The following is a 55848-nucleotide window of genomic DNA, read 5'->3' as shown; positions in this document are numbered from 1 at the left end:
TGCGTTTTCGTTAGAAATTTAAAATCTTAACTTATGACACTGCAATGAATCATAACATCAAAAGTGGGCACTTTTGGACCACAGTTCTTTTGTGAAAGTGATTCAGCATAAAATTATCTTTCGAATGAGGTATAAAACTTCCATTTTAAACGATTTCGAATTTTTAGCCTATGGGAGCTGCTGCCATTATGGAAAAATGGCCAAAACTCATTATTCCCAAGGGAGAATCATTGGGCTTTTTATTGGTGACTCCACATCATCAATAGAACCACCTGACAAAGTTTCAGCTTGATATTATTTTTTTCCGGGTTTGACCATTTTTTTAAGTTCAGCGACTGGACTATTATGCTTTTAAAGTTGACCACATTGAGTGAACTCAACCATGTGCAGAAATTCTTCACCGGTCAAACCTCAAGAGCACCAGCTTACCCGAAATATAAACCTGCAACGCATACGCGTGTGTACCTTGCATACGTTCATCTCTACCAACTAGGAGTATGTTTGTTGTAGTCTATCGGCATTTGCAACTTATTACCGGTAGGTCGTAAAATTAGATTTCACTCTTTGTCATGGTTCACATTTCCTAATACGTTTAATTTTACATATTGCCAGCCAGGGGCGGATTTATCTATGGCGCCATGGCGCCCCCTAAAATTCCAATTTATTTTTATATGTCTGCATGCAAATTTCCTTTTTATGCTATACTTTACTTGTAAATTTCCATTTTACTAACGTACTGTAAAACAATGCGTGATATTTAGTCTCGGCAAATAGACCTACTAACCGCTTATAACCGCTGATAACGGTACAAGAAACAATGGACATTACATAAAATACTAATAACTAATAAAGAAACTTTTTTTAATTCAAGTTTAAATAATATAATGCATGGTAGCAATCCAGTTTTTATGGCAGTTTAGGCAGAGAGATAGGATGGAATGCCATACATCAACCTTTTGGACAGTAAAGCTGGATCTGGTCTTGATCACACCTCTGCTAAATTTATTACGTATTTTATTCAGAACATGTTTGTGATCGAATTACTTGTTTGAGGAAATCTAATATCATTTTTATACGTTGTTACAAATTAAGATTACGTATTGAGACGTTTTTGCAACATTATCAGCATGATTAGTTTAATTGTATTGTTCTTTTGCTCAATTGCATCATTGTCAGTTCACAATATTTTGTTTTGCTGATAGGGCATAGGCCCGATTTCGCTTATTCTACAAAATAAAAATGGTAGACTCTTATTGCTGCAAGCGCTTTGTTCATATTTGAATTATTTTTTTATTCGCAATATCTTAACTGAGTACCACTCACTTGTACTGAGTACACCTAGGCCTCACCGTTTGAATGCTTTTTTATAATGCATTTTTTTGGGCTATGCACCAGTGAGCGTCAGGCACTCTAGGTTGGTGATTTATTGAAATGGATTTTGGTAGTTACCCCTTTTCATTCACTTGGAGCAATCACTGTTGTATAGCCTATAGTCCGGTTGCCAAATCCATTTGTTTGGCTGAACCTGGAAATTTTAGCAAATTTTTTTTTTTAGATGGCGTCCAAATTGGCCGCCGTTTCAGATAACTCCCTATAACTCAATTAGTATTTGACCTAGGGTGATAGTTTTAGTGTCTAACCATATGTTTTGAGGGGCACGGAATCCATTGAAACTATATTTATTTGACTGGTTGGGGATTGCATCGTGTAGAAATGCAATAATGCCGCCAATAGGGTTGCCATATTAAAAATTTCAAACAAACACAAACAAATGCACTTGTATTTGGTCTAGAATGATAATTTTGGTGTCTATCCATATGTTTCGTGGACAAGGAATCCATTTCAAGGATTAAAACAGTTGCATATGAATTACATCACAGTAAAATCCAAAATGGCTGCTGATATATTTGCCGAATACTTACTGTAAATTTCTTAATCTCGAAGTCCCACTATGCTACGTAATCACTTTGCTTTCTGACTGCACGAGGTTAGAATTGGCGGAGAGAAAATGCGTCTTCAATTGGAAATTCAGCTGTGACGACAAATCAGAAAGACTTATTGAGGCAGGCTCTGCCAGAATTCAGAACATTACACCATGTAACAAAATTTCGCAAAATTTTTAGTTGCAGAAAATTTTTTATGTATTGTGTTCTATTACTTCAAACTAATCACCAAAACACCAAAAAAAAATCTGAAGTGTCCTTACTTTTGATAAGATGTCACTTTTTCTGATTGTCAGTTTTACTCCTAGATTTTCTGTATGAACCAGCATAGTTTTCTATTAAACGTGTAAGCATGCAAACACAAAGAAATAATATACAAATATAAGCCATATATGCATCATGCAATGATGAAAACACTTCAAAAGTGATCACATTTGTGTGACTTGCGTCTATACACTGAGAAATCTTCTCATATTGCGGACCATACACCCCCCCCCCTCTTTCATGTTGCAAATCCACCGCCCTAGACATTTTTTTTCTTTCCAAATAAGATGAAACCTTTCACCATCTTTTCCGCTTCCACCAATTACCCATACAAGGATCAACACAATCAAGATGGGAGCGCAGGAAATGCATTTTTATGGACATGAAACACACCATTTTTCATACTCTTTCATCACATTGTTTCCAAAAGTTGATAATTATTGCTTTGTTGAGCCTATTACCAAGATTCTCAATTTATGTCTGTATTAGGTTTGTTGAATTCGTCATGAGAGACTTTTTCTATATCTTGAGACACTATACATGTCTTAAGCAGCTTTTTTGCTCGAGGGTTAGAGAATCGGCAACTCAGCTGCTAACTGCTATGCGAAACATGTGCAATAGAACATAACATGGAAGAATATGCAATGTCATGTCGGTTTTTTGTTTTTCTAAACCGTGAACTGTCAACCATGTAGCAACAACGGTCTTCTGTATGGTTTCGGGATTCTCTCCAAAACTCTTGAAATAGCAAATACTGTAGTACTGTATCAAATGTCGTTTTCCCTTAGTCAGCCATCTAAATTGGAGAGATGTGTTCTGCAGATCACATTACGTGCACAGCTTTTAACTTGGTCAATTTAGTCACTAATTTCCATATCAAAATACATTTTATAAGTATAAAAGCTTTGCTTCTAGCTTTGTTTCATTGCACATTTCGCTTGTTAGTCTGATATGGTTAGGCCTACTGATATAGGTAGACCACAGATATAGCAAAAAGTTTCAAAACAACCAGTAGGCTAGAAAGTTTGCGTTTACGTGATGATCCGATTCCCAACTTATCTGCAATTTAGGCTAGAGCTTTTTACAGAACACAGTAAAAAACAATGAATGATTGAAACATTTTAAGTTCTATATTTTCTGATTACATTGATAGTAAATAATAACAATTTGAAATTTCTGTACTTGCTCTATTTCGCGACTATGACCAAACAAAGATCATTGTTATGATACAAGCTGCAATTATGAAGCGAAAATGATAGCCACTATGACGTCATAGTTTACCGACCTTATAAGGAATTTAGAATAAGAGCTTGAGAAACAAGGTACTAGAAGTTCAAAAACCTTAAATTAATATTTTTTAAACGACACTTGTGGAAAAAAATTGCTAGAAGCATGTTTTAATGAGCAATATCTTTCAAAAAATACTAAAAACTTGACACAACTAATTTTTTGTTACATGGTGTTATTAGATGTAGCAGGATCTACGATGACGATGTCCACATTTCGCTGCAGGAAAAACTTGAGAATAATGCTAACTTAACCATTGATTGCCATAAAAGCTGTGTTTCTAGTTACACATCCACTCATCATGTTAAAGTGTTTAATAAGCGAAAACATTCCCAAGAACCATCATCTTATACTCCCCCAAAGACAAGGCGACAATCGTCCGCTTGTGGAAAGTTTGATCTCCTTCAGGACTGTTTGTTTTGTAGAGAAAAATGTGAACTCCAGAAAGACAGTAAGAATCCATCACGTTGGAGAACTGCTTATAAATTCAGACAAATACTCAGTCCAGAATGAAAGACGACCCTGAAGGAATCGATCTTAGAGACATGTGTTGTTCGAAATGATTACTTGGCTGAACAAGTTAGACTCTGCATTCATGGGATTGTGGGTGATCTCCATGCTGCTGAAGCAAGATACCACACAGACTGTCGGGCATGCTTTCTGTCTCTCAATCACGTAACATTTGCAGCAACTAAGTGAGATAAACTTGAACAAGATGATCCTGCCATGGAATACGTCATTGGTGTGATGAAGAAAGAAAAGTCACAACTTTCGAATTCGATTGACCTGTAAAAACTATACACGGAAAATGGGGGAAAAATTCATTCACGGAAAACCCTGCTACGGAAATTGTTAGATATGAGGCATGCAAACAAATGCTTTCCTATTTCTTTGCCGCTGGCCATGTGCATTATGCAAGATATGGTATGTGCTACCTAAGGGCAATGGAAGCCCTCCCAGAAGAGGTACTAGTCCCGTTCATGAAAGGGGAGCATGTGATGAGGCACCAGCGCGGAGTATGGAATGGCCTGTGGAGTGATATGTTTATAGAAACTACTTTCATGAGATATGGCCAATTGGCCATGCCCCAAATGGCATCATAGGAAAAACCTTGAAGCCGGATACGCTCAAGATCTGGGCATTGAGTCTTTATACATGTATTACTGTGGAGGCTGCTCTGGGCGAAATGCTTGGAGATTCTGGAGACCAGGAAAGTGGACATAAGGAAGAAAAGAAGGCACGGATAGAGAATGACAACAAGGACCGAGAAGCCATAAAGACGAAGCTTCAAAAATGTATGGATCCACTTGATCCCGAGAAACATCCAGAGGATCTAGTGAACATTGCAACTGGTCAACATGGAACCCCGGCAACCGGCAGTGAATGTGCAGGAGGCTGTGCAGAAAGGATTCAAACAGATGTGCGAATTTGGAGAGAATTTACCTGATGGCTAACATCAGGGGTCACCAACCTTTTTTGCATGCAGGCCACTTTGGCACTAAGGAGAGCTGTGGCGGGCCGCACTAATAAAATTTTAGGTAGGTTGACTCTTATCCTAGAAAAGAACGCATTTCGTACCCCATATCCAGCGTTACATGTTGTTACTATTTATCTTAGAATACCGCAGCAACAAAATTAATCGAACAACGCTACTGCCAGGCCAAGCTCCTTTAACAATAGTTTTGACTTCTTTAACACGCCTAATAAACGAGGCCAATTGTTTTGCGCACTTGTAGCGAGGGGAAAGGTTTCATTGAACATTCATCGCCAACCAAGAGTGGTGTTGTCACTTCGCTTCACAAAAGATATCTTGCAATTAACAGTTTCAGTAACCAAAAAAATGTTTAACACATCGCAATACAGGCAACAACAGTGACCTGCTAACATATCAGCGAAAAATAGGCTCCAATACCAGGGAGAAAGAAACCAGGCACCATGAAACAAACGCTTGTGAAAATCACCGAAAAAACGTTTCTATCGTAACTCATGAACAATGTTCCCTCTAAAAAAGCAATGAGTTGGTTTTTCATCCTTTTTGTGGGAGTCTATAAAATCGTTTTTCTTTGATTATTAGACAACTGTCACTTGCGGTGCTTATCAGCATGGCAAGAATTGTTGATTAACAACATTTTGCAGTACTAAGCTTAATATTTTCATAATACAACCAGAAGTTGTCTTATGAAAATACCACCATAATACTACCAGAAGTAATACAACCAACACCTGTTAGGAGATATTTTATTTTCTTGATACAATCAGAAAAAGTCTTTAAATTTACATATAATATTTGGCCAATTTATTATAAATTGAGTTGGCACACCGACCTACTTTGCTAACAAAAACTTGCTTAAAGGGAACACTGCTCGTGAAACACAATAACGGTAAAACGCTCACTAGTGTTTACATGACATTTACAAACTTAAAATAAGCAACCCTATGTTCACAGGACAATTTCGAAATTCGAAGACAGACGTTTTAATCAACCACTGGGACGGTGTGGCTGGACATCGCATTGAAATAACTTTAGGCGACCCTCACCTACAACTACAATCTGATTGGTCAGTCGGTGGAATCGTATGCAAAGCGCAAATATGCTTCCCGGAAAGTATTTTTACCTTCGTGCTCTTTAACTTCTAAAGAAAAGTATTTTTGGTTATACTTGTACGTTGATACCTTCTGCAGGCCGCACATAACAGCTTGGCGGGCCGCATGCAGCCCGCGGGCCGCCATTTGGTGACCCCTGGCTTACATGAAGCAATTCACAAGACCGTGACTACCATGATGGCTACAAAGAAACATGTATATGTGGGAGGTAGTAAAGTGTACGACATGAATGTCATCTACTTCAGGGTCATAGGCCAACAGGCTAGTGGGCGTGATGTTGACAACTTCAGGTTGAGGTATCTGCTCGGACAACAGCAAGTGACACTTCAATAGTTGTGATTGATGGTTCCGCCCTACTCTGGGTGATTCCTTGGCCTGCAGAGAGCACCACTACAGACTACGCAAACAACTTAAAACATGCCATTGCCAAGAGACTAAAAGTTGGGGACGTTCACCTAGTGTTCGATCGGTACTACGATTACAGTACTACAGTAAGAGTGTTACCAGAAGTGCTAGGGCCACTGGAGTTAGCCGAGTCCACGAGCTGCAGTTGAACACTAAGTTACCACCTCAAAAGACTGTATTGACGGTGACCGAAAACAAGAAGCAGTTGATAAACCTGATTGTCAAACTTCTGATTGAAGACGAGTCATTCCATGAATACACCCAAAGTCACAAGTTGATAGTGATTGGTGAGGACGTTGCCCCATTTGAGATCAGCCATGGTGGTGTAGTGATCAGGAGGGCGGACCTTTCAACTAGTCATGAGGAAGCGGACAATATCATTGTCCAACAGGTGATGCTGTCTGCTCGAAATAATGAAGAGAGTGGTATAACTGTGATATCCGATGACACTGACGTTTTCATTCTCTTGCTTCATTATTATCACGCTGGAAGCATGAAAAATCGTATCACCATGGAATCACCAATTAAGGAACGAACAGTCATTGACATTGGAAAAACCGTAGAGAAGCATGTGTCTTTTGTGAATGAACTCCTGCCAGCCATGCTCTTACTGGGTGAGTGGGTGTGATACGGTAGCATGCTGCTATTGAGTTGGCAAAGGTACTGCATTGAAGGTTCTGAAAGGTGGTCTCTCACTGTCACTTTTGGGGGTCATTGATTCTCCCATAGAATCAGTGATTGCGCATTCAACCACATTCATGTCAGCCTGTTACGGCCAATATACTACGAGTAAATCAATGTCCGAATTACGCTGGAGGGTATGGGTATCCAAAACGGGTCGGGCCTCCGCGGTACCACCAAAACTTTGTTCCTTTCCTCCTACAAGTGAGGCCCTTAAAGAGAATGTAAGAAGGGCCCATCACCAAGCCATTGTGTGGCGTTCACTGGAAGACAGCAATCCGCCTGAACTTGATGTAGAAATGTACGGATGGGTGAAAGACCTGAAACTTAAAACGCTACAACCGGTCCTCCTTCCCGCAAATGTTGAACTCGCCCCAGAAACTGTCATGCGCATGATCAGATGTGAATGCAAGAGTGACAACCCCTGAAAAACGCTTTCTTGCAAGGATGGTTTGAAATGTACAATATTCTGTGCGTGTTACGCTGCAGGTTGCAGCCAGACTCTTACTTAGCATTTTAATTAATAATAATAATAAATAATAATAACAACATTTATATAGCGCCACATCCACAGTCAAACTATGCTCCTGGGCGCTGTACATGACAATGGTGATAATACGGTAATTTCAGTCATAATGTTCATTAAAGTAGAACGTTTTCAAGCGAGTTTTGAATTCATTTAAATTTTCTGCTTCTTTCACACAAATAGGCAAACAGTTCCAGCAACTGGCAGCAACAACTGGGAAGGTACGATTTCCATATTGTGTCTTATATGAAGGGTTGCACAAGAGCAATGATGTTGAGAACGCAAAGTTCTGGCAGGTTTATAATGAACAAGCAAAGTGTCCAGATAGTTTGGAGCAAAACCATGGAAAACTTTATAAATTAATAGACATATTTTGAAGCGAATACGATACAATACTGGAAGCCAATGCAGGGATTTTAGTATAGGAGTGATATGCTCACGTTGACGTGTTAAAGTAATTAGCCGAGCAGCAGCATTCTGAACTCTTTGAAGACGCAAAATAGTACAATGTGGAATGTTATTTAACAACGAATTTGAATAATCAAGCCTGGACGTCACAAGTGCATGAGTTAAAGTTTTACAAGCATCAACATTAATAAACTGTCTGATGGAACCAATATTTCTAAGATGAAAAAAGCAAGATTTGACAGTGGAACTGACAAAGTTTTCTAAACACAAATGTTGATTTAATGTTACACCAAGCAATTTAATTGAGTTAGAAGAAGAAAGATTGATATTACTCAGGGTAAGGGTCATGTCATTAAACTTTGAAATACACCGTTTCGGAGAAAATACAATAAACTCACATTTTTCTTGATTCAGTTTCAACATATTATAAGACATCCAATTTGAGATATCAACCATACATTTTTGGAATTTTGACTTAATACAACACAATGAATCTTCATCAGTAACACGCAAATACAATTGTATATCATCAGCATATGAGTGGTATGAAAGCCCATGTCGCTTTATGATGTCAAACAGAGGTTTGATGTAGAGGCAAAACAGGACAGGGCCGAGAACAGAACCCTGAGCAACTCCAGAAGAAAGGAATGTTGCAGAAGACATTGAGTTTTCAATTGCTACAGATTGAGTTCGATCATAAAGATAAGAAGAGAACCACTCAAGTGCCATTCCTGTAATGCCAAAATCTGATTTGAGACGATTTAGAAGAATTTTGTGATCAATGGTATCAAAAGCAGCTGAAAGATCAAGAGAAAGTAGAACAACGCTGTGATTACAGTCAAGTACGGTAGCAATATCATTATGGATTTTTAGTAAAGTGTTTCTGTGGAGTGATGTTGACGATAAGCAGATTGATTGATATCAAATAAATTTTGCACGTTTAAGAAATCATTTAACTGTCTGCCAACTACTTTTTCCAATATTTTTGACACAAAAGATAGATTGGACACAGGGCGATAGTTCTTGAACTCTTCTTTGTCTAGACTAGGCTTTTTTAAGTGTGGACGAACAATGGCATGTTTAAGTTTTGGGGGAACAAGACCACTTGTCAAGGATTTGTTTACGATGGAGGTCAGAAAAGACAGAAAAGATGATGAATGCTTTTTGAGGAGCCATGAGGGTACTGGATCTAGTTCACAAGATGCAGATGATAATGCAGTTAAAATGATAAGAATTTCAGTCCTGTCTGTTTCAAGAAAACTAGAAAATGAAAAATCAATGTGAATATGGTTACAAGGATCTGCTGACTGAGTTCCTCCAGATATATGGTGAAGACATGGAAGAGTATTCCTAATTAAACTAATTTTGTTTGAAAAGTATTGGTTAAATGATTCAGCAATTTCTTGAGCAGACTTTCCAGTTGGATGAACACTTCTGTTATCTTTGCCCATCAATGTTTTAGAAAATTTGAAGAATTGTTTTGGAGTTTTGCTTTCACTGATTTGCTTAAGATAGTAATTTTTCTTGGCCTTAAGTACTAACATGCTCACATATTTGCATTGTTTTTTGTAAATATCTCGATGAATAGATAATTTAGTTTTTCTCCATTTGTGTTCAAGCTTTTTTCGAATTTGTTTTTCTTTCTTGAGTTCCATAGTAAACCAGAGAGAATTTGTTCTGAGTGTGAGCAATTGGGAGCAGATGGGAGCATGATCATTAGAAATAGATTTAAGAGTTGAATTATACAATTTTACAAGTTCTTCACAAGAACAGTTCAATTTTAAAGATTGAAAAGCAAGACAGACATCAGAAGCAAAATCTTTATCAATAATGTTCTTCCATTTGCGAAATTTTACTTCCTTCTTGGGACGAGATGGTTTGTATAGATTTGTTTTTAATATTAATGCAAAATGGTCAGAAGAGAAAATACCCTGAACATTGGTCAGACATGGATCAATGACTAGTGGTTTATCAACAACAATGTTTGTATGACATCGCACTAACATGAAGTCTAGTGTGTGACCTAGGGTGCATCATCTGCCCTTTTTCGTTCAAATTTTCTTCTGCAGTTGTCAAAAGTGTTCCTTTTGTCAAAGTAAACACACCTGTGAAGTTTTATGCGAAATTATTTGGATCTAGGGGTACCACATCGCGAATGAATTTTTGACGTATAGACGTTGAGCGAAAAATGCGAAAACCCTAGTTTCGGACGGCATGTCTGTGGTACACATATGTACCGTTACTCTGAAAAGGGTTAAATCATTCATTTTAGAGCTTTTCTCTGTAAAATGCACACCTTGAAATCCTTTCATTGCAAAAAAATCTTCGCTGAACTTTACCTAAACTTTAACATTTACTGTTTTGTTCACAAAACACCAATAAATGCACATTGTTTTGCCGAAATAGCAAAATTCTGTATTTTCCAAGTTGAAATAACACAGTTAGAAAAAACACAGTTTCTTCTTCAACTAAATATGCAGTATCCATTGAACATTGTTGTTCATTTCCTTCTTCCTTAAATTCGGACACTGCCGATAGCTGCCTTCAACAGTCTGCAGAACAGTTTGGAATCTCTGTTCAGACTTTGCCGATGAAAGATAGTCGCATCCAAGCTTGACTCCCCGTTCAGCTGCATCATTCACTACTCTCAGCTGCCTAACAACTCTGCAGCAAGCTGCATATGAAGGACAGCTGTCCCACTGAAGAACATCTTCCTCCATGAAACTTGTACAATGGCCAAGCTTTAGTGCCGCAAAAAAGAACCAGGAATCTTCATTGATTAGATCAGCCAACTTGGTGGCTGGCAATACAGGAATCAATCTTGGTTTTCCAAAACCTTCCCCAAATCTTTTTGATGGCTGTCTGTAACCGGTATTCTTTGATAGCATTGCTTTTGCCATTGATGCTTTCTCAGCTGGCGGTGTCTTGGTGCTGAAAAGGGCAAAGGGAACAAGTTCCCCAGACAAGTACCATGTGTGCAGCATGAAATACTTGAGAGCTACCTCTGCTACCAGCTTGTCTTCTTCTTTGTATTGGTGTAAGACTTCAATAAAGCGCAAGTCGTTTGTTGGTGCATTGACTTGGCATGGTGCTACAAACCAGTACCAGCCATAACACGACAAGATAAATTTGGCAAGACGTTTAAACTTTGCAATGGTGGCCTTGCTGCAGATTTTCTGTTTCATAACCTCTTTTTCAAGGAGCAGAATTTTTAAGCAATATAACAACTTATTCATCCAACGGGCTTTGTTGGTTGCACCAGGTGTTTGCAGGGGTACAATCAAATTCTCTTTTAAAACAGAGAGAAGCAGTTGCAGCAACTCTTTATAATCTCCGCGAGGGAGATATTTATCCTTCCGTTCATCTGACAGCAGATTCTCAAACAATGTAATCAGTTCATTCTTTTTTTCATCAGGCAGGAAATTCACCAGGCTAAAATCTAAAGCTCTTTCATCGGCATGTGCAAGCAGGTGGAACTTCTTCCGGAACAAGTTGAAGGTCTTTGATTCAGGAGTAGTGTCATCAAGTTTAAGTGCCTTCACAACATGACTCAAAATAACTTCAGCGACATGATGACGACATGCTAACCATAGCAATGGTTTCTCAAGAGCAGTCTGCAAAGAGATGCAACCAGCTGAGATGTGACCTGCAAAGACATCATAGTAAACACACTGTATTATCACATGAAACAGTTGCTACAAAATGTATATCATTGCAATTACCCTATGGTTTCCTGTACCTGTATTACAGCTTGTGGTGTCGAATACCATTGCCGCTATTTCATCACAGCACTTCCACTGTGTCAGGAGCGTCAATATCTTCTGTGCTATATTTTTGCCGGTTTCACCTTTTCCTACTTCTTCAAGTTTCGCGACACCCAGAAGCTTTGTTCCGTGCTCTCCTGTTGTGTAACATAACTAAATAAACATCAGTAACTTGTAAAGGCAATATAGCTTCGATTAAGGCAGCAGAAAATCATCACCTGAGACCAACACAACACACCGTTCTTCATTCTGATATTTGCTATCTAACGTTGTCATCAGCTTTCCATCCCAATGGATTGCCATAGCACTAGAAGGTTTCCAACTGTCCTTTATGTTTTCAGCAATTTCAAGACATGTTTTTCTATCATATCTGTCCAGAGTGGCATACGAAATAGAAAACTTTTCAACGCCACCACCGCCTGAAATAGGAGAATAATAATAATAATACTGCATATTTATCAAAAATACCATTCGATCACCTTACCAATTACACAAAATCACCTTACCAATTTCTATGACTTTTGTCGCAAGTTGCGATGCAACTGATGAGGAAACTTTTCCACGTTTCAACAACGAAACAAACTCTGGATGACTAGCAAAGTTGTGTGGCAATGTAAGGGTATCTCCAGTTTTCTTTGAACGACGATGTGAACGTATTTGTGATTCATTACTTTTTGCAAAAGAGTGATAGAATTCCGAGGCTGAATCATTAGCTGAAGAACAACTGTCTGTGTCATCTACAACTCTTACAGAAGTCACTGTTTGATGAGTGCCAGCTTTTCGTAGCTCTTCTTTTTCAAGACGTTTTCTTTTGGCTTCTTCTCTCTGTAGCTTTCTTATGGCTTTCCGCTTCGACGAAATATCCACACCATCCCACGAAGCGGTTCTGTCTGTTTTCATTGAATGAAAAAACAACCGGTCTTCCTCTTTGCTGTTTTGTACTTCTGCATTATAATGCCACAAGCTGCAAGTTTTCATTAACATATCATTGTGTTTTTGAAATTTTTCGCTTGTGGTTCTTCGCTTCTGGGGAATTTTTCCAACATCTTTCGCATCATTGTACATGGATTTCAGGTACTTTTTACCACTTTCTGAAACTTTCATTGGTATGCCTCCCTTTCTAAAAAATGGGACTACCTGATTGTATGCATATTCAGCAGCCTCATTCAAAGATGATGTTTGATTACCAACACATTCAAACTTTATATAAGCATAAATACATTTCAATACATCCAGATTTGTTGGCAAACGGCTGCCGTGGAGAACCAAGCTGTCCTTGGTTACATGCTCAGAAAGAAGCCAAGGAACTTTACTGCTAGTTCTTATCTCCATAGTAGCCTAAAACAGCTGAAACAGACAGAAATACACAATATGCACTAACTATCGGAAAGTACTACTGCAAAAAACTGTTTGTTTTATAAACCTATAATTTTTCTCTAATTTTACCTTATTCTAAAATACCACTCAAATGCTCAAACTGAACAAAACCATGCGTTAGGGTTTCCATTTCTTTTTTAATTTCATAAAATAGCAAAAAAAACGTTCCCTAACAATATTGCAGTTCTAGTTTTCTTTTGATGCGAAATTATGATCAAAATCACAAGAAGTGACATAATTTAACCCAATTGTGGTACCCCTAAATGCTAATGGATTCTTCTGAAAAGTTGCACATCTTCAACAATCATAAAAAGGAACATTTTAATCCACTGCAGAAAATCAAACAAAAAAATGAGGGGCAGATGATGTAGCACGGTGCTACCCATCCTTCCTTCACTTTAAAAAATACATGATACACTTACTACAGCAAACTACCTCATTTCTACTCAAATATCCCACTTCATATTTGGAAGCTAGAAAGCCAAGAAAATTGCCTTTCATTTAAGACAATTTGTAGAAAAATCGAAGTAGAGTGTTTTTTGCTATAAGCAATCAAAGTTTCGTCATGCATGACTGATCACAAAGAGTCATTTGTGAAACTAGCCACTTGGTGGCCTGTAGTGATATAAAAACAAACAAACAATACATCTTTTTAAAATCTCCTTACTTTGGATAACTCATATGCAGTGGAATTTTCAAGTTACCATTTGACACACCTTCATAATAGGTCAAACAAAATTTGCCGTTAATGTTTACGCATGAGCGACCACGAAAAGGGCAAATTTTCAATCACCGATATCTCAAAAAGTACATGGCTGATTTTGGTAAAATTGGTATCACTTTTCTCAGAATTGCACGGAGATTCTACATATAAAATTTTATAAAAAATCTACGACATGTGGTTCTACAACTGTACCAGTAGCCATGGAATGACCCCAAAATAACACAAAATGACATAATTTAATCCAATTGTGGTACCCCTAGATGTTAATAAATTTTTCTGAAAAGTTGCACATCTTCAACAATCATAAAAAGGAACATTTTAATCAACTGCAGAAAATCAAACAAAAAAATGAGGGGCAGATGATGCACCCTAGGTGACCTTTTGCATGAGTTGGATCATTGATCAATTGTTTCAAACCAAATGTAGATGAAATATTGTTAAATTGCACAACATCCACTGAACCAATATTATCAAGATGCAAATTTATATCTCCAGTAACAATAATTTCATTATTACATAAAGACAATTGTTCCAAATAGTTAAACCACTCATTAAAAAATATGCTTGTTTTAAATCCATTCTTTATGGAGGGAGGAGGTCGATAAATTACACAAATTAATACTGGAATATTACCATGCTTTGAAATACATTCCATATGTTCAAACTGAGAAAACTGATGGCTAGCAAAAATTTTACTCTTGTCAAGTTTGGCAGAGACATTGTATAAGAAACCTACACCACCACCACGCTTTCCTTGAGATCTGGGAACATGCAAAATGTCATAACCTTTAGCAGTGATGTTACTTAACACATGACCATCAATTGAACTTCCTAACCAAGTTTCAGTCAGGGCACACACATCAATTTTGGAGTCAAAAATAAAGTCAGTTAAGGAAAGTGATTTATTATTGATTGATCTTATATTTAAACATCCAATAATTAAGGGGGAGTGAAATTTACTAAAAGTGGGAAAACGTTGGACTGGAATTAGATTAGTTAAGTTCAAGTTACTTTGTTTTCGATGAAAAGTTATAGGCCTACCAGATGACTTTGTACATACAACTGAAATTGGTCTTCTGAAACACTTTCCTGCTTTCTTTCCTCTCCTGGTTGGCTTAATCCTGTTGATTTTCAGTTTTAATAACTCATTCCAAGCTCTTTTCTCTAAACTGTACTTTCCACTTGACAGATTTTTTACTTGTAACAAACTGCATCCTGAATAAGTGTACTGCTGCCATCTTGATTTTAATTTTCCAAGCTCAAGGTCTGCTGCAGCCATAAGATAGCGCAAAAACAGAAACCAAAAGTTAAGTCCAAGAAATCCATAGGATTTTTCAGAGCAGCTTCATAAACTTTAAAATTTTAAACCACACTACATTATACTGTTTAATTCCTTAAACCTTATTCAAATAGAATTCAATTGGACAACGTCACAGATTTATGGACTAGCTTAATGACGAGATGATAACCACAACTGACTGTCCTGTGACTGTGAGAGAGGCTTGTACATTACTAATGGTAACATTTGTGATAACTAATGGTGACATTTGTGAGTGATGTTATTATGTTAGAAGGTATTTCACAAGCAAAGTCGCAGAAATAATGATTTTCTGTAAGTATTCAGAAAATATATCAGCAGCCATTTTGGATTTTACTGTGATGTAATTCATATGCAACTGTTTTAATCCCTTAAATGGAATCCTTCTCAACGAAACATTTGGATAGACACCAAAATTATCATTCTAGACCAAATACAAGTGAATTTGTTTGTTTTAGTTTGAATTTTGTAATATGGCAGCCCTATTGGCGGCATTATTGCATTTCTACACGATGCAATCCCCAACCAGTCAAATTAATAGTTTCAATGTATTCCTTGCCCCTCAAAATATATGGTTAGACACCAAAATTATTATCCTAGGTCAAATACTAACTGAGTTATAGGGAGTTATCTGAAACGGCGGCCAATTTGGACGCCATCTTGAATTTCTCAAAACGCTCAAGTATGCACGGAGTGCACCCGACAGATTCTGAAAGAGTAGACCCTAGGCTACCAAAATCAATAAAAAAATAAACTTTGCATAAAATTTCCAGGCTCAGTCATACTTCTGCCGGAGTTTTAGTGGAAAATACCTAAATTATCATTTCACGTTCGTTATTGCTTTTAATTACCACGAGCGGCATTATGGCATTGCCTCAACTTTACAACTGTTTGTCGCTTGTGGTGTTGATTTGTGATGTGGGAATGACTGGTAGCCTACCTGACTTAGATAGGCGATTTTATTGATAAAAAAGCAAACAATTTTCCCACCTATTTGCGGCGAGGTTGTTCAGTACTTCATTGACGCCCCCTAAAATTTTGCCTTAAATCCGCCACTGTTGCCAGCCACAACATAACTAAGTTTTGGCATAATCCCTCAAATACGTTGCAAGGAAAACACCCCAGTTGCAGCTCCTTCCTGAAACGTTCATATCAGCAACATGGTTGCCTACCACGCTTGCTTTGTGGATCGAAACGTTCAACTGATGACAGCGTTTCACCGGAATCATCCTCCTGGTGGAAAGGATTTTCAAGTTGATATCCGGGAATCATACAAATATTCTGGTGACCTTAGTTGGCTCTTATATTCAATGCAGACTTGTTCTATTGCAAGGTTTATATAAAGCACTCATCTTAAAGTTAATCACCAGACAAAAAGCAAATAAGCCAAATTAAAAGTGTGATAGTGACTTGATTGTTATTTTCAAAACTTTGATTATTCTGATGAATTGATGATGAAATTACATCATTGAACGAAAAAGAAGTAGAAATATCAGATACAAATTTCGATTATTAGGTACATTTCTATAAGGGGATCAATGAAAGAGCAATTCAATTTGATTGCAATGAGCACTGCGGCAGGCGAACATTATCCTGCAGCATATTGCTGATATAGTGCTGTGATAGCTGTGCGCCAAGGTGACAACTAGGCTGGCGCAAAATCTAAAAAAAAAAAAAATTTTCTTTTAAATTTTTTGTCAGTTTGTAATATTGTTCCTTTTGGTAAATGTATCTCCTATAACCAAATTTTACAAAAAAATATTAACGTTTGACCCTGGTTCACCTGGTTTGAATTTTTTCAAAATATTGAATTTTCGCTTATCCCTGAAACTGCTCACTCGCTATCTTCTAATGCACTCTAGCATCTTAATGGACACAATAAGAGGCAGTAATACAAACTTGTAGCAAGCAAAGTGGTTTAATTAGCAGCTCCATGAACACTGACACGTGTATTACTCTCAAAATGTCGAATTCTACCACATTTCAGACATGATTTTCTTTGTGCACCGTTCACTGTAGTAAATATCTACTGCTTTCAGTTTCTTGAATCATTTGACGATGTTTATCGATTTTCACAGGCCAACAAAAATTTTTTATATATAAAGGCAGGACATGTGAGAGTCATTTTAAGGTATTTCGAGGCCCCTGATTCTGAAAATGCACTAAGTTTTATCGAATTGGCTCTAGTTTTGAGTTAGCCAAGATTCCAGCTACCACTTTTGATAACTAAATCTTTAACTACTACAGTAGGTGGTAGAAATGGTTTTGAGAAAAAAGCTTGACCTTGCTCCAAAACATTACTGAAGGTATTGAGGTTACTCTCAGTCATGCCCGTTTTCCTATTGTTTCAAGCAAATCACCACTTGAAACAAGAGAGGGCAAACAAAAAACAGAAATAGCAACGTCCACGCAATGACGGCCTTGCACACTCCATGTAAACATGATGTTCCAACTTCCTTCGAACATGCTCACCGTACAAAAGTATCAATTTTCATGGTGATTCCACGGCTCTCTTTATGCCATGGTACTCTGAACTTCTTAGCCTGGTAGGCACTTTAACATGCAGATATCCAATCCAGCACGAACCAATCAGAAGCTACGCTTTTCATGACGTCATCAAGATTGCGTTTGGGAAGAATAAAGGAAAAACGCAAATTCTAGCTACATTAAATCATCGCTTTGCCATCGATTGGCTTGGCGCATTGGGTTAGGGCAGTAGTAGTCATTTCAATGACGTGGGTTTGATTCCCACCTCTGCTATAGCTCTTTTTTCTTCTGTAATTACCAAACAAAGTTCAAAGTAATTATTAATTCTCTGGCTGAATGCTGGAATGGTCACAATAGCAGATAACGTAGATAACGTACAGATAACGTAGCATCTCATTGGTTCGTGGTTGGATTGGATACGCGCGTGGATTATTAGAAATCTGCTTGTTAAAGTGCCTACCTCTTAGCCTTGAGCCCAGAAACGGGTTTGAGTGCAATGTTTGCATACTTTAGGAGGAGCCCAGGACTTATCTTGATCACCCAGCTTCATGTCAAAGTAATAATAATAATGCTTGTTTTTATATAGCGCTGTGTCTACCGCGGAATGCGTTACTCCTCTGCGTTGCCTCATGCAGTAAAATATATCTGGGTTGTTTGTACAGCATCCTACTTGTCAAAGGCGTATTTTATCAGCCTATATGCCATTTATTTAGCCTATAGACCAGAAAAAAACGTCTTGCAGCAAAGATTTGGCCTTAGCAAAGGCTTAGAATAAAATTTCATTTGTACGTACAGTATCCATTTCAGTAGGCCTACCTTTTCAATATAAAGCTGCATTCATAAACACATGACTTTCGGGATATTTTTCTTGTGATGTAGGCCTACTGATTCACAACTGTTTACATTGAATACTTATGGCTCCCTTACGTTAAACACAGTTCATTTCAACCTTTGCTTGCGTTTTGAACTTTCGTGCAATATGAACCAATTGAACTAGACAAGTGTATTTATGACATCATAATGGTAAACAGGGCTGAAAATAAGTAATTTGCTAATTGAAAGCTTTTGAGTAACAATTTCAAAAATATTTTCATTGTCGAATATCTCGAAAACTAGAGCCAATTCGAAAAAACTAAGTGCATTTTCGGAATCAGGGGCCCTAAACTACTCTAAAATGACTCTCATCTTTTGTGCCAAAAATTTTTGTTGGTCTACGACGTTATAGATTCACTGACTGCGAAAAGGCTGTAAAATCAACTAAAATGACACTAAAAGCATGCACTATTAGTGACTCTCAGACTTGGAGTAGGGTGAAGATGTTCCACGTGGAAGTTAACAGAAGAAGTGAAGTCAAAATCACGTGGTCAAATTTTGAGAAATCCCCTTTTCAGACACTGCTAAACCACTTCAAAATTTACTAATTTTTCAGAAAAATTCAGAATTTCTCCTTGGGTGAACCAGGGTCAAAGGTCAAAACCCAACAAAAATTTTTGGTTTGCAAATATCAGTGAACAAAATGGAATATTATTCCAAACTGACAAAAATTTTAAAGAACATCAAGGAAAATGAGCCACCCTAGTGACCACTCTAGTGCCCCAATTTGAGCCAACCATTCATCTTAGCAAAGCTTCATGAGATATATCTTTTCATGCAGTGTTTCCTTATCTTAACGGTAGATAAGCAACCAGGGCCGGATTTAGCTGATGGGGGGCCCGGGGCACTATTAGATCGGGGGGCCCCCGTGCAAAAAATTTTTCGCGCCTACGGCGCGAAAACCACCTTTGCATCTACAGTAGCAGTAATCCAGCACTGCACATAGTACACAGCCGTCGTCGTCTGAGCTTCTGGGGCCGAGGGTCTATCCTTTTACCACCCCAGATTCACGATGTTCCCGGACTACATTGGAAGGCTGCTAGAGAGCAGCCAGTCTTTAGTTTCATCATCCATGACGCGCAGACCTTCCACTCCGTTAGGTGGCTTGAAGATGGTACAGTCATTGATGATGTGGTCTGCGGTCTGTTCCTCGGCACCACATTCACAGGAGGAGGAAGAAGCCATTCCCCATTGGTGCACGGTTGAGCAGAAAAGCCCGACGCCCGTACGGAGACGGTTGAGGCGCACCCATGCCTGTCTCTGTAGTGTCAGGCCGATGGGGCGTGTGTCGGCGTCGGGGATGAATGAATGGAGTCTGGTGGTGCTTGACCTCCATTCAGAATATACAGCATTTTGCTGTATGACCTCCATTCAGAATATACAGCAGGGGTCGGCAACCTTTTGAGCCGCGGGCCAATTTAATAAAATAAAATATACTGGCGGGCCGTAACTGCCAGGACAGCTTTTCTGAAACGCGAATATCTTACCCTTAAATTGCACGGCGTTTTACACTCCTATTCATGCTTATATAATATGTTCATTGATATGATAAAAGGAATTTATTACTTTGAAACCGATTATTAAAAGAACAAATGTGTGTAACAATTTAATGTGAATGTTGATGTTGTTTGCATTTTTTTGCCAAATTGCCAAAGTCAGTTTTGATATTGGAACAAGAAATTTGTAAAACATCATCAACATGTTCATCAGATAAACGTGATCGAAGTTTATTTTTTGCAAAGTTCATCTTAGAAAATAATTGTTCACAAAGATAAGTGTTCCCAAACATGGATGCAATTTTTTTCGCATTATCTCGTAATTTCGGAAATAGGGTTGCAGATACATGTTCTTTGTAAAACACTTCCGGAGAAGTAACGTGAAACTTCGACTTTAACGTTGTATTATTCTGAAGTTCAATCAGTTCCATCTGCACGCTACTGTCCGCATCGGCTGGATCCACATCAAAAGGTGTTGCCAGTAACGCGAATTCGTGTTTGTGCCTTCGCATGTCCTGGAACCGGGAAGCAAACTGCTGTTTGATGTCAACAATAACCTCCACATATTTCAACGTACTTGACGGACTGTTGTTACCAAGATTGGAAAAATGTGCAAAATTAGAATTACGAAGTTGGTGTTCCCAAAGTCGCAGCTTACATTCAGGATTTGTTGCACTATGATTTTAGCATGCAAAAAACAACTTATTTATCGTCGCGGGCCGAATTGCGCGCTTTTTCTTGGAACTGCTCGCGGGCCGGAACGAAGCGCCTGGCGGGCCGGAGGTTGCCGACCCCTGATATACAGCATTCAGAATATACAGAAGTACACAGCATTTTGCAGAAACGTCAAAAGCTGAAAGAAAGAAAAATTAACACAAAATCACATTTTTTCCACGTAGGGGGGCCCTTCAGAAGTCGGGGGGCCCGGGGCACCTGCCCCCTCTGCCCCCCCTAAATCCGGGCCTGTAAGCAACCTATCCGCAACTATCATTAGATATTTAGATTTTGGGTAGAAGCTTAGGGCTATTTATTATAGAACTATGAACGACAAATATTAGATTTCAAATCGAACATTTCTGCGGTAATCTCTGCCTGGATTCAAATATTTTGAGAAATATAACACAACAAAATGCAGCACAGCAAAGGAATTACGTAATTTATGAATTAATTTTCAGGGGCGCTCTAGCTAAAACAGTAAAATAATTCGCTTAGTAAAACGATGGAAATGGGATTAAAATACAAAACAATGACAATTCAATCAAAGTTTTAGTTACATCGCTTGCACAAGCCAATCGAATAATACGTCACTTATTGTCTCAGAAGACTTTGAACTTTCACGAGTTGGTTGATCGTGTTAGAACAGAAAATCGTTTGCATGATATCTCTCCGCCAGGGCTGGCCAGAGGCTAACAGCAAAACAATGCGTGATGAGATCAACGAAAATGTCGATTTCTGGCTAACTCTGCATTGATATAAAACAACGTTGAAGTCACAAAAAACATCGCTCTTTGTTCACAGGGCTGACAAACGAAAAAAAATCTGCAACAATTAGTTTCATTCTCACAGATTACGCTCTTTTATCGTTTTGAAACGATGATACAACAACAAAATTAAATACAAAATAACTTATTTGCTATTTTTAACAAGAAAATGCGACAAACATAAAGCGAGACAAACAAATCTGCTTTGATACAAAGGAAAGTAATAGATTTTGAATTTCGAAAATGCAACTAAACAAGACATATCAAGATGATTCATGGATCAACAACGCAAGCATCGTCATCGATGTAATGACGCGACCAATTAATGCCAACTATATCGCTACAATGAATAGTTTTTTGTTGAAAGTTTCAACATTTCCAACTACTTCCCACGTATTCTTCGCTGCATCATAAATTTCTATTGCGTCGGTCGGTCTGTAAATTGTGATCGAGTGAAAAATTAGAAAACAAAGCAATAATATTAAAAAACAAAACATTGTTGAAAACTGATAATAATTGAATTATTTCAGTCAAATCAACTTCGTCGTTTGCAAATGTTGGATATTGTAAATTTAAAATACTAAAAACAAAATGATTAAAATTTGAAATTTTACATCAGCGATGGACAGATTCAACCAAACTATGTTTCAATAAATTGTAATGATCTCATATTAAGTTATTAGAATCCCTCATGTTTCTATTCACACGTTGGTAGACTCCATTAATTCAACATATTCATGCTTTCTATGCATTGATGACGTCCACAAACAACCACTCACCCTCCAGCGACATACACCATCCCGTCTATGCCGCATGAACCGTGGAAACATCTTGCAACGTTCATATCAGCAACATCGGACCATGCTTGCTTCCGTGGATCGAATCGTTCAACTGAAGATAGTTTCGTCCCGCCATATCCTCCTTTTCGAACAAGATTTCCAAGTTAATATTCACAAATTGTATAAATATTCTGGTATCCTTATAGCTGCCTCGTTTATTCAGTGTAGACTTGTTATACTGCAGGGATTAAACAATCAACTCAAGGTAAACCAAATACACGCAAAGTATATCGGCCATGATGAACAAACTGTCATAACACCTGCATTGGTTTATTAAGTGAACGATTTTGAAAGAGTTGCAAAAACAGCAAAATTTTGCTTCATCTCACAAGGACGAACATTCATAGCAATTTGTAGCAAAATAAGCAAATAAATGTCATTTGAAAAACACATTGTGACATTTTACGCAAAGACCCAATGAGTGACGTCATGCAATGGAAACATTTAGGAATCATAAGTGGTGAGATATCGCAATCATCTTGAATTTGCGTTATAGTAACACGTAGAGTTGACATTTGTTCAGCCGGGGATGCCGTGAGCAGGTATCGCCTGAACGTTGTGTTTATGTAGATTGCACTAAATAAGAATCCACTATCTTGCTTCAGCACCTTCGCCATAATGTCCTGAGATTGCATTTATTGCCCTATTTTGGTTATTTATTATTTTGTTATAACGATTATTTGGCACTGCATTTTCAAATTTTTCTGTTTCATTTTGTCTGGTTCATGAGAAACAACAACAAGTGCGGGTGGCTGGAGTCGAACATGCAGTCTTTCGACTGCGAGCCCAACGCGCTAATCACTCGGCCACTGCTGCCGATTGGTTCTACGAGCAAAATGCTCATGTTATAAATGAACAACTTAGAGCTGAAATAATGAATAAAAAAAGTGACTCTTAATCATTTTGTAACGCAAGATTACAGTGACAACAAGTGGTTTTCTACAAATCAACATATTGTATATTGACAATGTCGATGATATTTCCAATTCAAAATTTCCAATTCGCGTAGCAGAAGATAGAAATAAAAGATGCTGATCTAAACTTCGTTTTTGAAATACTGAACTACCTGTGTCTTTCTGATTCCGTTCACCACTTCTTTCTATAATCTTGGTTCATAAAGACATCGTTTGACAGAAATATAGACGTTTTTGTTGCATGCTGGTGAATTCTAACGGCAAACGAAATAGGGGCAGACCACCAAGAATTTGGACTAATGATATTGAAGACTGGTCAGGACTTAATTACAAAACTGCAGTAAAAAAATCTCACAACAGAGAAACTTGGCGTCTCATTGCCTCCAACCCTCGACGAGAGGAAGGAACTTAATGATGATGATTGTGAATTCTGGTTAGTTTGTTTTATTGATTTATTACAATTTGCAGAATTCTGTTGATTTTTCCGACTGTTGATAAATAAACAACTTCTGTCAAATAGTCTCCAAGATGAAAACTTGAAGCAACTTCAATTTGCCAACATTCCGTTTCTCGAAGTGAAGCTTACAAACCACATGAATATTCAAAACGTGGCAAGATCGATTATGCTGGGAACGTTTTCGGTAATGGCGACCTTCAAGCAAATCATGTATTGGTGGTGAAAGTCAATCTTTGTTGGTGGATCGAAACATTTATTAAGTATTTATCCAGTTGGAAGCAAAAGTCAGATACACTCATAGATGTAGAAAGTGATCTTAGAAGCTTCAAGCTGTTCATAATGGTGGACGCACAACAATTTCCTGTGTACTTGGCAACGACAAAGCGAATATTTCCGTTTGTTTTAAGTTGTAAATTTAAGTTGGCTACTGAAATTTAATATCAAAGCTTTGTTTTTAAAAGCAACTAATGTATGTTCTTATTGAAGTTACTACCAATTCTTTATAAATTCAAGGAAATTTTTAAGTTCAAGTTAATTGTTTTTTCATATAACGATGTGACAATGTCTGCTCTGTCATTAGATGCCACAATGTAAATCCCTAAACTGGAAGTTTGAAGAAGAAAAACTTATATTTAGCTGTTCACGACTTTTTGTATCAAGCAGACTGATCAGACAAAATTTAACAGATGCAAGCTGATGACAAACCAACACAAGATAGAACGCCAACCCGTGTAGCCTTGTGACGTCACAATGGAATTCGTCATACTGGCAATGGATTGTTTCGAAACTTTTCGAGACAGCAGAGAAGTTAATGCAATGCAGCAGATGTACACATAACACTGGTCTACAAATTTCAACTTTTTTTTTCAGGTTTGGGTTTTGACAACTGATTTTGGCTAATTTTGGGGCGCTGAATCCGAAAATGAACTCAGATTTTCTCTATCACATCAAGTTTTCTTTCTATCGTTGCCATTATTTTATGAAATTGACCAATTTTTACCCTTTTAAGTGCAGTAAAATGTCAAATATAATTATTTTCTGACAGCTATAAACTTTCAAACATAGAGATATTTTTACACTAAATTCATAAATTGGTTCAGATTTCCTCTAAAATAAAAAAAATTCCTGTTATGATAATCGTAATAGGACATAGTGGAGATTGGTAGCGTTGAGTTTTTCCATGCTGGCTTGAACTCCCTGTCTTGGCTTCTCAGGCGTTATCTGTGGGTCAGCTGCTATCTCTGTGCACTGTGCAGATGGAATATGGTAGGAAGACAGCTGGTGGGAGTAGATTTGACTTAGTAATAAATTCTTGCTTAGTAAGGAAGATTTTTTTAGAAGTTTTATAAAGCACATGTACATTGTACAGACCAACATCAGAGTTCAAGCTGAAAAGTGGTTTGTAGAAGGAAAAGGTATTTTCATACTTTATAAGTTTGAGTTCAAGTCGGTTAGAGTTTTTGGTATAGTGGTGTTTCTGTGGAAAAACTTGCTGTTAGAAAACTACTAACAAAGAAAGGTTATATTTGATCTCAAGCTATGTCTGCTTCCAGCAAAAGTAGAGAATGTTGTAATGATCCAGATATATTTTGTTACATTTGTGGATGCTTCATGTTGAAGTCTCAACAATGCAATATTACCACGTTTGTAAAAAGGGCATATCTTGCTTACTTTAAAGTCAAGTTGGGGGACCAGGACAAAAGCTGGGCTCCTCATAAAGTGTGCAAGACCTGCGTTGAATGTCTGAGAAGTTGGTCGCAAGAAAAATGTCCACAAATGAAATTTGGAATACCCATGATTGGGCGAGAGCAACGAAATCATGTTGACGATTGTTATTTTTGTCTTGTTAGTGTGAAAGGGTATAACAAAAAGAGTAAACTTCGTTTGAAATATCCAAATCTGGATTCGGCATTGCGGCCAGTTCCTCACAGTGATGAAAAGCCACTGCCAGTACATACATCACTTCCAGAACTACACGAAGAGGCTATTTCTTCTTCAGAAGCATCGTTTAGTGAAGGAGAAAGTGAAATTTTTCAACCAGCACCCGAGGATCTGTCAGACAAGCCTTCCCAGTTTAATCCGATGGAATTAAATGATTTAGTGAGGGATTTGTATTTGCCTAAGCAATCTGCGGAGTTATTGGCATCAAGGCTACAGGAAAGGAAACTTCTCAAATCTGTTACAAGCGTGACATTTTATCGCAAACGAGAAGAAGAACTGCTTCCATATTTTGCTTCCCACAATAATTTCGTTTATTGCAACAATATAGAAGGGCTTCTTCTAGAAATGGGATTACCACAGTATGATACAGACGAATGAAGACTTTTCATTGATAGCTCCAAACGAAGTTTGAAGTGTGTTCTACTTCACAATGGTAACGTGTACGGTTCTATTCCGATAGGAAATTCGGTGACAATGAAAGAAGAGTATCAGAACATCAAAACCGTTCTTGAAAAGTTAAAATACCATGAGCATGGTTGACTCATCTGTGTAGATTTAAAAATGGTAAACTTTTTGCTGGGGCAACAAAGTGGCTACACCAAATACCTATGTTTCCTATGCTACTGGGACAGCAGGGACAAGGATCAGTACTGGAACAAAGAAGAGTGGCCTCCAAGGCTCACCTTGACACCTAGAGACAAAAATATCATACGTGATCAGTTAGTTGATATTTCAAAAGATCCTCTTGCCTTCTCTTCACATCAAACTTGGTCTCATGAAACAATATATGTAAAAGCTTTGGATCATGAAGGAGAGTGTTTTAAGTATATATGTTATGCTTTTTCTGGTCTCAGTGAAGAGAAAAAAAGAGCTGGGATTTTCAATGGACCACAAATCAGGCAATTGTTAAAGGATGAAAATTTTGTAAAATCAATGTTGCCATTCTAGGCTAGAGCTTGGAATGCTTTCGGTGCTGTTGTGAGAATTTTTTTGGGAAACAGAAAAGCAGAAAATTATAAAGATCTCTTAAGGGAGCTACTGCTTAGTTTTGAAGATTTGGGATGCAGGATGAGCATCAAAGTTCACTATTTGAAGAGCCATGCGGATGAGTTTCCAGAAAACCTTGGGAAAGTTAGTGAAGAACAAGGTGAACGTTTCCACCAGGATATTAAAATTATGGAAGAACGTTATCAAGGTCGGTGGGATTGTCATATGATGGCCAACTATTGCTGGAGTTTTAAAAGAGAAATTCCAGATGCTGCTCATAAAAGAAAGTCCCTCAAAAGAGCATTTTTAAGCTTATAAGTGAAGAATTCATATTCTATGAAAGCTCCTTTTTTGACTGTTTCTGAACTCGCCCTGCTTAAGTCCCTTTGAGTCAATCTTTATTTTGGCACTTTGCTATTTCTGTGTGTGTCTTCACAATTTCTGCACTCCATTGGAATGTCTATGTGCATATTGTGTGAACTGTAGGCTATAATTCAGATAATACCTTGTCACTGTCCTATCGACATGTTCGTCAGCGTAATGTAGCGTTTGATTTTATTGTGGTTGCTCTTTTGCATGCCTATTTTTTATTCCAAGGCATGAATATTTAATAAAGACAACGCAAATTTGTGTGAATATAATATAGAATGCTTTTTTGCTAATTAAAGCTAGATTATTGCAGGTAAAACAGTGTTTATTGCATCAGAATTCCTTGTTTTGACAACAGAGGGGGGGGGGGGCAAAAATTGATTTTTTTCAAAAATTAGGGATATTTCATATCTCAAAAACGTGATGTGATAGGGAAAATCTGAGTTCATTTTCGGATTCAGCGCCCCAAAATTAGCTAAAACGAGTTGTCAAAACCCAAACCTGAAATTTTGTGTAGACCAGTGTAATCAATAGAACTTGTTGAAACTTTTGCAAAACTAAACAGCAAAACTTGCAAACTTTCGAATTTTTGGGACTTTGTGAGATTCCTGTCAAATTGATCAATGTTAGTTTGGCCATTGACATCCAAGGACCATCCACATTTAGGTCGCAACCCAGTGGTTGAGTAGCACTGAGTCAAGTTAAAATTGTTTCCGTGCTTGGTTGGGCGTAGGGTAGCACCAATCCATGCTTTGTCATCTTTTGTTTACATGGCTTCTCAAAGCGCTGCACACGTCACACTCAAAGTGCTGGACTGGCCTTGTGACGTAATTGTGCGGACTCCCTCCAAACTGCGCTGTCCTGAACGCCACGAAGAAAAATTGTGAGTAACGGATTTGGTTTGTTGTAATACTGTTGATGATTATTTCGCTTGTCATTAAACCCAAGCTTGTATAAACAAACGATCCAGATTCCTGGTCAATGAAATGGTTAATAAAATCAAATCTCAAAAATTGAGAAAAAACTTGTTAAATAAATCATTTAATTTTACATTTACATTTTTATTTGTCAACTTTGAAAGCTTTTCTCATTTTCGCCTGGAACTTAGTTGCGTGTGTTCTATTAAATATTGAACTACTCAGCAAAACTTTACATTTTAAATGTCCTAGTTATTATAAACAGATCAATATAAACATGGCAACAAACATTGATATAATAATACAATCAATCCTACCTATCGCATAGACTTGATCGTTCAAAACAACTGCAGATAAACCAAATCTTTCAACTTTCATCGACGGAATTCCTCTCCACCGTCCTTCTCGTGGATCCATGCATTCCACTGTGTTCAGCACCTCTCCGTTATTATAACCACCGACAACGTATATCAACCCTGTTGGAGATTGTTGTTTTGTTAATAAGAATATTCCAATTTCATCCCCAGATTTCTTTATAAATCAATGTCTTAAATATAAAAATGCAACAAAAGTGATTGTTGCGACTGTATCAATAATAATAATGATGGAAGGTGCGACGACTACAGGAGTGCTGCATACCAGCAACTACATCCCGTTCGTTTCGCGAACTCAAAAAGTATGACATTAAATATTTACTTTCTAAAGTTTTTAAATTAAAATAAAAATATTTTCTATTAAATATGAATATGTGCAACAAAAAATTTAGTTTTTATAAAAGTCACGTAAGACGTTATTACGCAATTACGGTAGTATTGTAACATCAACATCTTTTGATAAGTGTGGCGCCCGAGAGCTCTGACGTAGCACGTGCCAATTCCGTGACGTCACGTCAAATTCGAGAATCTTCCTTTCCAATCAACAAATACCGCGTACTTTCGGAATGCAGTCTTGTAATCAATCTTTGCATTCTTCCTGAATCGCAGTACCACTGTATTTGACCGACTAGTGAATCCACCGTTGCATTAAGCCTGGTCTACACTACAAGCTCGAAAAGCGCAAACGCTTGCCTTGTCAAGCCTCGACTGACTAAAAACTGTCTACACTGGCAAATTTGATCTTGCGACCGTGTGCATTCAAGCGCTAACAACGTCACTTTCTGCTTGGTTAAGTCATTTGGCTGGAAATTCGCCTTCAATTGATTTATACTTATCAATCAAACGCATCCATCGCTGTACTGACACAGTGTAATAGGTCAACTGAAAATAATCTAGAATAGTATTGTAGACCTAGAGCTATCCTTTAACTTGTACAGTTGAACACTGCAATCAATGCAAGGCCAGCAGGTAGGCCAACCCAAGTTTGACCAAAAGCCTGGTGAAGTGCTACCTAAACCTGACCAACAGCTAAAGATAATTTGAATCCGTCTAAGAGGTAGGACCACCATACTAGCTGGAAGGCCAACTTTAATCATACCAAAAGCCTAGTGAAGTGCCACCTTAACCAAACTAACAGCTAAGTAGATCTATGTAAGACTTTTTTAAAGCTAACCTTTTAATTTTTATCTACACACACCAACTAACCTATTAACTGAAACAGAGTACCATTTTTACAGAAAACTGAAACTGCCTTTCCACCAAAGTCCCACAAAATGCCAAGACCTTAGCTCAAACTAAATTCTGAGCCAGAACCTTGGTCAAGCGAATCTCTCCAGAGCGTAAAAAAAGCTCGCGATGACCAGACGTTTTCAGGCCGACGACGGCGCTGTTGCCGAGAGAAGCTTTGTGTTAAATAAACAAAGAATGCGCCACGCTCAGCTCAAAATATTTTGTAGTGTAGACCAGGCTTTACGTTTGATGATCGCATGTAGAATTGGCAATGCCTGAGGATGGGCCTCTCCAATTTAAACCAGAGTTCTTTTTAAGAAACTGCGACCATACTATACCGAGCATATTAGACTATTCGAGACGATTCGAGGATTATTCAACTCAGACTCGCTATTATTCTGTTTGTAAGCAAGAATGTTAAATGGTGAAATGTAATATGCAGCATTCTATTCTCTGGAAAATGCAGTCGTAAATGAAGTTTCTTTTTCCCCAAAGTTGAAGTTCTTTTTGTTATGATGGAGTTTCTAATGTAATACGCTAGCATGCTAGTATTTCGGTAGAGGGATTGTCAATAGTTCGGTGTTCTCGTTTTGCTATGTTTGGATTCTGTTCTTCTGAAACTAGCAGTCAAGTTAACAAACGACGCAGTCTTAAAGGAATTTATCTTGTCAAGTACTATTCTGTCAACTAGTCACTAAAATAGGCAGTGAAGAAGACTATCGTGTCCTGGTCATTCCTCGCCAGTTCTGATCTCGGTTCTGCCCAGGAATGTCGCCGTCAGCACGGACGGCTGCATATGAGCGCGCGTGCTAACTACCGCGTCCGCTACAATAAGCAACAAGTGTGATTGCACATACACAAAGAAGTAACTAAGAATTTGTAACACATCCATATAGGCTATTTCAATAGCAATATGGTGCCATATTTCATGACGACACAGATATGGCAACCTCGCCAAAATGTCAAACTCGACAACCATCAGTGACAGCATCTGCGTGCGTATGTCGCCGTTCCCATGATGAAACCTGGCGAAAATCATAACATACTGTACATGAAATAGCAAAACAGCTTAATGAATCAATCTAGGATTGAGTTATTTTTGCATAAAATTGAATCGACGAAAATCAAAGCTGTGCAGTCGAACAAAAATATACAAATTCTCGATTTCTTACTGTCCAACCCTAACGTTCAAAACTGGAACTTTTTTCAAATTCAAAGCTAAATTTTGAGAAGAGTGGTTGGTTTAATGATGTTCTTGGTATTTCTTCACTTAACTACCAGAAATCGTTATTTAATTTTACACAAAAGATACATAAAACTTGTAAGAGAGTGGCTACATATATTTAAGCATAAAAGTGTCCCACACGAAAACATTTCAAAAATACTTCACTTACTTTGATTTGACGCAAAAGATTTCGTCTTGATTTCGTTTCAAATTATATGGCCAAGAATTTCGTTTTCATTGTAAAAAAACGTCATTTCGAGCAAACATAAGCTATTGTACCTACCACTAAGTCAAAAGAACAATCACTGAGACAAAGAACTGAACTTAAAACAGAAAACTGAAACAATCGGCGACACAAAAATAACACAACCAACAAACGTGCTATTGTTCCTCGTTTTATATCAAGCCAAATTCGGAATCGTGCTTTTTCCACCGATTCCGACTCCACATACCTCACAAACCTTCCGACTCCACAGCCCTGATCAGCTTAAATAATTCAATACAAAATTTAGAAACAACATTTGCTGCATGCGATAGTTAAGACATGAATTTTATAAAAGATTCAAGATTTGTTTGCGACGCTAAGATCACAAATTATTTTAATTTTATTGAAAGAAGAAATCAAACAAAAGAACGGAACCAACATTTGGTGCAAAATGGATAATGTGAACAAAAAGCATTGAAAAGTTAATTTCTGGATGAAAAAACGTGCAAACATTTTGCATCTATTTCTTTTCTTGGGTTTTACTCTAACGATTTTTTTTACTACAAACAGTGTGTTGCACTGGAAGATCATTATTTTGTAAATATAGCTTCTATCTCAGGTCGCATTACGTTGTAGTGAGTTGGATACACAGAATGTAAGATGCATGGTATACTTTTTGTGTGTTTTCCATGTTGCTCATTACTCTTCATACGCATGCACTAGGTCTGCTTGAAACAAACTTTGTTTGGTCAAAACGAAACGAATTCCTTCACAAAAAGTTTAATTCAAAAAAAGTTAAAACAAATACTTTTGATTCGAAGAGATGTAACGATACCAATATTCTCGCCGATACCGATATCACTTCTTTAGGTCGATACCAATATTTTGCCGAAACTTTAGTGTTGCAAAAAGAACTGTTTTGCTATTAGCAAGGAGTTAGATCAAATGCTAAGTTTGACTTTCTTTGCATAAAGTTATTAAATTTTTTTTTGAATTGGCATATTTCAGTTCTAAAGATTCAATCGATCCAACTTCTCTGCATTGTTGTGCCATGATAGTAGTGTATTAGTAATAAAAGGCCGTCATGATTGAGGGCTGGGGCATTAGGGAACAAACATCATAATTGCGGTTTCTGAAAAATTAATAAAGGGTTTGCGCAAACTCTCTACATAGGCTATCATGATTTGGATTAACCATGGCCACCTAAAGGTACGTCCTGATTTGTTACATTTTGCAGAAATTTCCAGGTTTTTCTAACTTTGGGCGAACGTTTAAGTAATTTTTTTTAAAAATTAGATTTTTACGCCTTCTTTATTCTTTTCCCCAGATGACACAATAGGTTTTAACATCCTCACATGTTGAAAAACAAAGAAAATTTGATTTTGTAAATTTTAGTCAGACTGTTAATTTTAAATAACTGTCTGATTTTGCGTTTTTCAACTTACTTTTTCTCATTTGCTACTGCTTCCCCAAGGCAACAAAAAAGTTTTTTGTCATTAGGAAACCTCAAAAAGTAAAAACATCTCAAAAAATGTCAGTCAAGCACTAACAGTAGCTGTAATCAAAATCTGCAAAATGTGACAAATCAGGCCGCATTTCCAGGTGGCCATGGATTAACATATAAAATTTAAACCAAGTCATTTCTGTAGTCATACAAAACTATTCGACAAGTGTTCAACCTAAGGGCGCTTGTTGTTTACTTGTTGCTTTTGCCAGGATTGATCAGATTACCCAGGCAGCAAAAATGTATAATTTTGCATCATTTCTACATCGCTAGACGTTCAAAAAACCCATGAAATTGGGTTATTTTTAATAGACTGGTTCTATCAGTTTGTGACCTAATTTTAACCTTTTGTTGTCATAAACTTATCAAGCTTCAAAAATGTCATGACAGCGTAAGTAGGCTACGGGCTAAGCAACGAACTCCCACAGTGATCACCACTTGCTCCTGACAAGTCAAAGAACATCGTTGTCTTGTGATGTTGCCAAATTGCGTGCAAGGAAGAGCAGTTTGGAATACCGAAACCGAATCGATTCGAATTCTAAACTGTTTGAATAATTTGAACCTTTAATTGGATTCGGTATATATCTTTTTTTCGCGTCATATTTACGTTATTCATCATGGATGAACTGCCCGCAAGCAGTGCAACAAATACGTTGTGCAAGCGTACACACGCCGATTGGCATCGCAGTTGCCAGTTTCGAGGTTTTCCCTCAGAACTGTGATAATTCTCGTTTAGAAGTTGCAAGTATTTGACCGGTATTTCGACACTATATGACCTGAGATTACAGTGATCAGCAATTTTATTGCGTTTGGTTGATGTAATGTTGCATTGTTTGGCTAATTTTTAAGATTAAAATTTTGAGAGTAGCTGACAGATATCCTCAAACATTAAACAATCATATTTTTCCCTTTCAGTCAATTAGAGATTATTATTTATTTATTTCATATAAATTTGAGCGTTTCGGTTCTTCTCAATTAGATTTTAAAAAATGAGCGAAAAGTAAAAAGCGAATTGAAATTTACTTTTGAACGCATGTACTTGGTTAGGCTGCACAACCGCGTACGTAGTCACGATCTGACAAACAAAATGTCGTGCAAATCGACGATTTCTGTGCTTGACTGAACGTCATTCTGTAGGCTACTGCCAAGATGCTTTGCGGCGATTTTTCACAATTTGTCACTTCACAGCAACGTCAGGAAAATTTATAATGCTAAACCGTTTGACTTTACAAGAAACGTAGGGTAGATGAAAACTACGTTTGCTTCTGAAAACGTTACAGCAGAACTTTCGGGAAAATCGCAAGTGAAACAAGTAACATTAGCCAACATACGTCTTTTGCTAATTAATATAATATTGTTGACTTAATTTCCTAAAGTCAATAATAATAATTATCGTGACGTAACGTAGGCTTTAGTATTTGATTTGTGTGGTCAACGCCACTGCATCCAACAGTGCAACAGCCATTAGGGCAGTAATCGTTTGGTTCATTAACACCAAGATTAATAAGCATTTTTCTTGCATGACCTCTTCGTAGCACACCGGGTTTTTAATTGTTTCAACGTTTGCAGACAATAAGTCAATCTAACCCATTGTCTGTTGCTTTGTTTTACGTTTGAATAAGTTTATTGTATCAACGGGAGCAATACAAAATCTTGTCAGTGGATAGGAAGACCTTTAGAAAGCCATAAACACTGCACTGTAATTACTTACGTTTTAACCAGTGGCGTAGCTAGGGGGCGGGAGGAGCGGAAGGCCCCCGGCGGCACATCTGGGGGCGGCACTTTCAGACTACGATTTTTGATTTTGATTATAACCTGATAAAAAAACGCATTTCATTTTCACATGCTTTTTCTTGAAGGGGCGGAAAAATCTGAACCCGCCCCGGGCGGCACATTCCCTAGCTACGCCACTGGTTTTAACAGGTATAGTTTGTGCCCTAAAACAAAACCTTGACTTCATTTTGTGTTTGCTTCATTTTCTTTGGCGAAAACATTTATGTGGTTTCTAACAGGCCTAGCGATAATTGCTCTTTGATGCAACAAAAATGTCGGTCTGTAAAAAACTTCTAAAGCATATCCATGAATGCTAATTACGAAATGTTGCTGTGATGTATTGTAATGTTAATACGTCATGTCTAATAAGAATGAATTGAAAACGAGTCTAATCACTCAACATGAAAGCAATGGCACAAAGAATCCTCACTGAACCAATCAGCAAAAGGTTTTGTTACGCCTCAACCTTATTTTTTCTGATCTACGGAGCAGATATAAACCTTAAAAATCATATGGATTTATTCTTGATATGGAATTTGACTACGTACACCACATATTAATTAATGGATACTTCGTTAAACTGAACTTCAAAGTCAAAGCAAATTAATTTTTCACATACCAAACCACCTGTGGTGATCGAATTTGTTGAATCATAATTCGATAAAATGTTGAGATGATGTTACGTCATTACGCCGCTTTGAAATGTAATTTCATGACGTCGTATGAAAGAAAAGCGTAAATAGTTTAATGCTCTAATGGAAATAAAAAAGAAACACACATGAGAGGCATTCCATTATCATTCAACAAATCCAAACAACCACTAAGACTTCAATTTTGATGACTAAAGCATATGTTATAGTATGTGAAAAATGCATCTCGGCAAAAAAAAATTTTGAAAATTGGACAAACGGTTTTCGAGATATCGCGTTCTGAAGTTTTGTGGTTGTCACTAGGTGGCGCTGTTGATGTGCCCAATGTTTTTTGATTTTAGGGTTATGTTTGAGGTAGAAAGTCGGTTGAAGTGTCTATTCCACCATTTTTCATGATGCAGAATTCAAAAATGATGTCAATTTTAGTATACAAGAATTAGATAGGGAATTGTGTGGCATTTAAAAAAAATTGGGGGACCAAATGCCAACCTCCAAATTTCTATGTGGGCAACAAGATATCCCAAAAAAATGTTTTGTTCTTTAAAGTTTTTTGCGTATACTTCATGATAATATACTGTTTATTTATGAGACTTTTGTCCTTTTTTCACAATACAACCTTTTATCAAAGACTTGCATGAGAAGTTATATGATCTATTAATGCAATATTTGAATAATGCGTGCTTATGATGTCACAATAACAAATCACAGATTTCCCCAAAAAACTTTTTTTGTTGTGAAAATTGCCTGGGAAAACCAGCCCTTGTTTCAAAATTGCAGTCAAATTTTGTTCTCCCGGGCAATTTTCACAATGAAAAAAAGTTTTTTGGGGAAATCTGTAATTTGTTATTGTAACATCATAAGCAAGCATCATTCAAATATTGCATTAATAGATCTTTGATATAAGGTTGCATTGTGAAAAAAGGACAAAAGTCTCATAAAGAAAATATTATACTATCATGAAGTATATGCAAGAAACTTTAAAGAACAGAAAATTTTTTTTGGGATATCTCGTTGCCCACATGACAATTTGAGGTTTGGCATTTGGTCCCCCAAATTTTTTAAAATGCTCCATAACTCCTTAGCTAATGCTTTTAGACTAAAATTGAGACCATTTTTGAAATCTGCATCATGAAAAATGGTGGAATAGACACTTCAACCAACTTTCTACCCCAAATATAACCTTAAAATAAAAAACCATTGGGAACATCAACAGCGCCACCTAGTGACACACAATTTCAAAACGCGATATCTCAAAAACCGTTTGTCCGATTTTCAAAATTTTTTTTTTGCTCAAGTTCAAATTTTTAAAACAACAAAATATATCAAAACTAACACCTTTTGAAACCAAGTGGTTACATTTCTTTCTGAAATTTGTTGAATTATAATGGAATGCCTCATGATAAACATTGGCGAAATTAGGTCTCATTTACAATTCAAGAATGAAGCAACGCAAAACTGCTGAAACAAAACGTTTTGTTTGAGTGAAATAATCACTGCAAGTTACCTACAATGCCAGAAGGCGCGCGCAAGAAGTCATGGGAACGTGAGGTATCAAACATTAGAACAGGTTATTATTTTACATCAGTGTGACGTTAGTTACTACGGTACTTCAAAAAATCTTCTTGCTAAATGTGAAAAATCTGCAGCAAATGTGTTTTTCTACATTTTTAAATTCGGCCAAATTTTGCCGATACCGATACTCCAAAAATGGCCGATATCGATACAGATATATCGATACATCTATAATTCGAAACGAAACGGATATATAAAAGAAACGCAATCGGTTGAACTGACAAACTCGTGAGATCAAGGAAAACGCATAGAAGCAGTAGCAAAGCCAGGGGACTGGGACAGTGGTAGGTCGTTTAAAAGGCATGTATGACGTGAAAACAATTGGCTTTAACGTACAAAAGTAACAGATTAAGGGCCAATTGAGCAAATGCATGCAAATTACGCATGCGTTGTATTTCTCACAACCCATATATTAATGAACACGTCCACAGTTTGCTTCAACAACAAAGAATAATGAAACTCACTTTGGAAAAATATTGATTGAAATTACCATTAAAGCTAAAAGATATTTAAAAAAATGCAAACTGAGTGACGACTTCAAAAATCCGTAAGGTATAAAAGTTTAGTTTTCAATAAATGATTTTTATAGGTTATACAATATCCCAAAAACATAAGCTAATATTTGCTTGACTGTTCAGAGGGAATTAAAAATCGTTCAAGTATTATGGTGTCATGTACAATTACGTTCGAAAATATGATATGAGTTGTTAATTGTTATTATCGTTGTCTCCAATAAAGGCCTTATACCGATATAATAATGTTTGTAATCTAACCTCTCCTCTTCCTTACAGTAGGCTTCAACCCACAACACTTCACACAATGAGTTTTTTCTTTGCAGTCCACAAAAAGTTTTGAGACTCAAAACAATATTAAAATCATTATTTAATTAAAGGTACATTAGTTTGTACGTATCCATTGGGTTTCCAAAACTGTTGCAGTTCATTCTGAACAGTTTCAGCTGACACTTTTTCCAACTATTTGTTTCTTTATATTTTCTCGAAACCCAAGTAAGCAGTTTTGTCATATCCATACTTGGGCTCTGTCATTGAAGATTTATATTAAGTGGACGTAAAGACAAGGAAGCCAACCTTCGTGTCCACCTTCAAGCATGTCATTGTGTGTGCCAAGGCACAATGGATAGGTGTCGAACCGACGTCATCAGCATCGTGCAAGCGCTCTCACCTCTCAGACACGTAGTCGATAACCAATAAGATGATTATAATGAACAAAGAAAGGAGCACAGAGTAGTTATCAATTATTTCATTTTGTGGTAATTGTTCAATGTTGAATGAAATGGCGAAAAATCATTCAAAGCATGTTGTTTTTGGAGCGTTCAGCATTCAGAGATTCTTGTGCGTTTCGTTTCAAACTAATAGAAAACATCGGACATAATTTTTAATATCAGGATTCTAAAATTATCTCTTAAACCTAGTTTCTGTAAAGTCCATTTAAACTTGTTTAACAGTATAATTTGCTGCTATAAAAAGGAATTATTAGAGACAAATGATGACGGACGATAATTATTGTTTCTTGTTTTTCGAACTAAGACTGATTTATGTCCTTAAACGCAGTTCTGTCGAGGTAAGAGGTAAGAACGACAAAAGGTCTTGAGCATTGTGCACTTGTGCAGTAATGGTAACAGTCGACTCACTGTGCAATAATTACAGTTTGAAAACATTCGATTTGATGAGATTGATCAATCCCACCATGAATCGAATGGGATTGTGATCATGCTCTTGTTCTCAATAGAATAAAAAATGGTTTGTAAAACCAATGAAATTATGAGATATTGGATTATTATGAGTTCATAATATTTACTTATAAATTTAATAAATGAGTTTTACTGTATAACAGTGTTGGCACCATCTATGAATTACTTCATCACAACACATTGATTACACTTATTTAATTTTTCAACAAAGTTCAAACCTCCAGTGGAAGCCAAAGCATGACCACAATGACCTTCATTCATATCAACGCTGTTGTACCATTTGTCTTCAACAAAGTTGTAACTTTCACAGGAAGTTAAAGCAGTGTCATTATCTTTCTCGCCACCAACAGTGAAGATGGAATCTGTTCATGTATAAACAATGGTTCTCTTCAATGGTAATTTTTGTTTAGAATAATAGATTAAATAAACAATAGAAAATTGAATAAATAGATTTAATCATTTTCATAATTATTGCCAAAAAGAATACAAATTTATAATAAACAATGCGAACAAATTTTGTTATGTATAAACGCTGGAATTAAAGCATAATTAAAATCGTGTTATTTTGTATTACATAACAATCAGAGAACAAACCAATAATTTATGTTGCTATTCTTATTGATTCAAAGATCTTCAAAAAAAGAACATTGATGATTTTCTGGAAGTAGGTAGGAACGAAAAACTCCTTGAGTTAAGTGGACACCTTCGTTACCAGAAAGTTATTCCGTATTCATTCCACACTAAGTGTGAGTGTATAGATTATGCTTGCTAATTCCCCAGAAAAGATTTCTTGGAAGACGAAAATGAGGGATGGCACAAAGTTTTTCAAAAATAAAAACGGACGACGAGAAAAAAATAAAATAAACTACGCAGTAATAGACTATTACTAAGCTATATTATAGATTATGTTTATTACTTCTCTAACAAAAGATATTTGGCGGAGGAAAATGAGGGATGGAAAAGAGTTTTTAAAAAAAACAAAAATAAAAATTTAAATAAACTACGTCCTCGCCCTCTATGCCAGGGCAAGTAACCTTTTTAACACATGGGCTAGTTAGGAAAGTTTAATGTTTACTGGGAAGCAGTATTACAATTGAACTCTTATTAATATTTTCATCTTTTCGTTGTTCAATCACTCCAAGTATTGCACATGAAGATATATATTAGGGTGGCTCATTTTCCTTGATGTTCTTTAAAATTTTTGTCAGTTTGGAATAATGTTCCATTTTGCTCACTGATATTTGTAAACCAAAATTTTTTGTTGGGTTTTGACCTTTGACCCTGGTTCACCCAAGGAGAAATTCTGAATTTTTCTGAAAAATTAGTAAATTTCGAAGTGGTTTAGAAGTAGCCTATCTCAAGAAAGGATTTCTCAAAATTTGACCACGTGATTTTGACGTCACTTCCTCTGTTAACTTCCACGTGGAACATCTTCACCCTACTCCAAGTCTGAGAGTCACTAATAGTGCATGCTTTTAGTGTCATTTTAGTTGATTTTACAGCCTTTTCTCAGTCAGTGAATCTATAACGTCGTAGACCAACAAAAAAATTTGGCATAAAAGATGAGAGTCATTTTAGAGTATTTCAGGGCCCCTGATTCCGAAAATGCACTTAGTTTTTTCGAATTGCCTCTAGTTTTCGAGATATTCAACAATGAAAATATTTTTGAAATCGTTTCTCAAAAGCATTCAATTAGCAAATTACTTATTTTCAGCCCTGTTTACCATTATGATGTCATAATTGCACTTGTCTAGTTCAATTGGTTCATATTGCACGAAAGTTCAAAACGCAAGCAAAGGTTGAAATGAACTGTGTTTAACGTAAGGGAGACATAAATACTCAATGAAAACAGTTGTGAATCAGTAGGCCTACATCACAAGAAAAATATCCCGAAAGTCATGTGTTTATGAATGCAGCTTTATATTGAAAAGGTAGGCCTACTGAAATGGATACTTGTACAAATGGAAGTTTTATTCCAAGCCTTTGCTAAGGTCAAGTCTTTGCTGCAAGAAGTTTTTTCTGGTCTATAGGCTAAATAAATGGCATATAGGCAAATAAAATATGCCTTTGACAAGTAGGATGCTGTACAAACAACCCAAATATATTTTGCTGCATGAAGCAACGCAGAGGACCAACACATTTTGCGATAGATACAGCGCTATATAAAAACAAGCATTATTATTATTACTTTGACATAAAGCTGGGTGATCAAGATAAGTCCTGGGTTCCTCCTAAAGTATGCAAACATTGCACTCAAACCCGTTTCTGGGCTCAAGGCTAAGAAGTTCAGAGTGCCATGACATAAAGAAAGCCGTGGAATCATCATGAAAATTGATACTTCTGCACGGTGAGGATGTTCGAAGGAAGTTGGACCATCATGTTTACATGGAGTGTGTAAGGCAGTCATTGCATGGACGTTGCTATTTCTGTTTTTTGTTTGCCCTCTCTATAGTTTCAAGTGGTGATTTGCTTGAAACAATAGGAAAACGGGCATGACTGAGAGTAACCTCAATACCTTCAGTAATGTTTTGGAGCAAGGTCAAGTTTTTTTTCGCAAAACCATTTCTACCACCTACTGTAGTAGTTAAAGATTTAGTTATCAAAAGTGGTAGTTGCAAACTTGGCTCCTCATCTCGATCAACATGGCATTCTTGACTCCAAGGCCAAGATTACGTTCTTCCGCAGCAAGGATAAATGCAGCTACTTTACTGAAGAACATAACTTTGTATTCTGTAATTATATAAATGGCCTTCGTACCTTGATGGGTGTTGCTCAGTAGGCCAATCATAATAAAGAGTTGCGTTTGTTCATCGATAGCTTTGTTTTGTTTATTTGTCTAGTTTGTTAAGCAAAACAATGTATGCATTTTGTTTGTACTTAGTAGCTTACTTAGTAAGTCTGAGACTGTTGAAATCAACAAATATATTAATGCAAAACGCAAGTTATATATTCTTTATCTTGTATCCTCAGGCTTACTTCGCATCATATTTTGATTGTTACTAGGCCAGTAAACATTAAATAGCTGTTTGTTTGGGTTGTAATCAACGTGATTGGTTCCAAATAGCGTTTATACAACTCAGAAATGTGCCTGGGATTACTTCCAGTTTTGTCTATGTAGTAAACGACACGACGTTAAATCGAGAGGGGCTCAAAATTGCGAAAAAAGTGTTTTTGCTGTAACTCAAAAACTAAAGCCAATTCGAGAAAACTTAGTGGATTTTTAGAATCAGGGGCCTCGAAATACCTTAAAATGACTCTCACATGTCTTTATATAAAAAAAAGTTTTGTTGGCCTGTGAAAATCGATAAACATCGTCAAATGATTCAAGAAACTGAAAGCAGTAGATATTTACTACGTGAAGAGTACACAAAGAAAATCATGCCTGAAATGTGGTAGAATTCGACATTTTGAGAGTAATACATGTGTCAGTGTTCATGGAATTGCTAATTAAACTACTTTGCTTGCTACAAGTTTGTGTTACTGCCTCTTATTGTGTCCATTAAGATGCTAGAGTGCATTAGAAGATAGCGAGTGAGCAGTTTCAGGGATAAGCGAATATTCGATATTTTGAAAAAATTCCAGGGTCAAACGTTAATATTTTTTTGTAAAATTTGGTGTAGGAGATACATTTACCAAAAGGAACAATATTCCAAACTGACGAAATATTTAAAATAAAAAAAATTTTTTTTAGAGATTTTGCGCCAGCCTAATATATATGCATATCATATGCGTCGTCAGAGCTGCAATGATTTGGAAGTTAAAAAATACCAGCCTCATGGGGGAAACATTGGTGTCTGTCGCTGTCAATTCTTGCTACACTCGATTGCTGAGAAAGATAACATAGTTTTGTTCTATTTTGAAAAGTTTAAAAAAAAATCTGTTTGATTTTGAAAGAAAAACTTCTTGTTTTCTATTCAAAATCGTAGAAGTTTGGTTTCGTTATGGGCTCGAAACAAATATAAAATGCATTAGAATCTTACAACGCAGAAAGCCTCATGAAGTGAAAAATGCTTGGTCTTGCGTATAAAGTGCTCGGTCAATGCATATGAACTTGTTTGGCTCAGGGGTTGTTTAAGCAACACACAGAGTACTTCAAAATTGTTTGCGTTTATAAAAAATCCCTTTGCGTTGGTCTCCTTTCGAGTTCAACTTTTCATTTCAAGAAATTCCTTTACCAGATTTGCTTCAAATATTACAAGTTTATAACTATTTGATCACCTTTCAACAAAAACAACCAAACTTTGTTTTCAACAAAATAGGCCTGTTGCAATATTACAGATCAGTGGGGTTCAATTTAATTTTGTCCTTGGCTATTCGGAACCTTATTTGCCCTGCAGTGATGATGTTCACAGTAACGATTCTGAATCCATAATTAGGTTGTTTAAATCTGTTTTATTATGCTAGTCAATATGACATGTATGGTCGAGGCGATGTATCAACATGAGTATAAGATAGTCACAGGGTTTATAAAAACTTTCATCTTGGACCTAATTTGTTCTGCAGCAGAGTAAAAGTAAATCACTACAGCAAGCATTTAAAATATCCTTTTGATACAAACATAAGTTAACATCTTATTGTAAGTCCCATGAAAATTGTTTTCGTACTCCACAGAATTTTTTTTGCATGCTCGCTACAATCTTTCAGATGATATTTATGTCACAAAGCTGGATATCGAGTTTATTGATTTGCAGAATGTTTTACAAATCTATTTTCTCTGTATGAGTTTATTGTCATTTATTAACATAAGGTGACATAGACATATAAAACTCTGCACTTTATTGTTGATACATTATAATGTGCGTATTGGATCCTATGCGTTGCTCTCAGTGCTTTGCGATCGCAGCCGTACGGACGGGTAGATTGTTACACCGAATCCATTTCTTCAATGCTTGGTGCTAAGCAAGAACAAAGTTTAGTGCTAATTTTATAACGTCTCAGACACGACCCGACAAGGTATAGAACTCATGTCTACCGATCAAGAGGTGGGCGTTCTATTCATTACGTCACCAAGCCAGGGTTTCTAGCACATATAACATTGTTCTGAAGGCTAAATGGCATACAATGTCAATTTATGTTATTACAGAGTTTACCAGGTCGTGGCGTCATAATTTGATTAGCATTTACACAAAAGAAAAATTTTGTCAAGATACCGCCCGACCCTCTTTTCTGTTATCGGTTCAAGACATTCGCAATCACTACTTCAAATACATATTAATGAACTTAATGTGACATTAATTTTAAATACAAGTGGTGATTTTGATGCAGAATAACTTTCAGCAGAAAGGGGTAGGGAAGCGATGTAGTGGGTTACCTAGGAATAAACGTAACCACGCTCAGAGGACTTCCAATCATATCACCTTCATGTGTAACTAATAATTTTCAATGTCAGCTTGTTGAGCTCACTGAACAAAATTGAACTGACTGGAGCAAACCTAAGTCATTTTATATCGCAATATGTTGCCAGGTCGTCTTTCTTCGAGCACTATTGTAGATATGATTTCTGTCAGAAGATAATTTTTTCCCGTTTTCTTACTGTGTGCTGAAACGTACTTTAGAGATCACTTTAAGTAAATACGAGAGCACCAAGATGTTTATTATCAGAATTTTGCAAAATGCAAAAAAAATTATTAAAACCATTTCAAAATTTTGTTTGAAAGCATGCTATTCAACAAGTACGCAAAAATAACAACTTTTAAAGTTGTAATTAATGTAGTAAAGTCACAATTAGGCCTAACTTGTCTAAAAAATAAGATCGGACGAGATATGAAAAAGCGGCTATCACGCAAATGTCGTAATCAATGAAAAAACTCATCAAACATCAACCTTGAAAAATTAAATCAACTATAGTGAAATTGTTGAACGAGCGAAATTAAACGCAAACATTGGCGAGAATGTGGCATTTCGGACCAAACTTCCAAACAAACCAAAGTAATCTCATCAAACATCAACCTATAAAACATAAACGCTCGATAGTAAAATTTGCGTAAAAAAATTGTTGAGCGAGTGAAATGAAGATGAAACATTAGCGAGGATGTGGCACTCCAGAACAAAGTTGTGTGGTGCGTGTCACATGCGCACTCGGCGCTCATCGTTGTTAATATTCATCACTTTTGTCACAAATATGAGTTTATCTACAAGTTATGGGACCTACTTAATTTGAATCTAAACTCAAGTGGATTCTTACCATTGAAAACCACAGAAGCAGCGTCATCTCTCACAACATTTGTGGAAGCAAGTTGAGTCCAACCAGATTCCTCATCATTTAACTTGAATCTTTCAACCACTTTAGTTTCATCTCCACCGATAACAAAAACCTCACTTTTATGACAAACAGCTGATCCCCACCCGTGATCAAAGTTTGTGTTCTGAAGAAACATAAATTGTTAAGAATGCGTAAGATCAACAACGTCACGATTTCACAAGACTTGCTTGAATGCCCGACATAATTTCACATCAATTGTGAAACGTCGAGTGCAATCATTGCAACTGCATGTGATGCATTTGCTGAAGAGCAAGATATCACAAACACAAAAACATTTAAATATTAACAGCTTGGAGCTCACAACTCATAGTAAAACAATATGTTTTTGAGCGCACCACATCAAACAATAAATGCACTCATCCTAGGAACAGTAAACCTAAAAGCTTTTAATGTTTTACCAGGAAGTCAATTGCTTCTTTCTTTCTTACGTCATACTTCCACACATTTTTTTCATGAAACGTAAGAAATTGATTTCTCGATTCTGAAACAAACAAAAAATGAAGCAGTTTAAAATATTTGATAACAATCAGCGTGTCTATATGATTTTTACAGCAAGTACAGCGCAAGAACCCGCAAGCTTGAACGGGGATGAAAAGTTAAAGACTTTCATTCACACATTATCAACTGATGGTATACGACTTCTCATTACATGCGAGATTGCAAGTCCGCTCTTGTATACCGAATTCTAAGGAATTTTTATCACTGCACATTTTCTAAGAAAACAGTTACATAATACCATGTGGCATGAAAACTACAAAATTGCAAACTTAAGCAAAAGCAGCTTTACCGGTTACATCGCTCTTGGTTTTGTTTGTCATACGTCACAGTTTCATTTAGGCTACTGTGCAAAACCCTTTTTTTGTGAAAACTGAAGAGAGGCGATAATAACCAATCAAGTTGAATTTTGATAAGTAAAAGAAAAACAGATGAAAAATATTAAAAAAATACTTAAAATTTTTTTTTTGAAGTCAGTGAAAGCGCTTGATTGGTTTAATTAAAAACCGCTTTTGATATGATGTCACATTAAGAACAACTTTGAAAAACACAAAAGAGGTTTGTGGCAAGACAACTATAGGTTAGTTATCAAGAAACATATGTCATGTCAATGTACATTGTATATTATGTCATGCAAAAAAGAGGAAATTAACGTTCTCAAAATTTGCGTTAAATTGTTTTTGTTCCGTCTGAAATTTTTGTTTCGTTCTGATTTTGTACATTTGTCATTGTTATAATAATAATAATAATTGTTATTTAAAACTTTTGCAAATCACTCTTGCTTTCCTGCTTTTGGTGTTTTTTTTACTTTGCGATCTTTATCGTCCATCCACCGCAAAAAAACAGATCTTATGTTTTTTCAGAGAGTGGCGGCATATTCATGTTGATGTACAACAAGCAATCATTGATAGTTTGAAGTACTAGGCATTGTCTTCAAGTGATCTCATGTTTCACAGCTAATACTCATGTTCACTGCCAGTGGCGTACGCAGAGGAGGACATTGGGCCATGCCCTTCCTCCCTTAACAATGTTGATCTTTTTGCGTTTTTGTGATTGTGCAAACATGTTACTGTTCAAAAGTGGTCTTGGATAGCAAGGCCATATTAACCGCCTCTCGTACCCCCGAGGGCACGGCTGTTTAGGGGCCAACTCATTTTGGTTTGTTTAATTTTTTTTGGCTATTTAAAATGAAAAAGTTTTGTAACTAATGCTGCAGAAGCTCAATATTCAATAGCTTAAATCACGCAAGGCCCTATTTACCTCTTCCAGATCCTCAGATAGCGGGCTCACATCTCTGTTTCAGGGCCTACCTTTGTTCATATTTAGTTAGTGCAATGCTTTTCGGTAATTGTATATAAACTATGTGACAATACTATTACAGAAACTTGACATTTTATAGCTTAGACTGCATCCATCTGTTTTGTATTGTTTATGAGCAATTGGAATAACTATTTGAAACAAGCGAAACCAGTAAATTTATGTTATTTTGTTGCAGTTTACAGAAGAAATAATACTACGCTCTCGCTTTCTTGGAAAATGTCTTTCTAAGGTTGATAGCATAAGACTTGTCCAAAATGAAATGCTCGTGAAACGACAAAAATGTTCAATAATAGCACCCAGAAACGTTGACAGGGATTATCTTGCACATATGCTACTTTTGCATTTGAGATGATTTTTTTAATTCAAAAACTCTTCAGGAGGGGGAGGGAGGGATTGCATACTGAAGGAAACTCCACGTCGTCAAATTTTTGTAACTACCTTGTTTAAGTAGGCTGTTCTGGATTCAACTAAACGTCTTTTTTTTCAACACCAACACTGCGTCATTCTTGTCCTTAGTTTTTACTTTTTGTATTTCAAAAGTAATGCAATTATACGTTTTAGAAACGGCCTTTGTCATTGCCAAATTATTCTCTGAAAATGGCCCTGCGAAAATCTTTTACTTATTTTAGTTAAACTCCATATCTCATTGCATTGTTATGTAGTCGAAGACGTAGTCCCAACAGATTGTGGAGTCAGTCTGATGTTTTTGATCCAAATTCACAATCTATGGTTTGAAAAAGATTTTAGGCATCTATACTAAAAAGTAGAGACCCACTAATAAATTTCTGAAGGGGGGTGAGATGGTGCTCACACGCTCCTGTAGAGCAGGCCTTCTTTTTCGTTATGTACGTTCAAAATGCGATAAATCTGGTTTAAAGTACCTATCGTAATAAATTGCATTCGATATTTAAACTTTCACAGAGAGGTTCAATTTATTCTTTAATGTAAAAACATTGCCAAATAATCGAACTATCAGTTTTTACTTATCCGTTTAGACCTACCATCATGCTTTTCATATTTACATATCTCATAATTCAATCCAAAAGTGGACCTACAGTGACATACGCAAAGACCGTGAGAGTTTATATTTCACCAACAGATAGCCTCGGCAACCTCAATCTTTAGTTAGACTATAAAATAGCATTAGGCTATTCTTAATGCAAAATGTCAAATTGCGGTATATCGAACGCCAGTAAGAATATTCTGTGTACGCCACTGAACGTACCATTAACACGTGTGTTCATTGGGTTGAGTAAGCTAACTACGTCGTGTACGTAAACAATTATATGCGAGTATTATATATGAGTGTTATATCACATTTTTTTGTTTTCAATACAAAATCTATCCAAATAAGTAAACCAGTTGCAGCAAACTAAAACATTATCGTCAATGCAAGCTGAGTATGGTAGGCTAATCTTACATAATATGACTAAGTGGCTATATTAGCAAATGGGCGTCAATTCGTTTCGATTCAAAAAAAATTTCGAATGCCGTTCGTTGAATTCGGTAGCAAGAAAATGAATGAATGCTCGTCTATCACTAATTACTATGCTTTTCAGGACAATAGTTGATTTCGCAATTATGATTTTAACTTTTCTCGCCGGCCTTTCTCTTTTCTGTAAGACAATTACTGCATAATTTTTTTAATAATGCAAGTTGAATTGATACGATTTCTGTATCGCAGGCCGGATTTGGCCGCGGGCCGAACTTCAGACACCCCTGTTTTAGGACCATGCAACAGCTAGTAGTGGATTTTGGTTAGCAGTAAAAGGTAAAGGTGAGTCCCATACTTGATCCAAGCATCGGGGAACAAGAAAATAAGGTTCTCATTAGATTAAGCCTTCGGCACTAACGAGAGTAGGGTGGCCAGTTCCTTTCTCATGGCCGCCTTTACTTCAGCAACTACGCCCACCCAATTTATTACACCCTGCGTAGAGGTGAGCGGTGTTTTTCAACAACCAGCTTAAGCCGGGAGTCGAACCAGGATTGCATGATTGGTAAGCGAGCACCTTATCCGCTGCGCCATCCCACCGCTACTACACCGGTTAGCATCACTAGATCAATGAAAAAATTGATTGTACAATAATTTATTGATTTATTGAATTTATTAACCTCTAGGAAAATCACACAGATATTTTTAGACGTTTGGAGTCACTGAACAGACAATTCGAATTGTATGACTTTCTTTCAATTTGCGCTGAATCAATGTATGAAGTTGTTGATGAAAAGTAGAAAAAAATGACTCCTCGTATATTTTCCTAACAAAATCTTTGATTAGTGACGTCAATAAACAAACGATCTGAATCATTTGACTCTGCTATGACTAACTTTCATCAATAATGCGACACAAGCTTTGTGGGTCATAAAAGCTGTGGGACATTGTGACTCAATGAACAACTCTTACATACAGTACAAAAATTTTAAACTTAAAAAGTTGTCCAAACCTTCCTTTGTTGAAGGAGCGGGAAGGACTTCAGTTGCAGCAGCACGTGGAATTGCAGATTGAAGTAAAATATTTGTACATTCCAATGAAGTCGTAATCAATTCCTAATGAATTGAAAGGAACTTTAGCAAATTTACACACAAGTCATTACTTTAATATTCATCAGATAGTTGTTGTTTGTTGTAACATCGGTTTCACAAATTCACATAAAATCATTTGTAAAAAAAATCACATTTAAAGATACTTAAGTCCTTCTCCACAACAGAAGCCGTATGTTGGAGTGGAGCCACTTTTGTTTAGTTTACATTGATTACATCAGTACGTTAGTTTATTGTTTTGTAACGTTGTATTCAAAAACTTCTTGTTATTGTAATAACTTGTGTTATGTTTCCAATCGCTATGGTGAGCTGAATGTAATACTTCTTGTAATTCTTCTCACTAATTGTTGAAGAATCTTATTTAGACTTATGAGTGTATCTGTACAAGTATGTAGTACATTATGATGCTATCTCCTACGAACTTTCAAAGTGATAACATAAGTGACAATATTGAATGGGCATTGGACAGCACTGTTTTGATGATATTTACTTATATTCCACTTCATTTATTTTTCCTAGCACAACCATGCCCGTTACAAACATATAAGAATTATCATCATCAACAACATATGCTCACTGTTGCTACATGTCAGTTAGTGATTACTAATTGTAATATTTGTCAGATTTACCTCTTTCAATGCAACATTTTGCAAGAAATTCCAGGATAGTTTTCCAAGTTTAACAAAACTGAAAAGTTTAACCATGTGCTTCTTACGTGTGGTGACGTCATGTTTGACCCAATTTATGAGCCCATGAAAAACATTATCTTCCGAAGATACCTGAATGACGTCATCAATTATTATTACTGTACTTCATCACAAATGAGTATTACGTCACAGAACAAGATATGAAATGTCGACTCCATGTTCTTCTGCTCAGTTAATTGAATGGAAAGCAGATAATGCCAAAGCCAACAATTTACCAGAATGTTATGTCCAGTACTTGCGAACATTATTTACACTTATGAATAAGAACGGCAGTCACAAATTTTAACTGTTTTGTAAGTATCAGCATTACAACCTTAAAAGCTGCTGTTCTGCACTGGTTCAAATCGACTTACCGTACATTTAAGTAGAATTCACTTATTGAAGCTTTTATAAATCATGTAAACATCGATATTTTGTCGCGTATTAACTATTTAGGCACTCCCCAATTAGTTATTGCTTACTTGTGTGTCTACCATGGATAACACTGGTCAACACGAATTTTTTGGCAGACAAAGTTAGAGTGTTTTTGGGAGTTTTGAAGGGCACTAATTCTGAATATGGCCTTAGTTTTTCCGAATTGGCTCTAGTTTTGGAGATATCGCATAAGGTCATTTTGACCAAAATCCCATATTTGAGCCTTATGCGCAAGATCAAAAAAACAGTTTAACCATATTAGATATTTCAGAAATGCAATTTAATGGTCAATTGTGAACAATAAAGACAGTTTTAAGTTTAAATACAGCAACATCACGAGATTTTTAAGGATTTTATATTAGATTTGTCATACTTAAAAACTTGATGTTACCGATGTCATATACACAAAATACACAATCATATAGCCTACCCTACCGTGCAGTAGTGTAAGTACATAAAACACTAAAAAATGTTGCATTAAATCAGTCAATCAACCTTGTATAATATACAATTTAGATAAAAGGAACCACATTATCTTTTTCATTGTAAATTGAAAATAATGGTATGAAATACAATAAGATTAAAACTATTAACTAAATTTGCCCCGAAAAAATGTCTCTTGTAAGATTTTCGCTTGTGAGAAACGTTTGGGCAGTTTCTCAACAAGTTCCAGCAATAGTCTGCCATCATGTGCTCATTCCATCTGCCCTGATATCTTTCTTCCATTGTCTTGATGTCTTGGTGGAACCTTTCTCCCCGCTCTTCACTGTAATCACCAAGATTATCAGGAAATCTGTCAAGGTGGCTGAATAGGAAGTGAACTTTAATGCTCATGTTAGCTCCAAGTTTTCCAATTGCAGATAACATCTTCCGAACTAATTCTCTGTAATTAGGTGCTTTGTGATTCCCCAAGAAGTTTTGTACTACATCCTTGAAGGAGTTCCATGCAGTGAGTTCATTGCTGTTCATGTGACTGGTGAAATCCGAATCTTTCATCAACGTTCGAATCTGAGGTCCATCAAAGACACCAGCTTTAAGCTTTTCATCGGAGAGTCCTGGAAATTATGACTGCAAATGTACTTGAAGCAATTCTCCTCCAATGCTTTGACGAACTGCTTCATTAACCCTAATTTAATGTGCAGAGGTGAGGAGGAAATACAATTCTATCCCTGGGAACTAAAGGTTCATTCATTACATTGGCTGTCACAACTTGAAGACTGGTGCGTTCTGGCCAGTTTTTCTTGCGCCAGTGCTGGGTTCTTGTCCTGCTGTTCCAAAAACACTGGGAGCAAGGATACTTGGTACACTTTGTTGACCAATTAGAAAACTGACCATTTTTATGTCAACACAGATGAGCCACTTATGGGTATTGTAGTCAAGGTTTTCAAGGACAAGTTTGATGGCATCATACTCCTCTTTCGTCTTGGGAGAATGTCCAATTGGTACAGGAGCAAAATGTAGGACGGAACGTAGGACTTTACAGTAATTTCTAAATTAGCTTTCGTTACTAATTATTATGCCATATCAAACAAAATTGATAAGATTTACGTACTTCTTGGTGAGATTTTTAGGGGGTAAATACAGGTAAATACACTAATTTGGGCTAATCTAGGGGTATAGGTATCTTCTAAACTAGAGTCAATCGGCCAAAACCAATGTCATATTCGTAATCAGCGACCTTGAAAACCCCAGAAAACACTCTTAGATGTCCTGCCAAAAATTTTTTTTCTCATTTTGTTGACCAGTGCAATAGGCATTTGATATCAAGGGATGGTTTGCATTGAACGGGCAATGATTACTTGCATGTGACTTGCCGTCTGCATTTCTTCGCATCCACACGTAGCACTTGCCATGATTATGTGACTTGCCCAAGAACATGTACAATGCTCACAAATTAAATAACTGGCGAAAAGTCTGATTTAATTTTGTTAGTTGAATTTGTGATTGTCAAATTCTGTTTGTAGTCTTAATTTGAAATAGGCCTACAAACCTTTTTCTCTTCCACTAGCATCACTTCAAACATCACGTATGGTGTTAGCTCTTTGAACTCTTTTCCATCGATGACTGATTCAAAGTTTTCAGCAATGACAATGTTTGCTTTTGCCACAACTTGGTCCAGATCATACATTTTCGAATATGCTTGAATTGTTAAGCAATTCGTCACATTAATTTCATCAAGAAGAAATTCGATGCAATATTGCTTGAGATCTAAACAACAACCAACATCAGTGAAAAACCTTATTGTGCAATGAAACCTGTTGAAAAAATTTATAAATAAATAAAACTGCCAACTCGTTGGTGCCTTTGCTATGAAATTTGAAATATAAATAAATGTAAAAACGTAAAACAATAATTGTTTGTTAATGTTTCGAGGTAACCTATCCTACTGTGACCACAAATGAGCTCAGGAAAGGAGCCAACACTAACAAGTAAGTTCAATAAAAATTGATGCAAAATTATTCATCAACAAGTTAAAAATTATAACTTCTGCCGTTGTGCTGATTTCTTCGCCACAATCTAAAAACAAAAATGTTCAAAAAAAACTGATTGTATTAAATGATTAAAGTTATCATAAGCTGTGGTGAAAAACGATTCTTCACAATCGTAGAACAAAAAAAGATTAATTTATTTTTAAGCAATCGTTAACACTTACTTGGAATTTGCAAATAATTTGCAGCTTCAAGCAAACTGTATACGTTTTCACTTGTGACCACCACTTCACAAGTATACATGAAGTTTAAAACAGTTTCCATGGTATCCTCTTTCACTCCGTGGATATTTGCTTTGCTTTCATACTTTTCCTTCATCTAACAATTCACAAAATGATCAAAGCTGGGTGATTGCATTACGCGTTTACCTAGATTATGATGTTGATGAATGAGTTTGACTAATGAATGAGTTTGTGCAAATGAACAATCGGGAGCTGTACAGAAATGAAAATGCCTTTCAGCTTGACTAATAATATCATCTCTAGCCTAGCCAAATTTCAAGTGAAAACAATTTTAAATTACGTTATTACATTTTATCTACTTACTTTTGTTTTTCTAACAATGTTGTCAGATCTACATCAACGCTTACTGCATGGAGACTTTAAGGTCGAAACAGTGGCGTCTCTGCCCACAGTCAATGTACTTGTTACATAAAGTAGCTTACACAAGAAATGTCCAGAAGCACGCCAATAAATTATTTTTTTTATGCCAAGCCTAGACCGCAATATACAATTGTTATGTATTTTGTGATTGAATAGTTTTGAAAAAAGTAATAACCGCATTGTTCAATTCTTTATAATTCAATAAATCTTCATAAAACTTTTTTTTTCTATATCATTTCATGTATAGTTCTTTTTTTCTTGTTTACAGTTAGAGCTGCATTGTCAATACCAGGACTGGCGCTGTTAAGCAGGAAAATCTTCTATATAAATGCTCTAAAATTATAACTTCACACTTCAAATAAATTAACAATGTATGTAGCAGTCCTGTGTGTTCAAAGTTAAGGAATTCCAATATTTAGTTACAATATGGAAAAACAACTTCTTCAGGGTACAAAATAATTCCATACATTGTTTTAGGAAAATAAACGATGACAGATTAAATTTCTGAATTATCTACAAAATATAAAAGCGTTGATTCTCAAATTTAGTTCAAGTGATAACCAAAAAAGGCTTACCACTTTTTCGTAAAACTTTTACATTTTAAATAAAGAAGCAAACAAATTTTGGGCTGTAGTTAGTAATTTATGTGTAACCACTTTCCATACTCACTATCAACAAAGAAACAAATAATATACAAAATTCACCTCTGCAGAGAAAAGCTTTTGATAAAAGGTTGAAAACGCTCCAAGGATACATTTGTGGCTGGAAAATTCACCATCTCCAGCAGTCAAAGTGACGTCACAATAACCATTTCCAGATTTCCTTTCTCTATTTTGAACAAATTCAAGTATAAATCAAATACTTTTTACAACCTTCAGTAGATTCACTCCAAGAAACATCAATCAAAGCAACTAAATTACAACGTAAACAATTGCTGTAAAAATTCATAGAAACCAAAGTACTTTTGAATTTAATAAAGTAAAAAAACTTAAGATATTATTTCAATGCAACAATTTTCTGTGGCCATTTTATTTGCAACTGCTTTGAATCCACTGAAGTTTTGTTTTGCTGAAACAAAAAGCTGATTTAAAACACTTCAATAAAAACTATGAAGAATAAAAAAACTCCAGATCCATATAGGATTATGTTCAATACAGTGTTACAGAAACTTATTTGGAACAAAAGTAGCCAATTTCAGCATCAGAAAAAAAGAGTTGGAAATAAGAAAAAAGGCGTGACACCAGAGAAAATAGCATTGCTATATAACTTATCATTACAAGATTAGTGCATTATGCATAGCCTACAGTTTCCTGTACTTGTATCAACGTTATACATAAAATTCAAGATATACTGTGCATAAAAAGCAGAAGCATTGAATTTACAAATGCTTTCAGTTCTACTTAAAATAAATATTATGGTGAAAATGATAAAAGGCTTCTATCTGAAACCAAAAGCAATTCAATGTCATTTCTGCTTTACTGAGTTGTCACAAATATCACCACAAACCAGTGCGTACAAACCAAAAGGTAAAATATAAAGAAACGTATTTACTCGTTCAGTTTGTGCATGATGTCTTCCATGTGAGTGCTTTTAAATTGCTTGAAGCCCATTTCCTATGATTTCTCTGCAACATACAATAAACATTGGCTATGATTGTTTTTCAGTACATGGTTGCCACTTAATAAAAAAACTTTCACTCACATTTGTTTTAATCTTCATCGCCAAACACTTTTATCTCAAAACCATCTTTAATAGTTTCAAAATGTATATTCTTTCAACACAGTGTGGATTGGTTTTATAATGAAATTTAGTTTAATATGTTACTGGTGATGTTTTAACTGAATTAAGCTAACCCCATAAACATTGGCTCGTAAAAACATGAGAAATATACGTGTATGACACGAGTTTCCTCAGAATTTCACGTTTTTGACGTGTTTTTCACGACCAATGTTTATGGGGAAGCATGCAATTATGCAATTATACATGCTCAATCAGAATAGTGGCGTGCAAAATTCACCATGCTGAAATAACTCATCCTAAAATTGTGTCATCATAAACTTGCAAACAAGGGATGAAAAAACGCATATTAACAAAATATGTAGCAATACAATGTATCGACAGTGATTCAAATGCCAATTCTATGGTTTGTTAAAATCCTTTCTGTGCAGAATTACTCACCTTAGATGAAATTGCAGTAAAAAGTAGATAGGATTATTCAGTATTTGATAAACAGGTTTGGTTGAAAAGAATCAAACTCAAATCAAATGGTTGTCACTTAATAAAAACACTTTCACTCACATTTGTGTTCATCACCAAACCATTTTATCCCAAAACCATGTTTAAAATTTCAAAATGTATGTTATCAATACAATGTGGATTAGTGTTACAGTAAAATTTAGTTTAAAATGCTACCGGTACTGTTTTAAATGAATTAAGCTAAGTCTGCAATTACTCCTTCTCAATCAGAATAGTGGCGTGCACAGAAAAAAATTGCAAGGTATGGATGAAAATTCACCATGCTGCAATAAATCATCGTAAAATTGCGTCATGATAAACTTACAAATAAGGGATGAAAAACGCATGTTAACAAAATATGCAGCAATGCAATGTATCGATAGTGATTTAAATGCCAACTCTATGTTTTGTTATAATCCTTTTTGTGCAGAAATACAAATAAATATTTTAAAGCTTTTATCTTTTTGCGAGAACCAA

General features: G+C 36.3%; 1 protein-coding gene across 1 annotated transcript; it reads right to left on the bottom strand.

Moving 5' to 3' along the window:
* Positions 1–18776: 18776 nt before the first annotated feature.
* On the bottom strand, positions 18777–54746 carry LOC145773868 (uncharacterized). Its single transcript, XM_082584990.1, has 14 exons — positions 54688–54746; positions 53841–53964; positions 52699–52852; positions 52036–52253; positions 51344–51467; positions 50649–51100; positions 49554–49703; positions 48828–48930; positions 44967–45049; positions 44491–44671; positions 38525–38668; positions 28380–28538; positions 22418–22559; positions 18777–22073 (listed from the first exon to the last, which is right to left on the bottom strand). Exons 1-14 carry the CDS (start codon positions 54744–54746, stop codon positions 21971–21973), a joined length of 2196 nt encoding a protein of 731 aa, XP_082441116.1. The 3' UTR covers positions 18777–21970.
* Positions 54747–55848: the final 1102 nt, after the last annotated feature.

This window comes from Aplidium turbinatum, chromosome 7, assembly GCF_918807975.1.
Source record: "Aplidium turbinatum chromosome 7, kaAplTurb1.1, whole genome shotgun sequence".
NCBI lineage: Eukaryota > Metazoa > Chordata > Ascidiacea > Aplousobranchia > Polyclinidae > Aplidium > Aplidium turbinatum.
The sequence above is the reverse complement of the archived record's forward strand: the minus strand, read 5'-3'. Positions and strand labels throughout refer to the sequence as shown.

What these genes read in the sequence shown, in the direction of transcription:
- LOC145773868 (XM_082584990.1), bottom strand. Translation starts at nt 54,746, where the DNA reads ATGGGCTTCAAGCAATTTAAAAGCACTCACATGGAAGACATCATGCAC. An exon ending in AAGAAGCAATTGACTTCCTG is followed by an intron (nt 44,672 to 44,966) that starts GTAAAACATTAA and finishes ATGTTTCTTCAG; the next exon opens with AACACAAACTTTGATCACGG. An exon ending in TGCTTTGGCTTCCACTGGAG is followed by an intron (nt 28,539 to 38,524) that starts GTTTGAACTTTG and finishes AATCTCCAACAG; the next exon opens with GGTTGATATACGTTGTCGGT.